The sequence below is a fragment of the Acipenser ruthenus genome, chromosome 33, assembly GCF_902713425.1.
Source record: "Acipenser ruthenus chromosome 33, fAciRut3.2 maternal haplotype, whole genome shotgun sequence".
Lineage (NCBI taxonomy): Eukaryota > Metazoa > Chordata > Actinopteri > Acipenseriformes > Acipenseridae > Acipenser > Acipenser ruthenus.
Window position 1 is genome coordinate 13,454,879 of NC_081221.1, and position 59,151 is coordinate 13,514,029.

The following is a 59,151-nucleotide window of genomic DNA, read 5'->3' on the forward strand; positions in this document are numbered from 1 at the left end:
GTGGGAGAGGAGGGGCAGGCTGCTGATGAGAATGGGGGAGGGAGTCAGTCCCCAGTTGTCTGCCAGCCTCCTTGTCACTGTGGTAGCTGCTGTCCAGATCTGACCCTTTGCTGACAGGCATGGTGGAGCATGAGGAGCAGAAGGGCTTGGAGCTGTGCACACAATCTGCAGAGCTCAGCTATATTTAGACAGGCAGGGAGGCTCCATAGCCAGGCCTGGGCTGCTTTTCAAACTGCAGGGCTGGATCAGTGAGCATCTGCCCCAGTCTGGGGTGGGTGGGGTAAGGGAGGAATCGAGGGCTGCCAGGACCTGCACATGTCTGGACACAAAGATTCTGCAGCAAATCAATCCACTCGGGGATCATTTCATAAAATATTAACCAGCCTCTTCTGTTATGACGCAACGTCCTACCACACCCTTTCCATTTCATCAACAGCGACCTTTTTGCACATGTGTGTGCATCTCTTCCTTGCTTCACTGGGTATTTCACGTGTAGTTTCAGGTCTCTGAAGGTCCAGCACTACAGCCCTGCGCTGCTCCAGGGGGATTTGCAAAACTCTCAGCGTCACGCTGTCTTTCACCCACTGCAGGGCGCGAGAGCCGTTCTGCATCAGCATTGCAGCAAGTGAGGAGGTTTTAGAAAAGCAGCAATTATCACAAACCTAAGCAGCCGTTTCTGATTGTCAGCACCCGACTTCAGGGCAGAGCTCGTAATGCAATCATCGTTTTGTGCAGCACTGCAACATGGTAGCCAATGGTAAATGCATGGGCGGGGGCGGGGGACGACAGCGAAGATACTGTGATAAACTTCAGACAGACCTCCATCCCAGCATCCAGAAATCAGAGCTCTGAGGACAGGCACAAAGCAGCGGGTCTCTTTCAAACCCCCCGAAAGCAAAGCCCCGTGCATTCAATCGAGCTGAGCAGATCGTTTCTGCTCAGGACGGTCAAAGATCAGGGTCTGCTGTCCGAGTAGACAGGAAGAAGCCCGTTCTTGCAGTGCACAGCAGTGTCGTATCAAATACAGTCTCCTTGTTATTACATCTGCATTGACGTGCATTGCAATGCTATTAGTAATGGTATGGGCACGGGCGGGTCCAGGCAAGTCATACAGAGGAAATTCACTCCTCTATCCAATTCATTGATTCCTTTTGATCTGGTGTATTGGTTCCAGTATGAAGGTTCACGGGACGCCTTCTCCAATAAGCTTTTGTCATTGAAATCAATGATAGTTAAATGCAGGCATGGTTGACATTTGTCAGACAAGCAAACTCATTTAATATTGACATCAGCTCAGTACTGTTTATTGAAAAACAGCTCTTTATTATTATTATTATTATTATTATTATTATTATTATTATTATTATTATTATTATTATTTATTTCTTAGCAGACACCCTTATCCAGGACGACTTACAATTGTTACAAGATATCACATTATTTTTTACATACAATTCCCCATTTATACAGTTGGGTTTTTACTGGAGCAATCTAGGTAAAGTACCTTGCTCAAGGGTACAGCAGCAGTGTCCCCCACCTGGGATTGAACCCACGACCCTCCGGTCAAGAGTCCAGAGCCCTGACCACCTACTCCACACTGCTGCCCTTTAGAGACACTGTGGGCTCGGGTCACAGTAATAATAATAATAATAATAATAATAATAATAATAATAATAATAGGTTCAGGCCACATGTTAACACAGCTGTGTGACGGGAGCGCGCTCGGTGGCGGGTTGCGCGCACGGCTCCCCTCACTTCAGCGCTGAGCATCGCAGTGAAGTGAAGCCGCGTCCTGACCACGTTAAAGACAGAAAGGGGCTGATATAAAAAAAAGGGCTATATTAGGTCATATTGATGCCACGGGGGTATATTTTGGGGACGGGGAGGGTGTTATGGAGTTACTTTAAGGCGTTTCGTCGTTTATTTTTTTTAATTTAGGATGGAGAGTTTGTGGACAGGCGAGGAATCCGAGGTCTGGAACTGAGAAGAAAGAGGCATTGCCGAAAAAAAACTGTTTAAAAGTTGAAATTGTTTTAAAGTTGAAATTCATGGAGACGTAAACAAAAAAAAAACAACAAAAACTGTTTTTTGAAAGCCTGGGCAACGAAAATGAGAGTTCCCAGAATGCTGTGTTGTTGTTTTTTGTTTCAAACATTTTTTTGGAGGGATATGATTAAGTAATCTGTCTGTTTTTGGAACGGATATTTAAAAAAATAACTTTTTTTTTTAATTATATGCGAGGCATTTCGAAAGAGTCGGCGCAACTGGAGTGGATTTGCTCGGGACCTTTATTGTAAATTGACAATTTGAGTCTGCTGTGCTGGTTGCTGTAGAGGACTGGGGTTGGAAGAGAAACGGAATGAGGATAAATACGAAATATACGGCTTTTTGTTTCAGGGTTTACAAAATTTAAAGAAAACAACGGATCTTATAAACGAAAACGGGACCGAAGAGGCAGATTTCTGGAGTGCAGATTGCAAGACAGTTGCTGGAGTGTGAGTAAGTACATTTTTTTGGGGGAATGCGGCTACATAAACATTAAATAATGCAAACACCGCCGCTGGTGATGCATCCGAGTGTTTTTAAGGGTTTGTGAAATAACTGTAAACGATTCGCTTTGCAGAACCATCAAGACCTTTAGACACAGGCAATTCCTGTGTTATTTATTTTAGCGCGCTTGCTAGCGTTATGCAACGAACAAAATCAAATTAGTAAACTCAATCAAGCGATGCAACGAAAATAAAACCAATTGATTAAAAACATAATTCGTTTCGGTTTTTAAAATGATTTAAGTGGTGTTTACACTGAGCAGTCCCATCTAAAATATATATAAACACAAGTCAAAGAAGGCAAGTTTAACGTTTTCACCCCGAAGTCGCTAACCCTGTAATTAACGTGTGCATGATCATGTATTTGTTTATTTGTGAGTTTGTCTTCCGTTTTATCCTCCTTCCTCCTCGAGTGTTGGAATCTAGACCCGTTCCATTTAAATGGCGCCAAATTATTAACGGCGCAGAGCAAGTTCATGCAAATATGAGTGCACGAGTGAGTTGCAATGTGCGGTATAGTTTAATACATGTGCTCTGTGCAAATTTGGTAAAAAGAAACCTGGACGGTGCAGAAAAAGACCCTTCAAATGAAATGCAGTTTCGTGCTGGCTGCTGTATTTCGCGTGCAACTGCAGCAGCAACTGAGGGAAGAGCATCTGCAGCTTTTATTGCAGCCGCGCCGAGTTTAACGAACAAAGCTCTCCATTCTTACAACTCCAACTACTCTGGATTCACCAGGTGCCTAGCCGGGTTCAGAGCATTAATATAAAGACGTGCGGTCTAGTGGTGATGATGAAGCCCAGCCCAGCCCAGCCCCGAGCCTCTGATTGCGGTGCAGGTGCAGGGATGCGTCAGGTGTTGCGTGCAAAATGAGTGCCAGGCAGAGGACTCAAACCCTCTGAGATTAACCAGTTATGATTATAATAGGGCACATGTGCAGCCCTCTTGCACAAGGGTAGTGTGGAGGGTTCTGGACTCTTAACCCGAGGGTCGTGGGTTCAATCCCAGGTGGGGGACACATCTGCTGTATCTTTGACCAAGGTACTTTACCTAGATTGCTCCAGTAAAAACCCAACTGTATAAATGGGTAATTGTATGTAAAAATAATGTGATATCTTGTAACAATTGTAAGTCTCTCTGGATAAGGGCGTCTGCTAAGAAATAAATAATAATAATAATAATAATAATAATGATATACGCTTTACAGTTAGATGTAATAATTGGGACAGTTCTTATTTTTAGACCCATATATAAGAAATAATGTAGATACAATAAGCTAAACATTTATTTAAAAGATAAAACTCAATCGCATCAAACAAATAAAGGGTACCTGTGGCCTTACACATGTTATTTTGCAAACGGATGCACTTCTGTTTCAAAACCTCAGTCTCATTCGCTCTTAAGCGGCTGTGTCTGTGAGGGAGTGCTTGTCCGTGTGTCTGTCTGTGAGGGAGTGCTTGTCTGTGTGTCTGTCTGTGAGGGAGTGCTTGTCTGTGTGTCTGTCTGTGTGGGAGTGCTTGTCTGTGTGTCTGTCTGTGTGGGAGTGCTTGTCCGTGTGTCTGTCTGTCTGTGTGGGAGTGCTTGTCTGTGTGTCTGTCTGTCTGTGTGGGAGTGCTTGTCTGTGTGTCTGTCTGTGTGGGAGTGCTTGTCCGTGTGTCTGTCTGTGTGGGAGTGCTTGTCTGTGTGTCTGTCTGTGTGGGAGTGCTTGTCCGTGTGTCTGTCTGTGTGGGAGTGCTTGGCTGTGTGTCTGTCTGTGTGGGAGTGCTTGTCTGTGTGTCTGTCTGTGTGGGAGTGCTTGTCTGTGTGTCTGTCTGTGTGAGGCAGTGTGTGCGTGTTTCTGTCTGTCTGTGTGGGAGTGCTTGTCCGTGTGTCTGTCTGTCTGTGTGGGAGTGCTTGTCTGTGTGTCTGTCTGTCTGTGTGGGAGTGCTTGTCTGTGTGTCTGTCTGTGTGGGAGTGCTTGTCCGTGTGTCTGTCTGTGTGGGAGTGCTTGTCCGTGTGTCTGTCTGTGTGGGAGTGCTTGTCTGTGTGTCTGTCTGTGTGGGAGTGCTTGTCTGTGTGTCTGTCTGTGTGGGAGTGCTTGTCTGTGTGTCTGTCTGTGTGGGAGTGCTTGTCCGTGTGTCTGTCTGTGTGGGAGTGCTTGGCTGTGTGTCTGTCTGTGTGGGAGTGCTTGTCTGTGTGTCTGTCTGTGTGGGAGTGCTTGTCTGTGTGTCTGTCTGTGTGGGAGTGCTTGTCCGTGTGTCTGTCTGTGTGGGAGTGCTTGTCTGTGTGAGGCAGTGTGTGCGTGTTTCTGTGTCTGTGTGGGAGTGCTTGTCCGTGTGTCTGTCTGTGTGGGAGTGCTTGTCTGTGTGAGGCAGTGTGTGCGTGTTTCTGTGTCTGTGTGGGAGTGCTTGTCCGTGTGTCTGTCTGTGTGGGAGTGCTTGTCTGTGTGAGGCAGTGTGTGCGTGTTTCTGTCTGTCTGTGTGGAAGTGCTTGTCCGTGTGTCTGTCTGTCTGTCTGGGAGTGTGGGAGTGCTTGTCTGTCTGTCAGGGTGTGTGTCTGTCTGGGAGTGTGAGTGGGTGTGTCTGTCCAGTCACTTCAAAGGAGGTCCTGAAAAAGCAGAGAAAGCATTCAAATGATTTCTGTTATCATTTTTTTTCAGACAATTCACAAGGCATTCTTTTAACCCTAAAGATGGTCTTTCCCCACACAAGTTCAATCCAGTGGCGTTCTGTTTTTGCAGGCGTTGCTCATGGCAGTAAGGGAATCTGCTGACGCAGTTCCAGTACATCACATCTCAGAAATCTGTACCATTCCTTGCAGACTAATTCATGTTTGCTGGAGTGCCCTGGGAAAAAATACTGTGACTCACTGACTTCTGACCTCCTGCAATATGACTAGGACTACTGTTTCTCGGTTTTTATTAATTGTATTTTTCGGTGCTTATTTTTAGCTGTTTTCGAGTTTTATGTAAATCGTTTTTTTTCGGGGCTTTCGTTTTTTTTGATGTAGTGTTTTCGGTTACTTTCCAAAATGCTTGAGCGTTTTTTTCTGTCAAAATATGTCTAGTAACTGGACAGTCCTGGCACTCTTAAGCTGTCCCTTCTTTCCTTTGCTGTCTTCCACAGTGAAATCCCTCTGGTCACGGCACATTCTTCTGGGGTTTTTGTCTGGAGGCATTTTTGTACATTTCGCTCAATTCTTTTTTTAATTCCTCCCTGTTTTAACTGTAATACAGTTTTAAATCCCGCTAACAAGCCTCCATCCTGATTGTAATCTCGTTTTAAATCTCGCAAGCGGAGTCTCCAATAGAAATGTAGGAATGTGCTGTCACTCAGTAGTTGGGGCGGGGTTTAAAGTATTCAGAACGAATCAATGATAGATGCAAGTCAGGAAGGCGGGACATTGCCCAGCAGCACTGGGAAATGTATTGATTATTATTTTTGTAGTAGGTTTTATTTTTTAATGGGAAAAGGGTAAAGTCAACGTGAATTGATTAACCATTTATAGTTTTCTGGTGCTTATTGGCTCTCCACCGATTTGAAATGTCCTTCTCAGCTGCATTCTGTTGTGTCATTGTCTCGGTGAAGTTGTTGGTATTGTCCAGTTCACTGGTCACTATGGCTGCTATATTTGCATTGGTTTGCATTGAACACCTCAAACCCCACAGACCGCTCTGATGCAGTCCTGTGCATCGCTGGCTTTAGCAGACGTCTTTATCCAAGGCGACTTACAGAGACTAGGGTGTGTGAACTATGCATCAGCTGCAGAGTCACTTACAACTACGTCTCACCCGAAAGACGGAGCACAAGGAGGTGAAGTGACTTGCTCAGGGTCACACAATGAGTCAGTGGCTGAGGTGGGATTTGAACCGGGGGCCTCCTGGTTACAAGCCCTTTTCTTTAACCACTGGACCACACAGCCTCCTGAATTCCTTTGCGAATGCTAGGAAGCGGTCAGGACTGCCTGCTGTGGTGAGGGGAGGAGGGACACATCCTGTGCAGATGTGTCCCTCCCACCTGGTCACAGGGGCACGCAAGTCAAGGGGTATTAAGATAGTGTTTAGAATTCTCCCTAAACGTTTCAACCAAAACTATGTTGTTATAATCTAGGTGTTATCCTCAGTGTTCGCACAGTAGTCACACTATTTATTTCACACACGATATTCCTGTCTTTTGCCATGCTGAATTACACGCAGTCACAAACAGGAAAGCGGCTCTGTGTCAGAAAGGACACGCTGCCTCCCCTCCTCGCTACATCTGCAGGAAATCCTGCCCGCTCAGCCCCGACTCACAGCGAGAGTCACTGCATAACATTCACAGACCTGGTTGGTTTGCATTCCCCAGGGTAGTTTCAGCGTCCGGACCGCAAGATTAAAATGAATCCACGACATGCACAGAGTATGCATCAATTAAAGGTTATATTATATAACCTAATATAAAGGTTATGTTATATATTCCTCCTCAAGACTCACCTCTTCAGACAGCACCTGTAGAAACTCCTCTTCTCTCTTCTTTTCCCTCTGGACACTTTATCACTCTTCCTTAAATGCACTTTACTTGCTCTTATCTGCTCCCTACTTTACTGCATTTAATCCTGTACTTTAGAGTACTGTAATCTGTCAAGTGTTATTTAATCTGTAGTATTTTGTATTTAATGATATCCTGATGTAACTATCACTGACACTGTTATCTGCTCCGTTATTGAATCGTATTTTGTCACACTTGTACTTGCTAGAACCGAAGTCATTGTATTTATCTTGCTCTTAATTGTATTATTACTTGTACTGTGATTCTTGAAATGTATTTTTGTTTACGACTGTAAGTCGCCCTGGACTTACAGAGTACTGCACAGAGTTAAAATCAAAACCATCGCTCTCGGCCTGGAAAGTTTCCATGGGAGTCGCCACCAGCGCCCCGCTGTAATGCTTCCCTGCTGCACGAGGATACATTACCCTTACAGTAACAGGAGCTCACAAAACACGTCTCCACCATGCACATCTACTGAGGAGGCTGTGTGGTCCAGTGGTTAAAGAAAAGGGCTTGTAACCAGGAGATCCCCGGTTCAAATCCCACCTCAGCCACTGACTCATTGTGTGACCCTGAGCAAGTCACTTCACCTCCTTGTGCTCCGTCTTTCGGGTGAGACGTAGTTGTAAGTGACTCTGCAGCTGATGCATAGTTCACACACCCTCGTCTCTGTAAGTCGCCTTGGATAAAGGCGTCTGCTAAATAAACAGAAACACATAATACTCATTCGACAGGTCTCAAATCTGCACTGGATGTGTCCCTCCTCCCCTCACCACAGCAGGCAGTCCTGACCGCTTCCTGGCATTCGCAAAGGAATTCAGGAGGCTGTGTGGTCCAGTGGTTAAAGAAAAGGGCTTGTAACCAGAAGGTCCCCGGTTCAAATCCCACCTCAGCCACTGACTCACTGTGTGACCCTGAGCAAGTCACTTAACCTCCTTGTGCTCCGTCTCTCGGGTGAGACGTAATTGTAAGTGACTCTGCAGCTGATGCATAGTTCACACACCCTCGTCTCTGTGAGTCGCCTTGGATAAAGGCGTCTGCTAAATAAACAAATAATAATATTAATAATAATAATTCAGAGGACACAGCAAAAAAGAATAGTTTCCAGCTCTCTTCCCCGATGGACAGCTGTGACCAAAAACTTTGCATCACCTCCCATTTTAGGATTGAGGCATAATTATTATTTTTTTTTATATATTAACATAATTTTGATCTTTTATTTAACATCATGTAATCAAAGAAACTACAAAATTAAATATCGCAAAAGTCTACCGGAAGCCATAATAGTCGTACAGTGTCTCATGTTATAGTTCGAAATGTCACATTTTTCAATTGGTATCAGTCTATGGAAGACTATATAAAGCGGTGTGTAATTCAATATGTTAACGTCGCATTATTCATATCGTGACATTAGTGGGTCATTACTTTTGAAGCACAGAGCTAGTGAGGTGACTGAAGGGTTTTTGGACTGCTTGTTTGTAGTCGATTGACACTTTGATATGCCCAGTCCTTGCTGTTGACGAAGGTCATATTGACCTGCTTGTCCCGACACTGATTTGACTGCTCAATTCCGGGATGTTTCTGGGGAACTCCTCGCCCCTGAGAGTAAGTGATCTGTGCAATATCAATGCCAGCAGCGTTCTTCCAATAAAGCTGCTTCGGCTCCTCATCTCAGGACACTGGCTGTGAATCGCCCCCGAGCTGTCATTAGCTAGCTGCACTGTCCTCATCGACCGCACTAGAATCTGGATTCAGCAGCCAGTACTCTCAATCTAATCTGGATTCTCCGGTTAGTCTGTCTCCTTCTGAACGGGCTTGTAAATAAAGCATGCCTGTGTGTGCCTTGCCTGCTGCATCCCTGCTGCTTGACATGGGATCTGCTGACAGCGCCAGTGAGAGACAGACAGACAGACAGACAGACTGAGAGCCTCCGAGACAGAGATGCATAGACTCAGAGACTGACTAAGAGACTGAGAGACGGAAGCTGATAGACTCAGAGACAGACAGAGAGACTCCAACACAGACTGAGAGACTCGGAGACAGAGAAGCTGAGAGACTCGGACGCGGAGACTTAGACTGAGAGACTCAGAGATGCTGAGACTGAGAGACAGACTGCTCGTGCTCAGTGCTGTCTCGTTGTATCTGGATGTGGACTCTCTGTCAGGCTGTTGGAGGTGCAGTGATTGCACACGGCTGTCAGGCTGTTGGAGGTGCAGTGATTGCACACGGCTGTCAGGCTGTTGGAGGTGCAGTGATTGCACACGGATGTCAGGGTGTTGGAGGTGCAGTGATTGCACACGGCTGTCAGGGTGTTGGAGGTGCAGTGATTGCACACGGCTGTCAGACTGTCGGAGGTGCAGTGATTGCACACGGCTGTCAGACTGTCGGAGGTGCAGTGATTGCACACGGCTGTCAGACTGTCGGAGGTGCAGTGATTGCACACGGCTGTCAGGCTGTTGGAGGTGCAGTGATTGCACACGGCTGTCAGGGTGTTGGAGGTGCAGTGATTGCACACGGCTGTCAGACTGTCGGAGGTGCAGTGATTGCACACGGCTGTCAGACTGTCGGAGGTGCAGTGATTGCACACGGCTGTCAGGCTGTTGGAGGTGCAGTGATTGCACACGGCTGTCAGGCTGTTGGAGGTGCAGTGATTGCACACGGCTGTCAGGCTGTTGGAGGTGCAGTGATTGCACACGGATGTCATGGTGTTGGAGGTGCAGTGATTGCACACGGATGTCAGGCTGTTGGAGGTGCAGTGATTGCACACGGCTGTCAGGCTGTTGGAGGTGCAGTGATTGCACACGGATGTCAGGGTGTTGGAGGTGCAGTGATTGCACACGGCTGTCAGGGTGTTGGAGGTGCAGTGATTGCACACGGCTGTCAGACTGTCGGAGGTGCAGTGATTGCACACGGCTGTCAGACTGTCGGAGGTGCAGTGATTGCACACGGCTGTCAGACTGTCGGAGGTGCAGTGATTGCACACGGCTGTCAGGCTGTTGGAGGTGCAGTGATTGCACACGGCTGTCAGGGTGTTGGAGGTGCAGTGATTGCACACGGCTGTCAGACTGTCGGAGGTGCAGTGATTGCACACGGCTGTCAGACTGTCGGAGGTGCAGTGATTGCACACGGCTGTCAGGCTGTTGGAGGTGCAGTGATTGCACACGGCTGTCAGGGTGTCGGAGGTGCAGTGATTGCACACGGCTGTCAGGGTGTCGGAGGTGCAGTGATTGCACACGGATGTCAGGCTGTTGGAGGTGCAGTGATTGCACACGGATGTCAGGCTGTTGGAGGTGCAGTGATTGCACACGGATGTCAGGCTGTTGGAGGTGCAGTGATTGCACACGGATGTCAGGCTGTTGGAGGTGCAGTGATTGCACACGGATGTCAGGCTGTTGGAGGTGCAGTGATTGCACACGGATGTCAGGCTGTTGGAGGTGCAGTGATTGCACACGGATGTCAGGCTGTTGGAGGTGCAGTGATTGCACACGGATGTCAGGCTGTTGGAGGTGCAGTGATTGCACACGGATGTCAGGCTGTTGGAGGTGCAGTGATTGTGTGCAGGGTTTCAGTCACACTGCAAGCTACGGTTGTCTTTGTCATTGACATCTAACCCAGTATACGTTGTGTCTTCATTTTTGAGTGATTTGGTCTCAGTCAAGTTTCATTACAGTCGTTTTGCAGTACAGAATACCCTTTTCCCTGCCACATTGTTTTAACCTCTGGCCATGCCAGACCAAACACTCGGTGCACAGCTGTTTATCTTATACCACTCTTTCGTATTTGTAATAGTCACTGTCCAATATAAAAATATATTTTTGTGCGTCCATATTTCAGAAACTATTATTATTATTATTATTATTATTATTATTATTATTATTATTATTATTTATTTCTTAGCAGACGCCCTTATCCAGGGCGACTTACAATCATAAGCAAAAACATTTCAAGTGTTACAGTACAAGTAATACAATAAGAGCAAAAGCAAAACTAGCAACAATACATACCTCATATATATATATATATATATATATATTAGGGTTGGACGATAATGACATTTTCAGTTATCGATTATCGGCTGTAAATTATCACGATAATCATGATTATCGGCTGAAAAAATAACATGTAAAATGTCTTGGAATTTATCAAATTTAAAGCTATATATGACAACTGCCTCTACGAGTTTAGAAGAAATAAAACCAGCATCTTTAATAAAAGTTATGAAACAATGGTTGGTTACAAAAAAGCACAAATAATATAACTAGGGACCTACCTAATTCGCGATTTCGCGGAAATCGTGAAATTGAGGGGTCACCGCAAAATTCACCTCTTAGGGGCCAATGCATACAAACAAGTACGGTGAGGAAAAAAAAAGAAAACTTGTGAACTACTGCACAACACAAGCGATGCAAACTATGTATCTTCCTTCTGTAGATAGCCCATTTTTATTCCTTCGTCATCCCGTGTGCATTGCACTTAAGCAAAAAAAAAAAAAAAATGTCCACAAGTAACATTTACAAAATAATTTCTCCAAAGCAGTTAACGTTCTTGTTTACTATTCAAATGACAAAGTTTTCAGCCTATCAGTGCGTCTTTACTGATTTTATGTGATCTGTACTGTGCAGGAGAGGGCGGGACAAAGGTGCTGCATTGTTTTCATTTAGGTTGCTAAAATCTAGTTTTCAGCATTGGAGGGAAAATAGTAGATATGGACGACAAAAAAAGCAAAGTATATTTCGGCTGATGATTGTTTAAAGATATTTCACAAAGAAACTACATGCAGACTGAGGTAATTGTTTTCCATATCTTAATGTGAATTTGGAGAAAGTACGATCGATTGCTATATAGCTTCAAAATCACGCATTAAACAAACGGCTACTTCAGAGGCTGCTGAACAGAACGTAAAATAAACAGCTTTCAGAAACCAAACTGGAAAGTCTGCACAGACAAGAAGTATTCCTGTCTGCAAGTTAAATCAGTACTAAAACGATCCAGCACAGCCACCTCGCTTCAACCTGCTGCTTACATTACAGTTGGAATTTTAGACCCGAATAGCCACGTCTTCTTTGTTTTGACTCGGTACTAATAAAATAAATGATTGGATGGGACAAATAACATGACAACGAACGTGCTGCATACATTGCCTTTATTAAAGTATGCCAGATGCCCTTGTGTAACCGAGTTTTTGGGCTGTTTCTAATCGATTTCCACATCTGTATAACTTGGCAAAGCTTTGCCTTAACTTCCAGCAATTCAGTGGATGCAGACGTGCAGTCTCAATGTATGGGCAAGTCAACTGCAGGGGATGCTGCATACTCGCCTTTAACAAATGCCAGCACTCTGTTTTAGAAATGAAGCAAGTACCACTATTTTTAGGCTTTATAGTGTTCTGAAATACTGTCTACTTGGGTTTATTTAATGTTTAAACAGGTCCGTGAAATGACCTCGAAATCCTAATTTTATTCCGCAACATACCCGTGAAAAATACGTAAATTTACCGCGATTTAAGTAGACCCCTAAATATAACCAAATCTTTGGTAGCTTTTAAACTTTTGAAATATAGGCTACTTATTAAAAAAAGTGTTTAAAAAAAACCAAACAAACAAATTATAAATTGCGATTAAAAAATATCAGCTTTTCCATACTGCCTACAGACGGGCTTATTACCTTGCGGATCACTTTCTGTCACTCCAAAAAACTGCCACACAGGACTGATGCTGTTTCTTTTTTCTAAAATCTTTTCGGAAGGTTTCGTAGTTTCTGCAGTTGCCATCGCCATTAGCTCAAACGTTTGCCTTTACTCCGTGAATCTTACGTCACATGTTACAACTTCCCACTACGCAGCGCGCACAGATCACGTGTTGCGTCTCACGCAGACAGTTAAGTCCTGTCTTAATGCTTCAATGCAGAGTTACTGTTACACACAAGCATATCATAGTGGGTAACGGACGATAAAATGATTATCGATAATTATTTTTCAACGCAATACAATTATCGATGCAAAAACATTATCGATAATATCACGATAATCGATTATTGTTCCAACCCTAATATATATATATATATATATATATATATATATATATATATAATATGATTCTCACTGAAATACAAAACCTGCGTGCACTCATTGTATGCTTTTTTCTAAATGAATTCAATTGAATAACCCTAAATCACACTTAGTAGAGGCATGAGATTTGCTGAAGTCATTATTACCATACCTAATGTTTGCCCCATGGTAAATTTTGAAATAAAATTAAGAAAGTGCATTTATTTTACATAAAGCAAAAGACAAAGGAGATAAAATCATCAGAAATAAAACATTAATACATCTCTCTACTAAATGCATTCATAATAATAATAATAATAATAATAATAATCATAATAATAATAATCATATTGCAAGAAGGGATGCAGTAAAGTTTAGAAATAATACAAAAAATGCTGGAGTTTAAGAAAAATAAGTACTAAATTAGTTAATTTACCCAAGTACGTAACATCTTACAGAAGTATTTTTTTTTTTTTTTCCATTAGACTCTAATGTTTCTGAATTCACCTCAAATGCTGCAGCATTATAACTACCACCTCCCTAATTGACCGCTGAGCTGGTAAATCTACACATACTAGATTTACAGATTTTACACATGAACTGTAACACATGCACTGCTAGCACGTCCACATGCCCGTCTCCAGACCGCTGGTGCCATTCCTTTGCCATTATCCCGGGCACGCTTCGGTTTAGCTGGAGAAGTCGTCGTTTTTCTGTTTCCAGGGCTGTCCTGCCCTCGTTTTGTAAAGCTAGCTGAAAAGAAGATTGATTTAATCTGCGCAGAACTGAGCTCCGATGCCCGGCTGCTGCTTCTGCCACAGTGCCAGGGCAACGCAGGAGTTACAGGAGTCAGGGACGGAGGGGGGTGATGCTGGGACGCCAGAATCACCGTCGAGCCCTCTTGAGGTGTCGTGGGCTAGTCGACGAAACACCGAGGATGGAAGGTGCCCACTTGAAAACCCCAGAGATGTACCCTACTTAGCTCAATCCAGACGGTTGTCATGCTGATGCGATGGGGAGACCGCACTGTGGTTGATCCCCGGAGCCAGCATCGCAGCCGTTGTGTGTGCTGATGCGCCAGGGAGGCAAAATAAGCTGATCCCTGGAGCCAGCATTACACTAAAGCCATTAACACCAGACAGAAGGATATCTACATCATCATATGGAAGGAAGCACAAATGGATGGAGACCCAGATGGATCACATTAGTTTACTGTAAAGCTACGTCTTAGTTGGTGCTTATCTTGGCGAGAAATAGGACATCTTTCATTGAATTGATTTCTTTTAGTGCTTCTGAACTGAGCACTGTTGAGCGTTTATTAGTAAACACTGGATTGTGTGAAATGACCGACAGGAACTATTTCTGCACTGCAGCCCACTAAGGAGGTCTAGGAAACGTAACCCACACCAAACCACAGAGTGCTGATGCAGTGTGGATCAAATAACACTCAACGCAGCTTCAGGTAACCAGCACGGTCTTGAGAATGCAGCCTCTGTATCATTCGTTTCCAGTCTTAGTTCAGGGGAAGACACTGAAGCTATTGAATTAGTTACAGTAGGGTTGTCTTGTTGCTTATTGCTGTAAGAGTTAAAATAATAAGTGCTAACCTAACGGCACAGGTTGAAAGAGAGAAATACAAATTCTTCACTGTAAATACCTCCGTGGATGAGACCAGAGTCTGGAGTAGTGGTTAGGGCTCTGGACTCTGGACTGGAGGGTTGTGGGTTCAATCCCAGGTGGGGGACACTGCTGCTGTACCCTTGAGCAAGGTACTTTACCAAGATTGCTCCAGTAAAAACCCAACTGTATAAATGGGTAATTGTATGTAAAAATAATGTGATATCTTGTAAAAATTGGAAGTTGCCCTGGATAAGGGCGTCTGCTAAGAAATAAATAATAATAATAATAATAATAATATCACTGCGCAGAGAGAGGGAGGGACACATTCGTACAAATCCCTGCGGCTCACTATGGATTAAATGCAAACTCGTGTGTTGCAGTGTTGCCCAGCGTTTGGGCTCTTCAGTGTTTTTAAAGCCGTTGGCAGCTCTCCTTCTCTGTGTCTGGGTTTGTTAGTTTTGTAGTGTGTTTTATTTTTTATTTCCACGTTCTCTGAGGTCCCGTGCCAGTCTTTCTCGTTACTGATCCAGGCAGGACAACAGACCCATTGTGTTTGACATGATTCATAAAGTTCAGCTGTGCAGAATGTTCTGAGTTATTCACGTGGCTGCACCAGCTGTGGCTGGAGTCTGACCAGGAACGGTCTTGGCAAAGGAGGAGACGTTCCTTCAACACCTGGCTTGCAATTTGCGCTTTTATTTATTTTGTAAAATAAACCGTGGGGCTTTCTTTTTAAAGTGAGAACAACAACTTTTTTTTTTTTTCTTGGAAAGACTACACATTGAAAGTTGCTGGCTCAAGCCATTTAGAGAGTTATAATTAAGTGTCGGGGTCCACAAGTTTCCTGGTCATACAGTCAGGGGAGTGCAGGTTCCTGGCTGTGAGAACTCACCGGTCTTTGCTGTGGATTCCACAGGGGAGGATTGCATTGGCTCTGGCGCTTCAGTTTCCCCTCATCGCGCTACAGCGAACCCTACCGTCCTTCGTCCACCAGGGGCCACTAGCTCGCTGACGTCCGCTCTCGAGTTCCTGGGTGTAGAAGAGGAGGCTGGCTCGGTCGTGGGATCGGAGGACGCCCCACGACTGATTTTTACCAGTGTCGTTCCGATACAAGCGTGAACAGGACATAAGTAAGCAATTTGCCTACTTGGTTATATCGTTTTGCTCTGGGTAAAGTTACAGTAAGTGAGTTTAGTGGGACGCTTTTTTTAAAAGGGAAACAAAAAAAATATCAAAAAAGTTCTTGAGCCAGCAGTGAACCAGCAGGTCTGAGATTCTCATTCCAAGGCTGGTCTGGCTTGACGCAAGCCACCTCTTCCACACCCTCCTCTTCTCTGGTCCTCTCCAAAGCAGTGGTGACTCGTCCCCAGACAGTGGCGGTCCCCCGAGACCTTGGCGGGCTGCAGTCTGCCTGGTCCGTGTGCGTTTTGTCTGCTTGGATGTTCTAACATCAAGCTAAAAGAGTTGAATTTATTCAGCCTTGAACAAAGAAGTTCTGATCTGATCCGATCTGATTCAAGTATTCAAAATCCTAAAAGGTATAGACAATGTCGACCCAGGGGACTTTTTTGACCTGAAAAAAGAAACAAGGACCAGGGGTCACAAATGGAGATTAGATAAAGGGGCATTCAGAACAGAAAATAGGAGGCACTTTTTTACACAGAGAATTGTGAGGGTCTGGAACCAACTCCCCAGTAATGTTGTTGAAGCCGACACCCTGGGATCCTTCAAGAAGCTGCTTGATGACATTCTGGTATCAATAAGCTACTAACAACCAAACAAGCAAGTTGGGCTGAATGACCTCCTCTCTTTTGTAAACTTTCTTATGTTGTAAGTGTGGCTGGTGAGGATTGAAAGCGAGCAGTCAGGAGGCTACGGCCTTCCTCTGATCACACCTTCCTCTTCCTCCAGCTATGGCATGGGCTGTCAGTCTGCGTTTTAATAGATTAATCACTTAACCCTTTAGTGCAAATGTGCTTTTGCATACAAAATTCAATTTCAGTGTTTTACAAGGCATTGCGATACTAATAAAAGATTGGACATCTGTGCAAGATTCCTACAGTTTGTTTAGTAAAATGTTTAGGGGGGTTGTTTCTGTTTACCATTAAAACTTTTATGGACTTAATGAACCTTTCCCCTCACCCTGCCCTCTCTCTCTCTCTCTCTCTCTCTCTCTCTCTCTCCTCTCTCTGTCTCTCTCTCTCTCTTGCTCTCTCTCTGTCTGTCTCTCTCTCTGTCTGTCTCCTCTCTCTCTATCTCTCTGTCTCCTCTCTCTCTCTCCCTCTCGCTCTCGCTCTCGCTCTCTTTGTGTCTCTCGCTCTCTGTCTGTCTGTCTGTCTGTCTCCTCTCTCTCCCTCGCTCCCTCCCTCCCTCCCTCCCTCTCTCTGTCCCGCACTGTTTATCCATTTTCTCGGGAAAGCAGACAGGATGTATTTCGTTTCCCAGCTCGAGGTCCTGGGATAGAGCACACATTGAGGTGCTCCAGCTGTTCCTGCTCTGGGAGAACATTCCCAGCACATCCCGGTCTCGCCGACGTTCCCAGAATCCCGGGATCACGTCGCCGTCACCCCTCCGCGACCCCCTCCGCCCCTTTCAGGAGTGTCTCCTGAAGTCATCAACAAGGCCGTTTTACCGCGGGCAGCCTTCTTCTTCTGTTTTTCATTCCTATTGGGTGTTTGAATGGAAAAAGTTTAAAAATAGAAATAATTAGTCTGTCACGCATTCCTTTGTTCCTTCCCACAGCTTTTTATAAGCGGTCAAATATGTGCGTATGATAAAAAAAACACAAACAAATCATACAGGCCAGGCTGCTGGGGCGTCTTTCAGACCGTCTTGAGTCTGTTGATGAGAGTGTTTACACTTTTCTCACTGTGCTATTAACAGAATACCTGTAACTTACTAAATTCATACCTGCGCATACATATTGTGTTTTGTTTCTTTGCTCTTAAGAACATAAAGTTTCCAAACGAGAGGCCATTCAGCCCATCTTGCTCGTTTGGTTGTTAGTAGCTTATTGATCCCAGAATCTCATCAAGCAGCTTCTTGAAGGATCTCAGGGTGTCAGCTTCAACAACATTACTGGGGAGTTGGTTCCAGACCCTCACAATGTGTAAAAAAGTGCCTCCTATTTTCTGTTCTGAATGCCCCTTTATCTAATCTCCATTTGTGACCCCTGGTCCTTGTTTCTTTTTTCAGGTCAATAAAGTCCCCTGGGTCGACATTGTCTATACCTTTTAGGATTTTGAATGCTTGAATCAGATCACTGCGTAGTCTTCTTTGTTCAAGACTGAATAGATTCAATTCTTTTAGCCTGTCTGCATACGACATGCCTTTTAAACCCGGGATAATTCTGGTTGCTCTTCTTTGCACTCTTTCTAGAGCAGCAATATCCTTTTTGTAACAAGGTGACCAGAACTGAACACAATATTCTAGATGAGGTCTTACTAATGCATTGTAAAGTTTTAACATTACTTCCCTTGATTTAAAATCAACACACCTCACAATATATCTTGTTGGCCTTTTTTAATTGTACTATAATTCTTGATATGTATTTTTCGTATACAACTGTAAGTCGCCCTGGGTAAGAGCGTCTGCTAAGAAATAAATAATAATAATACCAGTTCATGTCCGGCATAAATGAGTCTTTCAGTCTAAAATCCCCTCCCCCCCCAGCTTCAGAGAGGCCCAAGACTGTGATGAGGTTCAGCACCGAGCTGCGCTCGCACTTTGAAAGTATTGTTTAAAAACAGATTTTGAATGCTTGTGTTTTTCTTTAAAAACTTTAAATTAGCTGCTTTGGTTTGGGAAGGGAGTTGGGAGGTCAGCAGAGAGTCCAGCTGTGCAGTTGGCAGCCACGCTCCCCTGATGAATTTGCACACGGGGCCGCGAGGAGAGAGCGAGTGAGAGGGCCTTTTCCTTGCCACCTGCTCCCACGCTGTCTGTCTCGGAGTGATTATCCACACTGGTGTTGATTAAGTGTGTCCCCATTTCCCTTTCATTGTGCGGGGGTCTTCTAAAAGCAACACGATGGGTGACAGCGGTAAACGGTAGAGTTTGTTTTAAGAACATTTGGAAATCCATTGTTGAAGTGTGATTTGGGCATTTCAACTGCCTCAAAGAGATTAGCTCAAAAACTCTGTTTTCTTTTTTGACAGCTAAAAAAACATTACTCTCCAAAGTAGAAATCATGCTATAAACAGCTGTTATAAAGAACTGCTGAACAATTAAAAAACAAAAAAACTGCATTGCCTCATGAACAAAGCATGATTTGTAGTTATTATTTATTTCTTAGCAGACACCCTTATCCAGGGCGACTTTACAAGATATCACATTATACATTATTTCACATTATACAGATATCACATTATTTTTACATACAATTCCCCATTTATACAGTTGGGTTTTTACTGGAGCAATCTAGGTAAAGTACCTTGCTCAAGGGTGCAGCAGCAGTGCCCCCCCTCTCTCTCTCTCCTTCTATCCCTCCCTCCCTCTCTTTCTCCCTCTCTGTCCATCTCTCTCTCTCCCCGTCTTTATCCCCCTCTCCCTCACTCTTCCTCTCTCTCTGTCCCTCCCTCTCTCTCCCCTGTCTCTCTATCCCCCTCTCTCTCTATCCCCCTCTCTCTCCCCCTGTCTCTCTCTCCCTCCCTCTCTCCCCGTCTCTCCCTCCCTCTCTCCCTCTCTCTCCCCGTCTCTCCCTCCCTCTCTGTCCCTCTCTCTCTACCTCTCTCCCTGTCTCTCTCTCTCCCTTTCCCTCCCTCTCTCTGTCCCTCTCTCTCTACCTCTCTCCCTGTCTCTCTCTCTCTCCCTTTCCCTCCCTCTCTCTGTCCCTCTCTCTCTACCTCTCTCCCTGTCTCTCTCTCTCTCCCTCTCCCTCCCTCTCTCTGTCCCTCTCTCTCTACCTCTCTCCCTGTCTCTCTCTCTCTCCCTCTCCCTGTCTCTCCCTCTCTCTCTCTGTCCCTCTCTCTCTCCCTCTCCCTGTCCCTCTCTCCCTGTCTCTCCCTCCCCCTCTCTCCCCCCTCTCTCTCTCTCTCTCCCTCTCTCCCTGTCTCTCTATCCCCCTCTCTCTCTCCGTCTCTCCCTCCCCCTCTCCCCCCTCTCTCTCTCTCTCTCAATTCAATTCAATTCAATTCAATTCAATAAGCTTTATTGGCATGACAGGAATAAACAAGTTTTGCCAAAGCAGAATAACCCTGCAAACAGACCGGTTCAGTGTATAAACAGACACAATAAAAAGACAATTTTCAGTGCAGGTTCATTTTTTTTCTCTTAGACTGTGGCAGGCAGTCACATATTCGGCAGCTAGTGCACATGTTATCCCCACCTCTCCTAAAAATATTTGTAGTTTTTCAGTTTCTGTGAGGTGGGTGAAGTCACTGATGTGCCTCGTGAATTTGGGTATGAATGTGTCCCTGAGCAGCTTGTATTTGGGGCAGTGCAGTAGGAAGTGGAGCTCTGTCTCTCTGTGGTGTAACTCACAGCGCTCACACAGTCTCCTCTCTCTGGGTCTCCACGTGGCTCTGTGTCGACCCTTTTCGATTGCTAATGTGTGGTTGCTCAATCTGTACTTGGTCAGTAGTTGTTTTTGTTTTTGGTCTTTATCTCTGACCAAATATTTTGCCAGGGCGTATGGTCTGTTTAAGTTCAGTAGCACTCTAATTTATGCTGTGATATTACTTGGCTCCTTCTCCTGCCCTCTCTCTGTCTCTCTGTCTCTCCCTCTCTCTCTCTCTCTCCCCCCTTCCTCTCTATCCCTCTCTCTCTCCCCTTCCTCTCTCCCTCTCCCTCTGTCACTCCCTCTCTCTCTCTCTCCCTCTCTCTCTCTCTCTCTCTCTCTCTCTCCCCCTTCCTCTCTATCCCTCTCTCTCCCCTTCCTCTCTCCCTCTGTCACTCCCTCCCTCTCTCTCTCCCTCTCCCTCCCTCTCTCCCTCCCTCCCTCCCTCTCTCTCTCTCTCCCCCCCTCCCTCTCTCTCTCTCTCCCCCTTCCTCTCTATCCCTCTCTCTCTCCCCTTCCTCTCTCCCTCTCCCTCTGTCACTCCCTCCCTCTCTCTCTCTCCCTCTCTCCCTCCCTCCCCCTCTCCCTCTCTCTCTCTCTCTCTCCCCCTTCCTCTCTATCCCTCTCTCTCTCCCCTTCCTCTCTCCCTCTCCCTCTGTCACTACCTCTCTGTCTCTCTCTCTCTCTCTCTCTCTCTCTCTCTCTCTCTCTCTCTCTTCCCCTCCGGTCCATCCCCTGCCCCCCGCTGTGTGTGTCTACAGTCCCCCCACCTCTCCCTCTCTCTCTGTTTGTCCCTCTCTCTCCCCATCTCTATTCCCTTCTCCCTCTCTCTCTCTCCCCCTCTCTCTCTCTCTCTCCCTCTCTCCCTGTCTCTCTATCCCCCTCTCCCCCCCCCATCTCCCTCTCTCCCTCTCTCTCTCTCTTCCCCTCCGGTCCATCCCCTGCCCCCCGCTGTGTGTGTCTACAGTCCCCCCGCCTCCCCCCCTCTCCGCAGCTCAGAGCCACACAGCAGATTGTCAGAGCCGGGCCCCAAGGCGCTCCTCTCAAGCGACTGTCTGCTGAAACAAAGCATCTACTTGCTGTCAGGGGTGCGTGTGTGTGTCGGGTTCCAGGAATGTAGGCAACCCAATCCGTGCTGAAGCAAACAAACACGATAAACTAACGGCCTGTTCGTTAATTCAATAACGCCGGGATTGCAATGTGTTGTTGTGAATAGTCAAGCAGACGCGTGCTGCAGTGCTTTGTTAACCCGGCCTGTCTGTGTTTGTGTGGATGAAGTCTCTTTTCCAGTCTCTCTAGATTAAAGGACAGAGCTGTTCTCTTTTGTCTCTCTTAGCTGATCTGTTTCTCGTCGCTGTACGCGCTGCAATGCAAACCAATCCATTTGAAGTACGAAGCATACAGATGTTTTCTATTCACAAACCTGATATTACCAGTCATTTGAAAAGAGTGCTTATTATTTCATGCCATTCACCCAGAAAGTCCTCTGTTTCTTTGCTTGTTGAAATGATCCAGGGTGTATTCACTCTGTGACCTTGCTTCTCGTTGAAATTGAGTTTTATTCACGAGTCTGCTCAAGGTTCTGTCTTAAGAACATAAGAAAGTTTCCAAACGAGAGGAGGCCATTCAGCCCATCTTGCTCGTTTGGTTGTTAGTAGCTTATTGATCCCAGAATCTCATCAAGCAGCTTCTTGAAGGATCCCAGGGTGTCGGCTTCAACAACATTACTGGGGAGTTGGTTCCAGACCCTCACAATTCTCTGTGTAAAAAAGTGCCTCCTATTTTCTGTTCCAAATGCCCCTTTATCTAATCTCCCTGGTCCTTGTTTCTTTTTTCAGGTTGAAAAAGTCCTATGGGTCAACATTGTCAATACCTTTTAGGATTTTGAATGCTTGAATCAGATCACCGCGTAGTCTTCTTTGTTCAAGACTGAATAGATTCAATTCTTTTAGCCTGTCTGCATACGACATGCCTTTTAAACCCGGGATAATTCTGCTCGCTCTTCTTTGCACTCTTTCTAGAGCCGTTTTCTGTTGAAGACAATTTCCAGAGCGCCAGGCTTTTCTTTTACAGTTTAGTTATCAAAAGAAGAAAAAATACTCCTTTTAAAACCTCTGGATGTTCAGCAGCGGGAGCCAACATTGTATTTATCAGCACCCGCTGCCAAACCCCACCCCCCCCCCACTCACCCCCTGCCACTCTGTAGTCATTCCTTACCAGGATTGATGGAGCTCTGTCCATGTAAACTTCAAACATCTGGTTTCCACATGTGGGGCTGAGCAGCCTGGCACACATGATAAGTGAGCCAAAAAAGCCGTTTCAGCACAAGGTCTTGAAACCCTCTCCCAGTCAGGAGCTGTGTGTTTAACCCTTTGAGTAGTGAGTTCTAAAATGCACTGTCGGTCCTACGGGAGTGTGGCAGTCTGGCTCGCAGTGGTGATGTGGATGACGTCACGGACCAGGAAGTAACTCAAACCAAAACAGTGGATGGGCGGTTGAAGCTGAGTGCTGGTGCACTCAGCGTATTTAATAAACAAAACAAAAACAAAAGATTTAACAAAACACCAAACAAAAGGGCACGAGGGCCGAACGAATAAACAAACAAGTAAGTTTCGTGCTGGATACTCCAGCACGTTTTAGCAATTGTTTTCTTCTCCTCTCTCTCTCCCGTTCTCCACTCTCGAACACTCCACACCCCGAGTGCAGAGTGCTGCTGGTTTATATACTCTGGCCGAGGGATTTAACTAGTTGGTAATTATCTTATTATCCCCCGGCCAGAGTCTGCACGCGTTTGGTAAGGATGCATGACTGTCAGCTAGTTAAATAATCAGTAGCTGATCAGCCATGCATCCTCACGAGGTTTTTAAATATAACAATAAAAGACGCGGCGCTTTTACCCGCGCCGCAAACAAAAATACAAATAATAATAAATAGGGGCGGGACACTCCGCCACACATGCCCCCCCTTGTGCGCAGCACACATGGCCTTGTCGGCCACCTCCCCCCTTAGTCCCCAAAGTCCCGGTTAGCAGTCCCGGCGCAGGAACAGGGGCAGCAACGGGCCAAAGGTGGCGGCCACGGTGGGATGTCCTCCTCCCACCCAAACAGCCGTAGCGTTCCAATGGCCCGCGCACCGGCCAGCTCCTCTGGCCAAAAAATTTTTGGGGGTGGTCTCCAAACCTGCCCCCCCTTCTTCATGGCCGGCCACCCTTTCTCCTGCAGCGAAATTGCTGCGGGGGAAGCTGGTCTCCTGACCTCCCCCCCCTTCTTCATGGCTGGCAGCTGCCCTTCATGGGGCTCCAGCCACAGTATTTCCTGCCGCGAAAGTGCGGCTGGGGGAGCTGGTCTCCTGACCTCCCCCCTCCTCTTCACGGCCAGCAGTTCCCCTCCGTGGGGCTCTGACCACATGATCTCCGGCCGCGAAAGTGCGGCTGGGGGAGCTGGTCTCCTGACCTTCCCCTTCCTCTTCATGGCCAGCAGTTCCCCTCCGTGGGGCTCTGACCACCCAAACTCCTGCCGCGAAAGTGCGGCTGGGGGAGCTGGTCTCCTGACCTCCCCCCTCCTCTTCACGGCCAGCAGTTCCCCTCCGTGGGGCTCTGACCACAGTGTAGTGACCCCAGGCGAAGCAGGATCCCTGGCGACCCCAGGCGACGGCAGCAGCAGCGGACCCTCGGAAGGCGACGGCAGCAGCAGCGGACCTTCGGAAGGCGACGGCAGCAGCAGCGGACCCTCGGAAGGCGACGGCAGCAGCAGCGGACCCTCGGAAGGCGACGGCAGCCGCAGCGGACCCTCGGAAGGCGACGGCAGCCGCAGCGGACCCTCGGAAGGCGACGGCAGCCGCAGCGGACCCTCGGAAGGCGACGGCAGCCGCAGCGGACCCTCGGGAGGCGAACTCGGGAGGGGAGCCCCTGGCCATGGAGGCGGCAGCGGGAGCTCCACTTCTCCCTCGTACCCTGTGTCCTGTAGAGAACAAAAGGCAGCCCCAGGCGATGCAGAACAGCCATCCCCAGGCAATGGCGATGGTGGGAGGGGAAAGCAGTCCTCCCACAGCGGCTGAGACGGAACCAGCAGGTATTCACCCTCTGCTGGTGGAGCTGGGAGTGGCAAGCAGTCCTCCCACGGCGGCTGAGGCGGAACCAGCAGGTATTCACCCTCTGCTGGTGGAGGTGGGAGGGGCAAGCAGTCCTCCCACGACGGTTGAGGCAGAACCAGCAGGCATTCACCCTCTGCTGGTGGAGGTGGGAGGGGCAAGCAGTCCTCCCACGGCGGCTGAGGCGGAACCAGCAGGTATTCATCCTCTGCTGGTGGAGGTGGGAGGGGCAAGCAGTCCTCCCACGACGGTTGAGGCAGAACCAGCAGGCATTCATCCTCTGCTGGTGGAGGTGGGAGGGGCAAGCAGTCCTCCCACGACGGTGGAGGCGGAACCAGCAGGCATTCACCCTCTGCTGGTGGAGGTGGCGGAGGCAGAGGCAGCTCTTGCTGCTCTGCTCCGGGTGATGGTGGAGACAGAAGCAGCTCCTGCTGCTCTGCTCCTGGTGGTGGTGGAGACAGAGGCAGCTCCTGCTGCTCTGCTCCTGGTGGTGGTGGAGGCAGAGGCGATGGGGCGGATGCTGGCCACTCAGAGGGAGGCTGTGGCGGTGCTGGCTCCCTCTGCTGTGGCGGCTGGGCTGGTGTGTGCCGTGCTCCCTTCAGCAGCATAAATAGAGGCTGCTGGGGAACACCAGCATCCTGCCCTTCTCCCCCCCAGAAAAATTCAGGGGGTTGAGCCTGTAACTCCTCCCCTTCTGGCTCTTGGGACTGCAGCTTGGGTCCTAGGGCTGTGGAAGCCCCGACTTCCCTCTCTTCGGGCCGTGGACACACCGACTCCTCCCTTTTGGGCTGTGGACGCACCGACTCCTCCCTTTTGGGCTGTGGATGCACCGACTCCCCCCTCTTGGGCTTAGGACGTTCGGGCTCCTCCCACTCGGGCGCAGGACGTTCGGGCTCCTCCCACTCAGGCGCAGGACGTTCGGGCTCCTCCCACTCAGGCGCAGGACGTTCGGGCTCCTTTGCCTTCTTAGCACCGCCCCTCCTTCCCTTCTTCGGGACCAGCAGTTCCACCTCCTGCCATGGAGGGGGTTGGTCGGGTGCTTTGTGCCCGACCTTGCCGACGGCAAAGCACCACTCCTCCCCTTTGAGGCAGGTGAGGCAGGTTTCCTGATCCACCTGCGGCGATGGTATGGCCTTCAGGTGGATCCACTCCTCCGCAGTCTCCACCTCACCTCGATCAAAGGCCTGCACAAAGAGGGGGTCTTCATATGGGCACACCTCAGGGAGGTGCCCATACTCCAGGCAGGCGAGGCACCATGTAGCCCCTCCTTCCTTCAACTCCCTCTGATGCGCATGCCACCTCTCCATATAGGCGTCCACTTCATCCATTTTTTTTTTTTTTTTTTTTTTTTCAAACACAAAAAACACTATTTGAAAAAACGAACACGAAAAAAACTTCCTTTGCTGTTCCTGGTCCGGCTGTTGGAGGCGTTGTTTGTCCCACGCAGGACACCATATGTGGCAGTCTGGCTCGCAGTGGTGATGTGGATGACGTCACGGACCAGGAAGTAACTCAAACCAAAACAGTGGATGGGCGGTTGAAGCTGAGTGCTGGTGCACTCAGCGTATTTAATAAACAAAACAAAAACAAAAGATTTAACAAAACACCAAACAAAAGGGCACGAGGGCCGAACGAATAAACAAACAAGTAAGTTTCGTGCTGGATACTCCAGCACGTTTTAGCAATTGTTTTCTTCTCCTCTCTCTCTCCCGTTCTCCACTCTCGAACACTCCACACCCCGAGTGCAGAGTGCTGCTGGTTTATATACTCTGGCCGAGGGATTTAACTAGTTGGTAATTATCTTATTATCCCCCGGCCAGAGTCTGCACGCGTTTGGTAAGGATGCATGACTGTCAGCTAGTTAAATAATCAGTAGCTGATCAGCCATGCATCCTCACGAGGTTTTTAAATATAACAATAAAAGACGCGGCGCTTTTACCCGCGCCGCAAACAAAAATACAAATAATAATAAATAGGGGCGGGACACTCCGCCACAGGAGTGAGAGTGTCTGATGCTTGAGCGTGTGATACTCCTTGAAGCATGGAGCAACACACAGAGATGGGCACTGCCCCTTCGCTGTCGCTGATGTTGATGGTAAATATTCTTATACACTCGCTGACATCCGATTCAGTGGAAGAATTGTATTTTAATTTAAATCGGAATCTGAATTCAGTATTATTACTAATCTTTCTCACTGAGCGATTTTCGCTGGTTTACAAACACTGTTGACATTTTTGTGAATGGGTTTATTATATGTAATTCAGTCAATATCTGGCAGAGGGTGCAAAAAAGGTGTTACAGAAACCTAGTTTTAAAATTATTATGTGATCATGGGGTTTGCAGGCTCAGTAATTCAATTTAAAGTTGCAGAACGTTCCGGTACGTTCGTACTACTCAAAGGGTTAAGCTTCAGCCCTGCTGCGCCTCTTCATTGCTGTGATCGCTGTGGGTTAGGATGCCCACAAACCCTGTTCTGAACGAAAGCACTGATACAGCCTGCCGAGTGTGAGAGTCTATACATGGTATTGTATGGTGTGCACGGCCGCTGCGTCAGCCCTGACTGTATATGTTTCAATAAACACTGACAAATGTTTATTATTAGCATGTATGGAGAGTATTGTCAAAAGCAGGGCTGTAAACAAGACTCCTATTGCAGAGCAGATTGATCCATTCCAGGTTTTACTGTGACAGTGTTTAGGTAACATGCCTAGGGATATAATTTGTATCCCGTCCTGGCTCACACTGCTATGCAACAGCAGTCTTGTTTGTTTGAATGTGAACTAAAGGCTCTTGAATGTGAGCAGCAGCCCTGTGAGAGAGTGAAGCGTGTGGGATCGATGTGCAGCAGCAGTCCTGTGAGAGAGTGAAGCGTGTGGGATCTCTGTGCAGCAGCAGCAGCCCTGCGAGAGAGTGAAGCGTGTGGGATCTCTGTGCAGCAGCAGCAGCCCTGCGAGAGAGTGAAGCGTGTGGGATCTCTGTGCAGCAGCAGCAGCCCTGCGAGGGAGTGAAGCGTGTGGGATCTCTGTGCAGCAGCAGCAGCCCTGTGAGAGAGTGAAGCGTGTGGGATCGATGTGCAGCAGCAGCAGCAGCCCTGCGAGAGAGTGAAGAGTGTGGGATCTCTGTGCAGCAGCAGCAGCCCTGCGAGGGAGTGAAGCGTGTGGGATCTCTGTGCAGCAGCAACAGCCCTGCGAGAGAGTGAAGCGTGTGGGATTGCTTTTTTTTTTCTTCATTTTATTTATTTTATAAATAGCTCCTGTTCCTAGCCTTTGGCTTTTAAACTTGAAAACCGTGTTCGCCTCTGCTTGTCATCCGAGTGGCTGGATATTTTTGGAGGTTATACTTGCCCTTAAACTAGTGGCAGGCGTCCAGAAATGTAAAACATGCTGTCAGTCAATGCGGTCGGTCACAGTGAGGAATTGCACTATGTGTTTCTTTATGAAGTTGTGTGATTTTAGCATCAGGCTGGTCTTCTGACAATCAAAACCTGTGTTATTTGTATCCTGGAACATGACTAGGCTGCCCACAGCTGCATGTAAAAAGAGAGATGTCAAATTCAGGGCCACAGAGAGCCTTCATCGGCCCCAGGAAAGGATTGCTATGTGGGCCCCCCCCCTCTCAATCGCCCACCCCCTCCTAAACAATAAGAGTAAACCTGCATGCATGGTACTATATTCATCCAACTTTGAAGTACACTCATCAGCAAATTATGTAAAGGGCATTATGATGTGTGTGTTGCGATCACATGATGATCAAACGAAATGGCAGCTTCAGTGATAAAGAAAATAGGTGGAATCATACAGTTAAAGCACGACAGATTGCAATATTATTAATATTGTTGTTTTGTGTTTTTTTTTTTTTTTTTTTTTTACAATTACATACAGTCTTGCCGTGCTGATTTATCAATAACCCGTCTCTGCTCAGCTCTCTGGTTCACTTCCAGGGGGTTTGACAAACATCCCATACACACGGGATTGAAAAGATGGGAAGAGGCTGCCAGAGTATTTACTAATTCATCTCATTCTCGGATTGTCAATGAAATGACTAAAAATATGCACCAACATCACTGTTGGCAGGCAGTATATTCGTAAGAGCTTTGAAGTCTAGCAGCCTGTCATATATATTGATCTGTGGAATAAATAGCAGCCTTCCCTTCAGATATCTGTATACAGGACCTGTATTAAAAATCTCTCAAGCTGCTTCTTCAACGGTGGTGTTGGCAGTGTCTTGTAATGACCCTGAAAGACACCCCCTGCCCCCCCACACACACACAGTGTGAAGCTGGCAGGCAGGAGTGCTCTGGTCCTGCTGGAACAGGGCGCCCTGAAGCCTGCCAGTTGTGTACAGGGTTATCCCGCAGGGCAGGGTGCCAGAAAATGGTACTGGCATTTTCAAAGGCAGTAAATAGCTGGACTGACTGAAGCACTTAGCCGTGTTGGCCAAGCACGCCAGTAGAGCAGGTGCATTACTGAACTGCAGCAGAATTCAGGGATACCAGAACAACTCTGGGAGGGGAACGAGACTCCCATTGCAGAGCAGTTTGATCCATTCCTGGCTCGACTAGGAGTTTAATCAGAGACCTGAGCTTGTTAACTATACTCTGTGGCTAATCAAGCTTGTAGTAAAACCTGGAATGGGTTTGAATGCTAGGAGTTGTTCTATTTCCAGCCCTCCAGCTGTCATGCTGTGGGAGTTGTGTTTAGTCTGAGATAAAACAATATTGTGTCAAAGCATTTTTGACAGCTTTTGTTAGGTTTATCATGCACTGCAGTTCATTGTTATTTCATGTTCGTAACCCCTGTGTGCTGATTTGATTTTGAGGAAAAACAACTTGTCTGAACAGTCAGATTCTTACCAACTGAGAGGTGCCAGTCCTCACCGAACTCTAACCCTAACCCTGCCCTCATAGTGTGAACCCTGACCCTATTATTAATATTATTTGTTTATTTAGCAGACACCTTTATCCAAGGCGACTTACAGAGACTAGGGTGTGTGAACTATGCATCAGCTGCAGAGTCACTTACAACTACGTCTCACCCGAAAGACGGAGCACAAGGAGGTGAAGTGACTTGCTCAGGGTCACACAGTGAGTCAGTGGCTGAGGTGGGATTTGAACCGGGGACCTCCTGGTTACAAACCCCTTTCTTTAACCACTGGACCACACAGCCTCCATCCCTACCCTCATAGTGTGAACCGAGGGAGGTCCGGTTGATTCATTTTGACTGCAATATATTCTGCTGTTTATGTTCCTTTTATTTATTTGAGCGAATGCTCCCTATTGCAGTGTGAGTTTAGCCCAGAGGAACGCTGTGGAAGAGGTGACACTGTTTTCAGAGCAGGGCTGTGTTCTCCTCTGGTGGAGATGACTCGTGGTTTTTCAAGTGGCAGTCTAGCGTTCCTCTCACCACACTGACTCCCTTGCCAGGACAGCAAGCTGCAGGCGTGGCACGGAGGCGCTGGAACGGCTTCAGTATTTTTGCAGTTTGACTTTTCCCATGGTTATACTATGCATATACCATAGTATACCCTGATTTGCCATGTCTGTTTATTTTATTTATTTACATTATATATATATATATATATATATATATATATATATATATATATATATATATATATATATATATATATATATATAAATAAATGTATGATGCAGCATTCATTGTTTAATCAATAATGAAATTGTGTTTTCCAGGTTCGTGAGGGTGTGTCTCATTCTCCCACCCGGTAATCTCGCACCACCATGAGCTGGGGCTTCCTGACACGGCTGCTTGAGGAGATCCACAACCACTCCACCTTCGTGGGGAAGCTGTGGCTGACCGTGCTCATCGTGTTCCGCATCGTGCTGACGGTTGTGGGCGGCGAGTCCATCTACTACGACGAGCAGAGCAAGTTCGTGTGCAACACGGCCCAGCCGGGCTGCGAGAACGTCTGCTACGATGCCTTCGCCCCGCTCTCCCACGTGCGCTTCTGGGTCTTCCAGATCATCCTGGTGGCCACCCCCTCCGTCATGTACCTGGGCTACGCCGTGCACAAGATCGCCCGCAGCGAGGAGGGGCGCGGCTGCGACGGGAAGCAGAAACGCAAGCTGTTCGGGTCGGGCAGGAAGCAGCACCGCGGCATCGAGGAGACCGAAGAGGACAACGAGGAGGAGGACCCCATGATCTACGAGGAGCCCGAGCTGGAGAGCCGCAGCGAGGGGAACAGCGCGGGCGCCGCGGCGCCGGCCAGGACCGCGCCGGGGAAGGCAGGGCGGCACGACGGGCGCCGGCGCATCAAAGAGGACGGGCTGATGAAGATCTACGTGGTGCAGCTGCTGGCACGCACCTCCCTGGAAGTGGGCTTCCTCGGGGGGCAGTACGCCCTGTATGGCTTCGAGGTGTCCCCCGCCTATGTGTGCGAGCGCAGCCCCTGCCCCTACAAGGTGGACTGCTTCATCTCACGCCCCACCGAGAAGACCATCTTCCTGCTCATCATGTACGCAGTCACCGTGCTCTGCCTGGTCCTCAACCTGTGGGAGATGCTGCACCTGGGCTTGGGCACCATTCACGATGTCCTGCGCAGCAAACGCCAGCCCCCCGAGGAGGGGTACCATCTCCCCCAGCCCCCCGGGGCCCCCGCCAGCGCCCCCTACTCCTACCCCTTCACCTGGAACGCCCCCTCCGCGCCTCCCGGCTACAACATCGTGGTGAAGCCGGAGCAGATCCCCTACACCGACCTCAGCAACGCCAAGATGGCCTGCAAGCAGAACAAAGCCAACATCATGCAGGAGGAGCAGCAGCAGTACGGCAGCAACGAGGACAACCTCCCCTGCGCCGGCCCGGCCGCGGAGCAAAGAGAGATCCGCGCTGCTCAGCACAGACTGGAGGCTGCCATCCAGACCTACAACCAGAACCACCACAGCCCACACCACCAGCACCAGAACATCTCCAGCACAGCCAAGGACAAGAAGCAGCAGCACAAGCCTGGCTCCAGCAGGAGGGGAGCCAGCAGCAGCAGCTGCAGCAGCAGCAAGTCCCTGGAGGGGAAGTCCTCTGTTTGGATTTAGAGACCGTGAGCGAGCAGACTCTTTCATTTTTTTTTTTTTTTTTTGCAGAAGGATCTCTCCATTTTTGGGAAAGGGATTGGGTAAAGAAAATTGGGGAGGGGAGAGGGGGAGGAGAATAAAAAGGAACTCTGGTTAGCGTTGCAATGATGAGAAACTAGCTCCAGTAGTTATTGGATTCTAACATGTGTAAATGCTGTTTTGAATCTCTTTGGAGTCCTGCCCAGGGATGGCCGTGGTCTCTACCTCTCGACGGGGGCCGTGTTTCAGGGAGCAGGACAGCGGAGCTACAGGTTTGGAGACCTAGACCCTGTTTGCATTGCAAAGACTCAACACAGAGTCACTGCACCTGGATCTTTATATAGACTCAACACAGGGTCACTGCACCTGGATCTTTATATAGACTCAACACAGGGTCACTGCACCTGGATCTTTATATAGACTCAACACAGTGTCACTGCACCTGGATCTTTATATAGACTCAACACAGGGTCACTGCACCTGGATCTTTATAAAGACTCAACACAGGGTCACTGCACCTGGATCTTTATATAGACTCAACACAGGGTCACTGCACCTGGATCTTTATAAAGACTCAACACAGGGTCACTGCACCTGGATCTTTATATAGACTCAACACAGTGTCACTGCACCTGGATCTTTATATAGACTCAACACAGGGTCACTGCACCTGGATCTTTATAAAGACTCAACACAGGGTCACTGCACCTGGATCTTTATATAGACTCAACACAGGGTCACTGCACCTGGATCTTTATATAGACTCAACACAGGGTCACTGCACCTGGACCGTTATAGTTGGTTTATTTGTTAAATCAGCCCTATGACTTATGAGTTAGCAAGTTTTTTGTTTTTTTTTTCTTTGAGGATATTGAAGGAAAAGAGAACTTTGCTGATATTATTATTGTTCTATATTTGTACATACTGTATATGTACACGCAGTACCTTACTTTGATCATTTCCATTAGTTTAAAAAAAACAAAAACATTCTTCTTGGTATTTTCCGGGTATTTCCAAGGTTTTTTGGTGCAGGGGTTTGGGGAAATAAAAGGCTCTGAATGCTGTTTCCCACAAAGTGCCTTACCTGCAGACACAATCAAAGAGAATAGATAGAAAATGCTACTCATCAATGTCAACGCTGTCATTGACCTTCTACAGGGATGGCAATAAAACTCCCATTGCACAGCGGTTTGATCCGTTCCTGCTTTTACTGTGAGTTTAATAAGACACACCTTGTTACCTAAGCTAATCATCCTTGTTGAAAATCCTGGAGTGGGTGAACCTGCTATGCAATAGGAGTCTTATTCCCATCCCAGCTGAATATTGAGAGGTCTGTTCACTGTGTTGAAACGTCAGCAGTAACCAGCCGGCACATACCGGCTATGCTGTCCTCGTTGGAATTTACTTTTTTCGGAGGTCTCCTTGGCTGTCTTATTGCAAGAGGGGGGGAGCTTCAAAACACCCATTTAAGCCTTGTTAAAGAGACTTCTTAGTCATGGAAGTCTCGTATCTTTAACCAAACTGCTCATACACTCATGCACGGGTATTCAATAACCTTTATTAAAATAACTCAGCTGACCTGTGAATTCAGGCAGCCTACTTTCTCAGGCTGAGGTCTCATAAGGAGCAGCTAATAGAAAGTGTAGTGTGGCTGTGATGCAGTCCTCAGGGTATAGAAAATGTATGCAGGGTGAGTCAGAACCCCTGACAAGCTTTTCAGAACAAAAACCGAGGGACAGCGGGGCTGCGTCACTGGGATTTGAGACGTGGGAGACGCTGTACTCTCGTGTGTGTTTGGTTTTTATTTTTCTATGTTCGTATTTAGTGGCATGTTAAATATCACGGCACTCTGAAGAATTATATAGCTTCAGTTCTTGCTTTGCAGAGACATCTGCTGGTCCAAAGTGGTAGTGCAGTTTTATTTGCTTCAGTTTTTGATTGCCACTGTGGCCAGCAAGGCTCTGAAATGTTCTGCAGCCCGGTTATTATTTATATATATATATGAGTTGTTATTGAGCAAATCAATGCACTTGGCACATAGCCGAATTACCCTTGTTATGTCAGTGTTATCTGAATAGTGAGTGTTTCCTGAATAGAATAAAATCACACTGTTGCATGACTTTCTGACCCTCCTGTCTTTCCAAAGCCAGTCTGTACAACAGAACTGCCCTGCCCTTGTCCAATAGACCAATAGAAATGCTTGGAACTGTCAGTCTGAGTCCCGTTAAGCCTGGTGGTTACTGAGATAGCACAGTGACTGCCCTGTGCAGAACTACGCTGTCCTCGGCTCAGAAGCGTGAGAACCGAGGAGCGATGCGACGGTACACTGAGGTTCCAGGAACATCTGTCTTGCGGGATGCAGGGTGGCTTTGTATGATGTGTTTGAAAGTTGAAAGATATATTTTCTTCTTTTCTGTGTTGCAGAATTGGGTATGCTTATTGGTATTATTTTTATGGAATATATAAAAAAAAAAGAATTTAAAAAGCTTTGTGTGGACCTTCTTACTCTTGGTTCTGGTCAGATGAAGTTTAACCTCTTCCCTTCTTCAAAGAGGGCAGCGGTTTTCAGATTCGAGTCGATAGCACAAGGTATAGCTATGTGGCGATCGCATTGACCCCTGTTTACTGCTGTGAAGCTGCAGCACCCCACAATCCACGCTATAGATGGGTAGGCGTGTGTGTGTGTGTGTGTGTGTGTGTATATATATATATGTATATATATATACAATCCACGCTATACCAAAGTGCTTAAAGCTCCCATAGTGATTCTTGTGCAATTTAGAGCATAGAACAGCAAAGGAGTGTCGAGCAGTCCACCTCACGGGGATTCAGAACCCTGCTCAATCCCAGCTCCTCGTTGGTTCCCTCAGCTCCACAGTTGATGCTGATTGGTCATGGCTCAGAGGGGGTGGGCGCTGTCTGCTTGTGCCCGCGTCCTCAGCTTTGATGATTTGAGATGCCTAGAAGGAGCAATGCAAAGCCTGCCCCTCGAGATGCATTACAGATCCGAGCAGCTCCAGGCAGATCCGAGCAGCTCCAAACAGCTCCAGACAGATCCAAACAGCACCAGGCAGATCCGAGCAGCTCCAAAGAGCTCCAGGCAGATCCGAGCGACTCCAAACAGCCCTTAACAGGTTCAGTGTAGTCATGCAGGACCTGCTTGGATTAAAGACCTGGCCCGCAATGCATCGAGGAGCAGAGCTGCCAGAGTATGAGACAGCCCTTCAGAAACAAGGGCCGCGCCATGGCTTACGATTGGCCAGAAATATAAAGGGGTGCTTGTTAGAGAGCTGGGCTTGAACTGGGTTCTGAATCCAAGACCCTGGCAGGCTTGCGCTGGGATGAAGGCTCTCGGCATTCCCACACAAGCTGCTCTTTCCAAAGGGATCCGACGCACACCTCTCCTCCCTGAGCCTGTTCTGTAAGCTTTCAGAAACCATCTACCCTCGTGGGGGGGGGGGGGCATGTTTTTTTATTGCACTGCATTATATTTTCTATTTTAATTTCATGCACCAGGAATAAATCGGACCGACTCCTCCTGACTAATATTTATATTATTATTTTTAACCTCCTGTGTAGCTGTCTTCCACAGCAGTGACAAATAGGATTTATTTTTCTATCAATCAAAACCGGAGCTAATGTTTTCCAGCTCTGGTGTTTTTTTTATTGTATTTTTACCAATTTTTTTTTGCCTTATCGAAGACTTAAAACTCCTTTAGCAGATAATGATCCATAATCAATGTGTTTGACCATCTACAGGTAGTGGACAAAAAAATGGAAACCCCAATGTAAAGTCACTTAATAGGGCGTTGGGCCACTATGGTATCCCGCTCTGTGGAGTTCTCGGCGGACCGTTTTTGATGAAACTGGCTGCTTGCGCCCCAGGTTGAAATGTGCAGTCAATTGATCTGCAGTTGCTCGTCTGTTTTGCCTTGCACTTGGAATTAATGCACGGATATCACGATCCTGGAGTATGCGCTTCCGCCCGCTGTTGCCCTTTGCTGATGATGTCTCTCCCTCGGAGTTCCATGCCGACATCACCTTAGACACCGTTGCTCGTGAAACATCAGCAAGTTGAGCTGTCTTGGTCACTGAAGCTCCTGCCAGAATTCTAGGCAACCAGGCCTGTCCAGCATTTTTATACATGACCCTAAGCATGCTGGGATGTTATTTGCTTAATTAACGCATGAGCCACACCTGTTTGGAAGCCCTTGCTTTCAATATACTTGATGTTCCTCATTTACCCAGGTCTTAATATTTTTTTGTCCACTACCTGTACACAATCGTGGATGACCGAAGATCTGCTGAAACGGTTCATTGTAAATTGGTTGCATGAGTCCTTTATGACAGTAAAAGCACAGCAAAGTGTAATGCTAGGAGTGGAATGGGACAGCATATTCAAAAGACAAAGCTAACCATGGTAATACGAAATCACCTTGCTAATGGACAGCGGGGCACCGCTACAAGCGCATGTATTGAATACGCATGCAGTTCAAGCTGTCGGGTTGGCTACTAAAATATACCTCGTGTTTATTGAACTAAATGCACAAAGCCATGTTTTTCAATCAAGATGTGCTGCAGAGATCAATCTTAAACTTGTCCAGTATCTAATTCCACCTGTGCTCAAACTGCCATTACCTTGTGGGTTTTTTTTTAAAAAAAAATTCTGATTATTATTGCAAATGAAGCTGCAGATGGGAAGCATCCCAGCTCGAACACTTCCATTTTCCATGAGGGAAAAATAATAATAATAAAATACTATTTTTTTTTTTTCTTTTGTATGAAGTTAAGAATAAAACCTATTGCATGTTCAGAACTTTTTTTTGGATAAAATTGTAAATAAAGAATATCATCTTTATATTCTGTGTTGTGTGGATTTTTTGGGGTTAAAATCTGTTGTTTTTTTTCACTAACTACATTCACGTAGCGGTGGTAAAACTGGAGGTGTGTTATTATCACTACTCAAACTTTACTCCTTGCTTCTGCTGCCTCTCATGGAGCCTGAAAAAAATGTAGACGAACTGGACAGCCAACACCCTACAGGCCAGAAGTGGACTGAAAGGGTGCAGGTTTGAAAGCTGTAGAGCAGGTAGAGATTCAAGTGCAGGGTTAGAGCAAATGCCAGTTTGATATACAGTATTATTATTATTATTATTATTATTATTTATTTCTTAGCAGATGCCCTTATCCAGGGCGACTTACAATTGTTACAAGATATCACATTATTTTTACATACAATTCCCCATTTATACAGTTGGGTTTTTACTGGAGCAATTTAGCTAAAGTACCTTGCTCAAGGGTAATGCAGCAGTGTCCCCCCCACCTGGGATTGAACCCACGACCCTCCGGTCAAGAGTCCAGAGCCCTAACCACTACGCCACACTGCTGCCCTGTATATAATGGTTTAGTGCGCTATAATACTGCAATACTACGGGAATGTAGAATAAGCCTCGCGTATTTCTGAATAGATCATGAGTGACAGGCCGTTTACACAGACAGGTTACTTTCTATTCGTGTGTGTGTGTGTGTGTGTGTGCTACATATGGCATGGGTTTCCAATAATTTGTCCACGTCATGCAGTGTGTTTTCGGCGCTCCATGCACGTGTTGTTATCGAAACGACTTATTTTTTTAACTTTTGGCAAGCCAACTTCTCGACCTCTGTAGAGTTAAAACATGTAATATTTCAAGTCAGTCCTCTCCTCGGTGTTTACATTATAATTAGGTGCTTCTGATTTTCGGTTTTAACCGAAAAAAACCCAAAGAAAACACCAGAAAAACGGTGGAAATCGTTAATCTATTCACGTTGACTTTTCCCGCTGCCTAGGACTATATAAAGAAGGATAGGAAAATGATGTCACAAGTGGGCGGAGTTAGTAAACTGTGGCGCATTTCTGGAGCCCGTAGAGCATTTTACAGCAATGCTTTTAACTTATTCATGCTCGCCCTGGCAACATGTTTCTTGACGTAATCAAGCATTAATTCACATAAATAAGTCAGTCACTTTATATTAACAATATTTTGTATTGTTATTTAAAAAATACCGGTATATCCTATCGCTGCAATGTATTCAATACTGAGTGGGCTCCACAAATGGCGCCTGTAATTGAGTACCGAACTGCATCACGGGATTGACTGTCCTATCCTGCTTTATATAGTCCTAGGTGCTGCTGGACAATGTCCCGCCTTCCTGACTTGCATCTGTCATTGATTCGTTCTGAATACTTTAAACCCGCCCCCAACTACTGAGTGACAGCACATTCCTACATTTCTATTGGAGACTCCGCTTGCGAGATTTAAAACGAGATTCCAATCAGGATGGAGGCTTGTTAGCGGGATTTCAATCTGTATTACAGTTAAAACACAGAGGATTTAAAACAGAATTGTGGCGAAATGTACACAAATTCCATTTGTGGTGTTTGCATAGATTTGAGCAAGGTTATGAATTTGATTTATATATTGAATGCCACTTGTCTCTGTAGTTTTAAAGTCTTCCCTTTTAATATCCAGCAGTGTGGAGTAGTGGTTAGGGGCTCTGGACTCTTGACCAGAGGGTCGTAGGTTCAATCCCAGGTGGGGGACACTGCTGCTGTACCCTTGAGCAAGGTACTTTACCTAGATTGCTCCAGTAAAAACCCAACTGTATAAATGGGTGATTGTATGTAAAAATAATGTGATATCTTGTAACAATTGTAAGTTGGGAAAAAACCTCAACATGGGTCATTTTGCAGTAAGCTGGGAGTATTAATGCATTCCCCATCTAATTCAGACAGTCGAGAGCTTCCTCAGAAAGGAGGTGAGCTACCTAGTGTCGAGGAGTCAAGAGGCCAGCCAGAGGGGCATTGCCCCTTCCCTGCCGATCACCCCCGCGGACAGGAAACGCCAGGGCGCTGCCTGCAGGCTTTCCAGGAGCAGAACCAGGTGAAGGGGGCGGGGTCACGCTCCCCCTGCAGGGGGCTATTGGAATCTATCGGTAATAACTACACTTGAAGCTTGCTGCGTGGGTCTCTGTTAGAAAGCCGATGACAAGACTTTCCATGTGTTAAAACCACAATGCATTCTACTTGAACAGATTAAACACATTCGTATCGGCTTTTTGACTGCACCTCTAATCATGTTGAGAGTTTATTTCTCGCGCACTCTGACATACAAAAACGTGCAGGAGAAATACGCTCGACGAGATTGGAGGTAGAAACCTCTATCATGGCAATAAGACTCCCGTTGCAAAGCACTTTTGATCCATTTCTGGTTTTTACTATGCGTTTTAATAAGACACGTCTAAGCTTGTTGCCTATACTCTATGGCGAACCAAGCTCTAAAACCTGGAATGGGCGAAGCAGCTATGCGGTAGGAGTCTTGTGTCCATCGCTGTTTTAAACCCTCTCTCGGTCTCTCTCTCTGTCTCAGCACCTGCAGTCCGAGCAGCACCGGGTCTTCGTTCAGAACACCTCGCTCTACTCCGCAGTGGACTGGCTCATCTCGCAGCTCCAGTGCCACTCTGTGGAGCTCCTGCTGCTCTGCTCCTGGCGGTGGTGGAGACAGAGGCAAGGGTGTTTTTTTAATTTTTTTATTTGATACACTGCTTCTGCACAACAGTTCCTGGGTGCTTACAGCAGTCCAGGGTTTTGTGTTAACTTGAAGTGTTTGCCCAGTTGTGGTGAAACATTAGAATACTTGATCAAGGGGCTTCCGGGTGGCGCATCTGGTAAAGGCACTCCGAGTGGAGTGCAGGATGTGTCCTATAGCCTGGATGTCGCCGGTTTGAGTCCAGGCTATTCCACTGCCGACCGTGGACGGGAGCTCCCAGGGGGCAGCACAATTGGCCGAGCGAGGGTGAGGGAGGACTTGGGTCGGCCAGGGTGTCCTCGGCTCACCGCGCACCAGCGACCCCTGTGGTCTGGCCGGGCGCCTGCGGGCTTGCCTGTAAGCTGCCCAGAGCTGCGTTGTCCTCCGACGCTGTAGCTCTGAGGTGGCTGCATGGCTGGCCTGCAGAGTGTAAAGAAGCGGTCGGCTGACGGCACACGCTTCGGAGGACAGCGTGTGTCCGTCTTCGCCCCTCCTGAGTCAGCGCAGGGGTGGCAGTGGTGAGCTGGGTTCAAATAAAAAATAAAAAAAAATAAAAATAAGAAAAAGGAAAAAATTGGCGATTCCAAATTTAAACAAAAAAAAGACTTGATCAAAACGTGATCAATTCAATGACAAAGTTTGTTGTTTTGGGACAAACAAGGTTGCGTGTTGTATTTCAGATCCACGGCGAGGCTGGCATGAATCCACTCCATTAGCTTTTGATCCCTTCTATATATAAACTGTTGTGATAAATAAGAATGTCACATTTAGAGTTTGAGAAGAGCAGGCAGTTTTAAACCCTGGTGAATCACCCAGGCAAATATTCTGCTACTGCACTATAAAGCATTCCTATCTAGCGTCAAATAATGTTTTAATATTTGATGCTTGCAAAGTTGTTTGTTTCACTCAGGAGCCCCTTCAACTCCCCTCATGCTTGATTTACTGCAGGACTCCGTGAAGGTTAATTGTTGTGTGTTTCCAGGTGTGCGAGTCCTCCTCTCCGCTCCCGCGAGGTTTCCCTGGGTTTGGCTCAGAATAGCAGCAAGATGGAGAAGGCTATCGAGACCCTGCTGTGTCAGGGGGAACCTTTCACCCAGGGAGAGGGCCAGGGGGACTGCATTCTCAACGCAACACCTCCCCAGCAGAGAGGAGAGAGGGACTGCATTCTCAACACACCTCTCCAGAGAGGAGAGAGGGACTGCATTCTCAACACACCTCTCCAGAGAGGAGAGAGGGACTGCATTCTCAACACACCTCTCCAGAGAGGAGAGAGGGACTGCATTCTCAACACACCTCTCCAGAGAGGAGAGAGGGACTGCATTCTCAACACACCACCTCCCCAGAGAGGAGAGAGGGACTGCATTCTCAACACACCTCTCCAGAGAGGAGAGAGGGACTGCATTCTCAACACACCTCCCCAGAGAGGAGAGAGGGACTGCATTCTCAACACACCTCTCCAGAGAGGAGAGAGGGACTGCATTCTCAACACACCACCTCCCCAGAGAGGAGAGAGGGACTGCATTCTCAACACACCTCTCCAGAGAGGAGAGAGGGACTGCATTCTCAACACAACCCCGGGGGTCCAGCCTTCAGCTTCTGGAGCTCCTGACGTGGGGCGACTCCTTCAGGAACCATCCTCCAGAGTGCCTTCACAAGGGATTCAGCCAGCCAGCACCCTCTCCCCTGCCCCTGACTCTCTCAGCCCCTCACTGCAGCTGAACCCCCCCCCCACCTGAACCCGTGCGAGCAGGGCAGAGCCAGCTGTCGACACCCCCCCCCCCGTGGTTATCGGAACGTGAAGGCAGCAGGCTGGGTCGGGGGGTCCCTTTCCTCTTCCCTTGCAGCCCAGCCGGATATGGGGGGGCCAGGGGAGGGGTTCCTGCCTTCGCTCGGCCCTGGAACACCTTCCCACCCCTGAGGGCTCGAGACCCACCCCTCTGAACTTCAGGCTGGGCCTGCCGGACCAGTGCTTTGCCCCCCGTCCTGCCGCCTGTGTGCCCTGTTCAGCAGCCCCGTGAGCTCCTGCCAGCCTGGCCCGTCTACCCTAGCTAGCATGCAGGACAGCGGCTACTAGTGTTCTGTGCTGAGGCAGTCGGAGCTGGACAGGGCTGCCAGCTCACACTGGAGAACAGTCCTGTGTGACACCAAGGAGCTGAAGATGCTGCTGAATGCTTCACACTCGGGGATCGTCTGGGCTGCAGAAACTCGCAGCTCCTGGACACGTTTTTGTTTTTTTCTGTTTGTTAGTTTTTTAAATTGCCTTGCTCAGATTTGTGTTATTCAAAAATCTAAGCCAGAAATACTAAAAGAAAAAAAAAAAAAAGCAGACGTTTGAAAGAGACTTCTTGTAGAAACGTTTGTCATTGAATTTTAGTTTTTAGAAACGATTCTTCTAAATTCAGCGCTATTTAATAATTATGGATGATAACTTCTGAGAAACCAAGCAAGGGCTGCATCAAACCCGTCTCACTTGAATCTAAGGTCCTTTTAAATCAAACTGATGAGGCACTTAATGCAGGAGTTAACCAGAAACCAGCATGTCTGTAGATGTTTTATAAAGCTGCCAACTGCAAGATCAGAGAACTGTTTACCTTAACCTTGCTCTGTGCAGATTTAGCATGGCTGTGCTAGCACCTGATCCCTTCCGTGAGACAGAACAGTAGAGGGCTTGGATGCAGGGAAAGTGATACAAAGCAGCTGTCATGATGAAACCGAGTGTCCGCTTACTAATAATCTGTGTGTATTTGGTATCCTGACCCTGCTTGTACAGTGCCAGGTTTCAGGGTTAGAAACGCACACCAGCCCTGCAGTACCCAGTCCTCGGGTTCAGAACTCACCTGATTTTAGGTAAATTATTTAGATGACCAGGTGCCTAGGAATTTGAGCAATCCGGTCCTTGCTAAATCTGCTCTGAAGTGATCGCACTTCACCACAGGAGTTGTACGTGCAGGTATCGGACAGGATCTTTTTTATTTGGACGTAATATTTTGGAATAAGGGTAGTTCTGAACTGGGTGCAGCAGCAGCAGCAGCAGCAGCAGGGCTAGTGTGAGTTTGTAACCCTGCTCAAACTCCTGGCTCCTGATCATTTCAATTATTTGTTGCGGTGAGCTCTGAAATCCAGGGCTAGTGCTCTGAAACATGGGCAGCAGTGTGGAGTAGTGGTTAGGGCTCTGGACTCTTGACCGGAGGGTCGTGGGTTCAATCCCAGGTGGGGGACCCTGCTGCTGTACCCTTGAGCAAGGTACTTTACCTAGATTGCTCCAGTAAAAACCCAACTGTATAAATGGGTAATTGTATGTAAAAATAATGTGATATCTTGTAACAATTGTAAGTCGCCCTGGATAAGGGCGTCTGCTAAGAAATATATAATAATATTAATAATAACCCTGTGATTTACCAGCGGGGGTGGCTCTGAAGCATGAGGAGGTCAGCTTTAAAAACTCTGGAAGGCTCCCATGGAAGACTCCGGACTCAGGGGAAAGTGAAGCTCTCCACTTGCTGCTGTCATACCTGGTGTTAAATGGAATTAAATGTGTCCTTGTACACTAGGATTAATTAGCCACCACTGGTGTGGAGCTGTGCGTGAGTAGAGCACTCTGCTTGCAGGACCCCCTGGTTTGAATGGGGTGAAGGGCTTGTTGCTGATGGGGACACACTGGGATCTTGAATTTAAAAGTATTTACAGTTAAATATTCTTCTAGCTGTAGTTCTTTACATTTGTTCCAATCTATAAAAACGACTTTAATTTCTCATTAAATTTGTGTCGGATGTTTCCATAAACCCTTCAGTTCTCTTCTTCAATTTCTCCCATATGATATTTCTAATGCACATTTTTATTGCCTGCATGCAATACTCATTGCATTTGCCATGTGTCTGCCCAGTTCTGAATGCTGTCTTATGTGAACATGCAGTGGCATTTCCTTTTTGTCTGGTTAAATAACTGGATGTTTTGCAGAACTGATCCCTGTCGTTTATTCAGAGTGGAATGATTTGGCGTTTTGAAGAAGCTTTTTATATTCTCTGCTGACGTAAAGTAATCCTCTGAATGCAGCTGTGTTGATGCAGGTTGAAACATACATGTGTTCTTTTCCATGCATTGGTAATGTTGCATTCACTGAACGCTGTGTTCTGTGCTGGCATGCACTGTTGTGTTCAGCTTCACCGTCCTTGAGTTTTTGCAGACGTTGAAGACGGTGCTTTACCCACAGGACTCTGGTTAATTAAACAAGGGCTGCTTAAAATGAATATCTAATTGCTGCATGCTTTCCCATGACTTAATTAATAGTCCCGGGGCCCTGGGGAGCGATGGCGCTTGGTTCTCTGAAGGCTGTGCAGGACAATGTGAGACGGGTTCGAATCCAGGCACGCACGCAGCCCTGCTCCTCTCAGGGCTTCATTGTACACTAGGGGCAGGAGCAGTGCAAGCTCACAAAGTGCAATAGTTGAGCTGAAAAGAGTTAAATAAATGAACCTTGAATTTGATCATGTCTGGGGCTGTAAGGCTGAGCACAGAGCTTCATCACCCTTTGCTGTTTTTGTGCACTACATTTTAAAACCGGTTTGGAATTTAAAACTATTAATGTTCTATGAAATGTCATTTATTTCAAGCGAGTTGCGACCACAACTGCGTTTCCATTGATCTCAAACCGCACGCTTCACAACGCCTGCCCCTGTTGTAGACAGAGCCTTGTTTCCTGGGCTATCTCTGCAGGTTTACAGATCCCACAATTACTCCCAGAAGCCCTGGACAGAAGGAAGGTAGTGGTTACCTTTTTATATAAGGTGTGGTGATCCTTTACAACTTTATTGTAGATGTTGCAATATCTAACACGGGCAGCAGTGTGGAGTAGTGGTTAGGGCTCTGGACTCTTGACCGGAGGGTCGTGGGTTCAATCCCTGGTAGGGGACACTGCTGCTGTACCCTTGAGCAAGGTACATTACCTAGATTGCTCCAGTAAAAACCCAACTGTGTAAAGGGGTAATTTTATGTAAAAATAATGTGATATCTTGTAACAATTGTAAGTCACCCTGGATAAGGGCGTCTGCTAAGAATTAAATAATTAAGTACATCCTGTGAATTGCATTTAGATCGAACCAGTTAACTGTGATATGAATTTGCATGTAGTGGTTCACTCTATAAAGAAACAAAAGCAAACTTGCACAGCAGTTTAATCCATTCCAGGTTTTGCAGAGGGCTTGATTAGCCGCAGTCTATAGGTAACAAACTCGTAGTGAAATCAGGAATGGATCAAACCGCTATGCAATGGGAGTCTTAACGCTATCCCTGCATGGGGTTCAGAATAGCACAATGCCCTGTGATGTGTTAATTGTCCACCAGAGGGCAGAGACAGGCTAGTTATCTTAGCCCAAGCTATTATAGAGCATATTTTTTTAATTCGCAGTGTGCTCTAATTTCAAACTTGCAACAGTAGAGGGGATCGGTGTTACCGTCATTATTGTTTTATGGCGTATGAGTATCTCGTAAGCTTGCACCTATAGGAATCGCGTTTAAAACGCGTTGGTTTTTTTTTGTAATGTGGATACGCAGCAGTAACTCGGTCATAGTTAACCTTTTAATGCCTGGTGACCTCATGTGAGACAGATGAAAACAAAAAACTCTTCTAGTTATTTGTTTATTTAGCAGACGCCTTTATCCAAGGCGACTTACAGAGACTAGGGTGTGCGAACTATGCAGCAGCTGCAAAGTCACTTACAACTACGTCTCACCCGAAAGACGGAGCACAAGGAGGTGAAGTGACTTGCTCAGGGTCACACAATGAGTCAGTGGCTGAGATGGGATTTGAACCGGGGACCTCCTGGTTACAAGCCCTTTTCTTTAACCACTGGACCACACAGCCTTCTAGTCTTTTATATGAGGATATGGGAGAGGCTGTGAGCCGTTTTCCCCCATATAAAGCAATGGATTGAACAAAAATTAAACAATAATAATAATAATAATAATAATAATAATAATAATAATAATAATAATAATAATAGTCAATAAAAAACAGTGTATTTTGTCCAAAACTTCTTTTTTTTCAGGTGTTATCAGTATTTCATGCATGACTTGGGTTGTTCTGCGTCAAACGCGTTAGAATTGTGACATCATTACGCTTGCGTCAGCGGTTGACAACCGTTGAGAGATGAGCTGAGAAAGTTACCTGGTTTTAATAAAAAAAAATATATATAATATTGGATTGGAGGGGGAGAGAGGGGGGAGGAGAGGGAGAGAGGGAGAGCGGGGGAGGGAGGGGGAGGGGAAAGAGGGGGAGGGGAGGGGAGGGGAGGGGGAGGGGGAGGGGAAGGGAGAGGGGGAGGAGAGGGAGAGTGGGGGGAGGGAGGGGGAGGGGGAAAGAGGGGGAGGGGAAGGGGGAGGGGGGAGAGGGGGAGGAGAGGGGTGGAGGGAGGGGGAGGGGGAAAGAGGGGAGGGGGAGGGGGAGGGGAAGGAGAGGGGGAGGAGAGGGAGAGCGGGGGAGGGAGGGGGAGGGGGAAAGAGGGGGAGGGGAGGGGAGGGAGAGTGGGGGGAGGGGGGAGAGGGAGAGCGGGGGGAGGGAGGGGGAGGGGAGGGGGAGGAGAGGGGGAGGGGGGGAGAGCGAGGGGAGGGGGGAGAGGGAGTGACGGAGAGGGGGAGGGGGAGAGAGGGGAGAGGGAGTGACGGAGGGGAAGGAGAGGAGGAGGGGAGAGAGGAGGAGGAGGAGGAGGAGGAGGGGAGGCAGGGGGGAGAGGGAGTGACGGAGGGGAAGGAGAGGGGGAGGGGGAGAGAGGGGAGAGAGGAGGAGGAGGAGGAGGGGAGGCAGGGGGGAGAGGGAGTGGGGGGAGGGGGAGAGAGCGGGGGAGAGGGAGTGACGGAGGGGAAGGAGAGGGGGAGGGGGAGAGAGGGGAGAGAGGAGGAGGAGGGGAGGCAGGGGGGAGAGGGAGTGGGGGGGAGGGGGAGAGAGCGGGGGAGAGGGAGTGACGGAGGGGAAGGAGAGGGGGAGGGGGAGAGAGGGGAGAGAGGAGGAGGAGGAGGAGGGGAGGCAGGGGGGAGAGGGAGTGGGGGGAGGGGGAGAGAGCGGGGGAGAGGGAGTGACGGAGGGGAAGGAGAGGGGGAGGGGGAGAGAGGGGAGAGAGGAGGAGGAGGAGGGGAGGCAGGGGGGAGAGGGAGTGGGGGGGAGGGGGAGAGAGCGGGGGAGAGGGAGTGACGGAGGGGAAGGAGAGGGGGAGGGGGAGAGAGGGGAGAGAGGAGGAGGAGGGGAGGCAGGGGGGAGAGGGAGTGGGGGGGAGGGGGAGAGAGCGGGGGAGAGGGAGTGACGGAGGGGAAGGAGAGGGGGAGGGGGGGAGAGGGGAGAGAGGAGGAGGAGGAGGGGGAGGGGGAGAGAGCGGGGGGAGAGGGAGTGGGGGGGAGGGGGAGAGAGGGGAGAGGGAGTGACGGAGGGGGAGGGAGAGAGCGGGGCGAGAGAGGGGGAGAGCGGGGGAGAGAGTGGAGGGGGAGAGGGGAGAGAGGAGAGAGGGAGAGCAGGGGAGGGAGGGAGGGGGAGGGGAAGGAGAGGGAGGGAGGGCAATGAGGGAGGGGAAGGAGAGGGGGGACGGGGGAGGGGGACGGGGGAGGGGGAGGGGGCGCACAGTGTCACGCGGCGACCTCTGGTTTCAACAGTAAATAGCGATCTTTGTTTCCGTGTTATTTTATGGAAGACGACAATCGTGGAGAATAAAGGTTCCGGCGAATCGAGCTCGATTGCTGATCCTCTCGAGAAACTATGAAACTATCACTATGAAGAAACAAAACCAAAAAGGTTTCTAAAAAAGAGTGTTTATAATGATATTATTTTTTAAAGTATGTAGTTTCAGAATCAGACAGTGAAACGCTGTTGTGATCACAGACCCTGCTGTATGTCATATTTTTTATCATAGCTGTACTTTCATTGACCTGCTTGAATCCATCAGCGCTGACCCGTGCGAGGGAGGACCGTGTATTTAAATGACTGAGCGTACAGTTTTTTTTCGAATTAGATTTGTTTGGCAAGGAAAGGATTGTTTAATATCGAAACGTTTCAGGTAAACAGCCCCACGGTTCTGCAGACACCGCTCAGTGTCGTGCTGGGTATCGTTTCACAAGATTTCTGAGCTGTGTGAGAGGACCAGCGTGCGAGCCTTCACCGGCAAACACGCCCACTGCGGAGAAATGAGAATAATTAGGAAAATAAAAACGCCACTAACTGTACGCGTTAATGCCTTATTGGTGTGTTACGATATTAAGATGTTGTTGAAGCTGACACCCTGGGATCCTTCAAGAAGCTGCTTGATGAGATTCTGGGATCAATAAACAACCAAACGAGCAAGATGGGCTGAATGGCCTCCTCTCGTTTGGAAACTTTCTTATGTTCTTAAGATAGGAGGCGCTCTTCCGTGTACAGCGGGATTGCTAGCGCGCCTGCGTTGCGTGCTCATACCGTGTCCGTGTGCGTGTGCGTGTGCGTGTGCGTGTATTTCATTTTCGCTGGTATTTAAATGGGGTTTCATACCCGCTCCCTCTCCCCAGCGGGGGCGTTGCGGAGCTCCTGGGACAACGAGGCTGCAAAAGTGTGGGAGAAGGGGGCGGGGCTGCAAAAGATACTTTGCATGACGTGTGTGGGAGAAGGGGGCGGGGCTGCAAAAGATACTTAGCATGACGTGTGTGGGAGAAGGGGGCGGGGCTGCAAAAGATACTTAGCATGACGTGTGTGGGAGAAGGGGGCGGGGCTGCAAAAGATACTTAGCATGACGTGTGGGAGAAGGGGGCGGGGCTGCCAAAGATACTTTGCATGACGTGTGGGAGAAGGGGGCGGGGCTGCAAAAGACACTTTGCATGACGTGTGGGATAAGGGGGCGGGGCTGTAAAAGTCACTTAGCATGACGTGTGGGAGAAGGGGGCGGGGCTGCAAAAAATACTTTGCATGACGTGTGTGGGAGAAGGGGGCGGGGCTGTAAAAGTCACTTAGCATGACGTGTGGGAGAAGGGGGCGGGGCTGTAAAAGTCACTTAGCATGACGTGTGGGAGAAGGGGGCGGGGCTGTAAAAGTCACTTAGCATGACGTGTGGGAGAAGGGGGCGGGGCTGTAAAAGTCACTTAGCATGACGTGTGGGAGAAGGGGGCGGGGCACAGTATTGCTTCTTAGCTAATCTAGACTGTCTGTCAAAACGGGATGTCAATACTAGCGTTATCCGTAAGTAAACGCAGTGTCCAGTTTTGAGTCGTGTTAAAGCACTGTGGAAGGTTGTTGAATCGTGGATATGGTTACGCCACAAGAGTAACACAACGTGCCATATGTAGCACACACTTATAAAGGTGCAGTCCTCCTCGTGGCTGGTTTATTTTGTATTCAGCTAACCTCTCTGTGACCCAGTCAGTAATACACAGAAACCTGATTCAAGCTCATTTCATTCACAGCACGCATGGCAGGAGAGGTGACAGACTGGAGGTCGGTTGGCAGGTGCTTTCACTCCTGTTTCACGATGAAGAGTCTCGCAAGGTTACTGCTTCACAACAGCTCATTAAAATACATCATTAATCTTGGAGTCATGCGATACAATTCCCCTTCCATCGTGTGCAGAAGGCCTGAACCAATGAAACAAACACATAACGTGTAAGTATATTCTGTTTGTTTTAAATGTTAAAAAATGGCTCCCTCAGGAGCTGCATAATTTCGCCAACGGTTTAACCTACCTATTATAGACTGGCCGTTTCTGAATTAGCGGGCAGTATACTGGCCAAACGCCTGCCGGCACACTGCTGAGACGCGGACGCATGCAAAACGCATTGCCGTTTGTCAGTCTTTATCTGAAGGCCATGTTCGGGGCGGCGGTTCCCCTCGGTGTTATTCACACAGACTCGCCCACCCAGACCACATGCAATTCATAACCCACAGACCCCTCGCACGATCCCAATGGTGTGCGACACGCACGCATTTGAAATGATACAGAACGCCGAGTGCTTTTGGCTGCGCCCCGTTATCTGTTAGCTGCTGCAGGTGTTCTGCAGATAAAACGGATAGAGAGAGAGAGAGGGAGAAGGAAAGAGAGAGAGGGAGAGAGGGAGGGCTCAGTGAATCGCACGTGTTCTCCCTCTTTGCTAATGATGGGCTCTCCTCCTTTTTTCTTGTATATATTTTTTCTTGCAGTCGCTCGATCCCCGCAGAAGGCGGATAGGCAGGCTGCATATTGCAAAAAAATAAAAAAAAATATATAAAAAAAATGAAGAAATAAATCTATATTAAAAATACAACCGCCCCCCCCCCCCCGCGCCCCCCAAATCTCCTATCCATTTCCTTTTTTTTTTTAAATCGCATGTTTAAATAAACATTTTTTTTTTTTTTTTTTTTACAAAATTGTGCTTCCCAACAACAACAAAACGACTAAAAAAACGATTTGAGAGACGGGTAAGCACTAAAAAGGGTGATTTGGCAAATCTCATTTCAGTAGCCTATTCAACTGACTTGCTTCCCTGACACAAACCGGGGACTATGTGGACACCATGAATGCGCTGCGGTATTTGCTGTTTGCTGCAGTGAGCTCCCGAGTCACAGTTTCAGGTAAGGGAAAAAAAAAACAAAAAACGCATGTCTAGATTTTTTCCAATTCAGCTTTTTTTTTTTGCACAACTAATCACTTTTTCCAATTCCAGAAGGACTCGTGTTTTTTTTTTTCTTTTTTAGGCTTAGCTCTGCGTTTTTTCCTTCTGCTCTATAGTGGAAGAAAGCGGCGCCTTGTCCTTTGCGTTTATAATGAGAGCTACAGCGGGTTTTCTCCCCTGCTGCATCGACAGTCTGCAGTATCACTTGTCTTTAGCGTTGTGGATTGATCCGCACCATGTATGTTTGTTTAAAAAACATGCTGAATACGGTTATTATTATTTATTTCGTAGCAGACGCCCTTATCCAGGGCGACTTACAATTGTTACAAGATATCACATTATTTTTACATACAATTACCCATTTATACAGTTGGGTTATTACTGGAGCAATCTAGGTAAAGTACCTTGCTCAAGGGTACAGCAGCAGTGTCCCCCACCTGGGATTGAACCCACGACCGTCCGGTCAAGAGTCCAGAGCCCTGACCACTACTCCACACTGCTGCCCCGGTTTGCTGTTGTGACATTTCTGCGTCCTTGTTCTATATTGCCACGCGTAACCACGCGTGTTGATTAGATATCGAGGTGTTTATTTAATTGTCTGTTTTATTTATTGACTCGTTATTGAAATAGTTTTTTTTCAATGTGAAGGTTTGAGCCGCAGCGCTATGCGGGGTGCGCTGGTTTGGGACTGGGAGAGCGCACAACCCGCGGAGGACATCACCCGACCCAAACGGCTACTGCAGCAAATCCACTCGGACAACGAGATCCCGCACAGCGAGCTCGACACCCGGGTGAAGACTAATTCAGACGGCCGGGCACATGTAAGTATTGCATTTCTGCATAAATCGGGGAATGTCCAAGCGCTCCATTGATACCAACACACACACAACAGCAAACCTGTGTTGTTAGCAGAGATAGTATTCACTGCACGGCGACCCAATTAGAGCTCCCAGTCACCAAAAACGATTTATAAATCCAATCCCGAGTTTATACAGCATGCTTCTGCTGCATTGAATCCTGCGATCATTTTACAGTATTGTAGCGTATTTTCCTGGGGGGTAATCCTGAATAGGAGTCCTGGATGATGCCCGTTTTTATTATATTCTTCCACAGTTCCTATAACGAGAGCAGAAACCTGTCTGTCTGTCTGTCTGTCTGTCTAACACTCTAAATAGTAAACTCAATACCTGCCTTGATTCTCAAGGTGAGAAACAGAGAAGAGGGAGGCAAACAGACTGCAAGGGATTGTACTGTAGGGAGACTGTGCACTGTTGGGCTGTGTGGCTGGGTAGGGCAGCTTTTAACTGAGAACCCCCCCCCCCCCCCCCCCCTCACACGCAGTCAGGGGCAGAGGCGTCCGGCTGTCTGAGCCCCCCCCAGTTTAATTAAGAGCTTCATTTAGAATACAGTGTAGAGCGCTGACACTGGCTGACACTGAGTGGGTGAGAATCTGCGAGGAGCTTTTTCTAATATCTAATAAGAATCATGATTGCTGATTTTGAACGCGAGGTCATTTTCCATTTAGTGCAAAGAAATTCCAGTATGAGATATCGGGGGGGGGGGGGGGGGGGGGTCCGCTGCAGAGTGAGAATGAACCGTTTCACTGCCATGCTGTTTTAACTCGTGACCAGATCAGTGATCCAGACACAAAGCAGTGTTTGCAGACTCTTGACACACACAGTGTCTGATTACCACACTCCGTTAACATCCGGCCATATCGACGATACCGGCTTCTTCACATATCCATTTCACTTTTTAAAAAGCATTCCCTCTAAATGATGCCCTCGGGGGGCGGGGGGGCGGGGGGGGGGGGGGTGATGCTGTGTTTTTGTTCACAGAAGGCTCCGGTTTCGAATTGTTTCTGGGAATGCATTTATAGCTGTGAAGCTGGAAGCTTTCACTGACCATGATTTAGCAGCAGTATTGAGGTGTGGTAATGTGTTAGCTGTGAGTGGAGTGGGGAGGGGGGGTGAGCGGCAAGGCTGTGCTGTCAGGGAGGGGAGGGGAGGGGAGGGATGAGCAGCAGGGCTGTGCTGTCAGGGAGGGGAGGGGGGGTGAGCAGCAGGGCTGTGCTGTCAGGGACGGGAGGGGAGGGGAGGGGAGGGGAGGGGGGTGAGCAGCAGGGCTGTGCTGTCAGGGACGGGAGGGGAGGGGAGGGGAGGGGGGTGAGCAGCAGGGCTGTGCTGTCAGGGAAGGGAGGAGAGGGGAGGGGAGGGGGGTGAGCAGCAGGGCTGTGCTGTCAGGGACGGGAGGGGAGGGGAGGGGAGGGGAGGGGGGTGAGCAGCAGGGCTGTGCTGTCAGGGAGGGGAGGAGAGGGGAGGGGAGGGGGGTGAGCAGCAGGGCTGTGCTGTCAGGGACGGGAGGGGAGGGGAGGGGAGGGGAGGGGGGTGAGCAGCAGGGCTGTGCTGTCAGGGACGGGAGGGGAGGGGAGGGGGGTGAGCAGCAGGGCTGTGCTGTCAGGGACGGGAGGGGAGGGGAGGGGAGGGGGGTGAGCAGGAGGGCTGTGCTGTCAGGGACGGGAGGGGAGGGGAGGGGAGGGGAGGGGGGTGAGCAGCAGGGCTGTGCTGTCAGGGACGGGAGGGGAGGGGAGGGGAGGGGGGTGAGCAGGAGGGCTATGCTGTCGGGGAGGGGAGGGGGAGGGGAGCGGGTGGAGCAGCAGGGCTGTGCTGTCAGGGACGGGAGGGGAGGGGAGGGGAGGGGGGTGAGCAGGAGGGCTATGCTGTCGGGGAGGGGAGGGGGAGGGGAGCGGGTGGAGCAGCAGGGCTATGCTGTCAGGGAGGGGAGATGATCCATACAAAACTCTGATTGAGGGAGCTGCTGTGTGTGGGCAGTGTCGGGACGTTGTTACCTGAGAAAGAGGAAGTAAAGTGAACAAAACTGACCTCACCTGACCTGGTGCAAGCAGGAGTTATCTGGTATAAATGTTGCTGACACACAGAGACAAGCCAGCAACTAAGCTTAGCACCCAAAGGGCTGTAGAGACTGTATGAACAGCAGCGCTTGGAGGTGCATCGGAGAAGCATAAAGATCCTCCATGAACACACAGCATCGCCGCGTCCGAGGCTTCTTCCACAAACTGGTCACTGATATCATGGCTTCATTTCTGTCAATGACTGGTGGCCTCGTTATTGTGTCTGATGATAATGATCAAGCTGTATAATAACAGAAAAGGGTAAATACATCTTCTAAATTATTACCCAACATTTCAAAAATAGTTTGGAAGCATGCACCTATACTTTCATAAGTCAGACAAAATTGGTTTTTATAACGGGTGCACATGTAGCTGCCTCTCAGGCCCACCTAGAGGGTGGGGAGGACAGGGACATTTCCCTGCGGCCCAACGCCTCGAAGGGGGGCCCAGCGCCTCGAAGGGGGGTCCAACGCCTCGAAGGGGGGCCCAGCGCCTCGAAGGGGGGCCCAGTGCCTCGAAGGGGGGCCCAGCGCCTCGAAGGGGGGCCCTGATGAAGGGGGAACTGTTGTTTTTTTTTTTAATCTATATGAAATATTTTAAAACAACTAGCCCTGCACAAGACCCTTTGCGTTCCCCACCACCACATTGAAAAGAAAAAGTCCCGCGCTGCACACTGAGCCGATGTGCTTCTGTGGTGTAACGATTGTGTATCCAGACGCTGTCAAACACTTCACACAATGATTTGAACTTCCGCATTTCATGAATTATTCATGAAATGTGGAAGTTCAAATCATTATGAATTATTCTATTATTAAGATCTAGAATTTGCTCAACACAACGTGGTGCAGCAGTTTGTCAGAAAAATGGTATCGTGTAAAATAAATAAAGTACTTTCTTCAGCTGGTGGTAAACACAGTTAGAGAATGATCCGTTATCTTGCTTAAAATACAAATACATTTACCAATACACGTGGAGTTTGTACAGCCGCAGCGGGACATACAATCCTTCCCCGTGGCCCATGACGGCTCTCGACGGCCCTGCTGCCCCTACAGAAACGGACCACAGACACACTGAAGGACATTCATGAATGTAGTTTTAGAAGAAATACAATGAGGCCGTGTACAATACAGAAGAGTAAAGGAAAATCACTGGATAAATAGACTCCATACCACGATGCCTGAAGGTTTAAATAGACAGGAGCAGGAGATCGTTACATCGTTAACTATTGAGTAAATGTCATCACAAGCACATTAATAGATTTCAATAGAAATAAGTTAGTGTTGGCATCAAAAGCCTTGAAGTGTCTTCACTGTTTGTTTTCAGACACACTTTCTCTTGAAAAAGGTGTGCTAAACATACCGGAACGTGGAGCAAAAACGTGTGTGTCTGTGTGTGTGTGTGTGTGTGTGTGTGGCTGACTCCTGCACACCAGTGTGGCTCTGACTCAGGGCAGCGTGCATGCTGGTGTGTGTGCCTGACTCCTGCACACCAGCGTGGCTCTGACTCAGGGCAGCGTGCATGCTGGTGTGTGTGCCTGACTCCTGCACACCAGCGTGGCTCTGACTCAGGGCAGCGTGCATGCTGGTGTGTGTGCCTGACTCCTGCACACCAGCGTGGCTCTGACTCAGGGCAGCGTGCATGCTGGTGTGTGTGCCTGACTCCTGCACACCAGCGTGGCTCTGACTCAGGGCAGCGTGCATGCTGGTGTGTGTGCCTGACTCCTGCCCACCAGCGTGGCTCTGACTCAGGGCAGCGTGCATACTGGTGGTCTGTGTGCCTGACTCCTGCACACCAGCGTGGCTCTGACTCAGGGCAGCGTGCATGCTGGTGGTCTGTGTGCCTGACTCCTGCACACCAGCGTGGCTCTGACTCAGGGCAGCGTGCATGCTGGTGGTCTGTGTGCCTGACTCCTGCCCACCAGTGTGGCTCTGACTCAGGGCAGCGTGCATGCTGGTGTGTGTGCCTGACTCCTACACACCAGCGTGGCTCTGACTCAGGGCAGCGTGCATGCTGGTGTGTGTGCCTGACTCCTTCACACCAGCGTGGCTCTGACTCAGGGCAGCGTGCATGCTGGTGGTCTGTGTGCCTGACTCCTGCACACCAGCGTGGCTCTGACTCAGGGCAGCGTGCATGCTGGTGGTCTGTGTGCCTGACTCCTGCACACCAGCGTGGCTCTGACTCAGGGCAGCGTGCATGCTGGAGTGTGTGCCTGACTCCTGCACACCAGCGTGGCTCTGACTCTGGGTGGGCTGGGAAGGTAGTGCATTTGTAGTGAAATCATTTCGCATGCCACGTCTCTTTCACATCTCCTGCTTTATTTATAGCTGAGGCATTAATCTTTGCAGTAATCGCGGTGTTGAGGTTATTTCACTGGTATTTTCTCTTGATTCACGGCACACTGGGGGAGCAGAGAAGGAGAAAGGGAGGCTGTTGTACTCTGTGAACAGCCTCCCCCTGCTCTGCGCTGGTTCATTTTCGGAAGCCTGGGTGTCTGCTAGTTAGTCGAAGTGGAGCAGAAGCCGACTGCATGCTCGTGGCAGCTAATGCACATCCCACGAATTATTTAGCAATATTATTTATTTAATAAACACTGTATCGGTGTGCTGTTTTCATTTTATTAAATTGTGCATCCTGCGATGACACTGCCTGCTTTCAAAGATAACAGCTGCTTCTTTCCCTTAAAAATCCAGACCTACCCAAACTTTCTTTTGAAGACTGCCAGTCGAAACGTCTGCCATTGAATTTATTAAGTTTCTTTTAGTGTTTCTATTGAAGACACTGACAAAGACTTCTAGTCTAAACGCGTTTCATTGAATTCCTACATCTTCTTTGTGTTTCTAAATCCAGACCGGTCAAGTGTTCGGAATGATAAGTGTGACCATTACTAGCCGTGTGTCCAGTTTGAACCCTAACCCCACGCTCTCCTGACCCTCTGTCTCCTCCCAGACTCTCCACCTCGCTCAAGCAAGCTTCCTAGTGGATGCCTTTGAGAAGTCCTTCATCCTGGAGCTGGATTTAAACCAGTGAGTATATTGCACCCACGCAGCGCCTCTGTGCTGCTGAGTGTTCACACAGAACCACAGGAGATTCCCAATAGAAAATACATGCTTACAACTATGTGTTTCTTTCAAAACTGAAGATTTGAGACCCTGTAGAGCTAGAACAATCACTTTAAGTAAAATAAGAATCAACTGGTTTTTTTAAAAAATTTTAATTGTATTCACTGCCTCACAATGCTGTCTCTGTTCGCTGTTCGAAACGTCAGTGCACGAGGCTGGGATCGCATTGCTTTGTTCTGTAAGAGCTGTAGCTGTGGATTGAACAATGAGCCAGTCTGTGGACACAGTCCCCTCTGTCCCTCTGTCCGCTGTGACGGGAACAGAATGGGGGTTTCGAGGGACCCCCAGCATGACAACTGTGTGAAATTCACAAAACTAAGAGAAGCTCTAGACATGTACCTGTATCTGGCTACACAAGCTGATATTAAAATTGAAATTGAAATACAATGTCCAAGCAGCTTCCTCTTCGCTGTGCAGTACAGGGTGTTATGTAATTATATTATTAGATATTATTATTATTTATTTCTTAGCAGACGACCTTATCCAGGGCGACTTACAATTGTTACAAGATATCACGTTATTTTTACATACAATTCCCCGTTTATACAGTTGGGTTTTTACTGGAGCAATCTAGGTAAAGTACCTTGCTCAAGGGTACAGCAGCAGTGTCCCCCCACCTGGGATTGAACCCACGCCCCTCCGGTCAAGAGTCCAGAGCCCTAACCACTACTCCACACTGCTGTACAGGGTTCAGTCCAAAGTGAAACCCACCTCACGAGAGAGGAGAGCAAAATCAGCAATATTTATATACTATGTGGTTAAACACAAATGGCTAATCTTAATGTGATGTCATTTCCATCCAATATCTGTCAGGTGGCTGTCTCGCAGCAGGACCTGTCAAACGTTCTGTATAGTCATTATTAAATCTCATGTGCTTCCCTGCTGTTCCACATGATTCCCTGAACGCTCATCCCAAACTACAGGAACGCAGTGCACTGTGGGAGCTGTAGTTTTTGTTTGGTGATGGTTTGACTGATTTAGTTTTAACACCTCAATCGCAGAACGCTCATCCCAAACTACAGGACCGCAGTGCACTGTGGGAGCTGTAGTTTTTGTTGGTTGATGGTTTGACTGATTTAGTTTTAACACCTCAATCGCAGAACGCTCATCCCAAACTACTGGAACGCAGTGCACTGTGGGAGCTGTAGTTTTTGTTTGGTGATGGTTTGACTGATTTAGTTTTAACACCTCAATCGCAGAACGCTCATCCCAAACTACAGGAACGCAGTGCACTGTGGGAGCTGTAGTTTTTGTTGGGTGACGGTTTGACTGATTTAGTTTTAACACCTCAATCGCAGAACGCTCATCCCAAACTACAGGAACGCAGTGCACTGTGGGAGCTGTAGTTTTTGTTGGTTGATGGTTTGACTGATTTAGTTTTAACACCTCAATCGCAGAACGCTCATCCCAAACTACAGGAACGCAGTGCACTGTGGGAGCTGTAGTTTTTGTTTGGTGATGGTTTGACTGATTTAGTTTTAACACCTCAACCTCAAACCGGATTCTCAGATTTGCTCTGAAAGATGTTTTTAGACTCTCCCTTTTTGAAATTGTATTCAAGGCTAGAGACAGTCCTTGCCAGTCTTTGTGTTTCATTGGCTGTAGAGATCAAGTGCTCACATGCTCTGTCTCTCCTCTCTCTGCAGTAATCTGCTGTCCTCTAGCTACGTGGAGAGACACTTCTCTGAGGACGGAACGGTCCTGCAGAGCTTGGTAAGGATTCAAACCTGCTTCCCCTGCCTTCATTTCCTCATCAGTCCCCGACTCCCATTGCCTCCCCAACACTGCAGCAGCACCTTGTATTAATATTATTATTTATTTCTAAGCAGACGCCCTTATCCAGGACGACTTACAATTGTTACAAGATATTATTTTTACATACAATTACCCATTTATACAGTTGGGTTTTTACTGGAGCAATCTAGGTAAAGTACCTTGCTCAAGGGTACAGCAGCAGTGTCCCCCACCTGGGATTGAACCCACGACCCTTCGGTCAAGAGTCCAGAGCCCTAACCACTACTCCACACTGCTTTCCCAGTTCAAAGTGGTATTTTATGGAGCTGTCCTCTAATCCAGATACAGTCGTGTGCAAGTTTACTAGCACACCTCAAGATTTGTCATTTTATAGCCTTATATACCTACCTGCAGGAAAACCTCAGGGTGTGAGAATTTCAATTTTCAATCAGTAATCAGTGATATAGAAACCACAGACACTCATGTGTGAAAATGTTAGACCGCTTTGTGCTTTAATAGGCATCTTAAACAACTTCCAACAAGTCTCATGCATCTTGCCAGTGTGGCTGTGTGCTCCTTTTCTCTTAACATTTTAAATGAATTACACGTGTGGCCTATTAAAGTCATCAATTAAATAAGACCATCACTGATTTGTCTGTTTTGACAATTTTCCAAGATTTTCAGTTCCAGCGGTTTGATTTTGTACGCACAGCAATTCAAAACCACAGAAGCAATGGGGTGCTGTTGTAAGCGTTGGTGACCTCTGTGTCAGTCCTTTACCTGTAGCTAAGAACAAACCACAGAGATAATTCTCACTATTATAAACCCTGCTGTCATTCCTGTGTCATTGCAGCGTGATTTCAAAACAAGCGCCTGCTTTTAAAAGGTGGATCGACACTGCGTCGTCTTCTGCGTCTACAGCTTGAGACCATCAGTTTAAACTCAGATCTGCAAAGTTTATTGCTGCGTGTAAACGGTTAAACAAACGCCCACATTTTGCTTCCATTAAATTATGTACCAGGCATAAACATATTCAAAAACTCTCTTTAAATGTAGCTTCTCTGGTCACCAATATCCGTTTCAATTTACTGCTGTCTCATGATGTTGTAATGGTAGAGCATAGGGCTGCTGTCTCTCATGATGTTGTAATGGTAGAGCATAGGGCTGCTGTCTCATGATGTTGTAATGGTAGAGCATAGGGCTGCTGTCTCATGATGTTGTAATGGTAGAGCATAGGGCTGCTGTCTCTCATGATGTTGTAATGGTAGAGCATAGGGCTGCTGTCTCATGATGTTGTAATGGTAGAGCATAGGGCTGCTGTCTCTCATGTGGTTGTAATGGTAGAGCATAGGGCTGCTGTCTCATGATGTTGTAATGGTAGAGCATAGGGCTGCTGTCTCTCATGATGTTGTAATGGTAGAGCATAGGGCTGCTGTCTCTCATGATGTTGTAATGGTAGAGCATAGGGCTGCTGTCTCATGATGTTGTAATGGTAGAGCATAGGGCTGCTGTCTCATGATGTTGTAATGGTAGAGCATAGGGCTGCTGTCTCATGATGTTGTAATGGTAGAGCATAGGGCTGCTGTCTCTCATGATGTTGTAATGGTAGAGCATAGGGCTGCTGTCTCTCATGATGTTGTAATGGTAGAGCATAGGGCTGCTGTCTCTCATGATGTTGTAATGGTAGAGCATAGGGCTGCTGTCTCTCATGATGTTGTAATGGTAGAGCATAGAGCTGCTGTCTCATGATGTTGTAATGGTAGAGCATAGGGCTGCTGTCTCATGATGTTGTAATGGTAGAGCATAGGGCTGCTGTCTCTCATGATGTTGTAATGGTAGAGCATAGGGCTGCTGTCTCATGATGT

The 59,151-nt window shown here is 47.8% G+C and overlaps 2 protein-coding genes across 4 annotated transcripts in view; both read left to right on the plus strand.

The window, feature by feature from the left end:
- Nucleotides 1-1,701: 1,701 nt before the first annotated feature.
- LOC117414351 (gap junction gamma-1 protein-like) lies at nucleotides 1,702-38,847 on the plus strand. 3 transcript variants are annotated; one of them, XR_009310085.1, is made up of 3 exons: nucleotides 1,702-2,499; nucleotides 29,997-31,639; nucleotides 38,774-38,847. XR_009310085.1 is itself a non-coding variant. In XM_059006772.1 (2 exons), the coding sequence occupies exon 2, from the start codon at nucleotides 30,045-30,047 to the stop codon at nucleotides 31,347-31,349; it is 1,305 nt and encodes a 434-aa protein (XP_058862755.1). In that variant the 5' UTR covers nucleotides 1,702-2,499; nucleotides 29,997-30,044; the 3' UTR covers nucleotides 31,350-36,219. The 3 variants fall into 3 exon arrangements, 2 of the variants coding, with proteins under 2 accessions (XP_058862755.1, XP_058862756.1); XM_059006772.1 differs by lacking the exon at nucleotides 38,774-38,847 and having other exon boundaries at nucleotides 29,997-36,219; XM_059006773.1 differs by lacking the exon at nucleotides 38,774-38,847 and having other exon boundaries at nucleotides 1,702-2,495; nucleotides 29,997-36,219.
- Nucleotides 38,848-49,063: 10,216 nt separating this feature from the next.
- Nucleotides 49,064-59,151, plus strand: part of LOC131704952 (disintegrin and metalloproteinase domain-containing protein 11-like) — a gene marked incomplete at its 3' end in the record, with an annotated part of 21,257 nt that continues 11,169 nt past the window's right edge. Inside the window, 4 exon segments of the mRNA XM_059006627.1 lie at nucleotides 49,064-49,481; nucleotides 50,171-50,343; nucleotides 55,380-55,456; nucleotides 57,199-57,265. Coding sequence (XP_058862610.1) covers nucleotides 49,424-49,481; nucleotides 50,171-50,343; nucleotides 55,380-55,456; nucleotides 57,199-57,265 — 375 coding nt within the window.

What these genes read in the sequence shown, in the direction of transcription:
- LOC117414351 (XM_059006772.1), top strand. Translation starts at nt 30,045, where the DNA reads ATGAGCTGGGGCTTCCTGACACGGCTGCTTGAGGAGATCCACAACCAC.